This window comes from Capricornis sumatraensis, chromosome 22 (assembly GCF_032405125.1).
Source record: "Capricornis sumatraensis isolate serow.1 chromosome 22, serow.2, whole genome shotgun sequence".
Classification (NCBI taxonomy): Eukaryota; Metazoa; Chordata; class Mammalia; order Artiodactyla; family Bovidae; genus Capricornis; species Capricornis sumatraensis.
The window spans coordinates 29535707-29606133 of NC_091090.1; the positions used below are offsets into that span (position 1 = coordinate 29535707).

General features: G+C 45.0%; 3 protein-coding genes and 1 long non-coding RNA gene across 11 annotated transcripts in view; 1 reads left to right on the forward strand and 3 right to left on the reverse strand.

The window, feature by feature from the left end:
- Nucleotides 1–17801: 17801 nt before the first annotated feature.
- TMEM14A (transmembrane protein 14A) lies at nt 17802–34700 on the forward strand. Of its 5 annotated transcripts, XM_068994328.1 has the most exons (7): nt 17818–17846; nt 23278–23407; nt 27366–27450; nt 28781–28865; nt 31095–31196; nt 32468–32555; nt 34040–34700. In XM_068994328.1, exons 4-7 carry the CDS (start codon nt 28796–28798, stop codon nt 34077–34079), a joined length of 300 nt encoding a protein of 99 aa, XP_068850429.1. In that variant the 5' UTR covers nt 17818–17846; nt 23278–23407; nt 27366–27450; nt 28781–28795; the 3' UTR covers nt 34080–34700. The 5 variants fall into 5 exon arrangements, with proteins under 5 accessions (XP_068850427.1, XP_068850430.1, XP_068850429.1 ...); XM_068994326.1 differs by lacking the exon at nt 23278–23407 and having other exon boundaries at nt 17802–17846; XM_068994329.1 differs by lacking the exon at nt 23278–23407 and having other exon boundaries at nt 17807–17915.
- On the reverse strand, nt 18366–24674 carry LOC138098085 (uncharacterized). The gene is made up of 3 exons (XR_011146542.1): nt 24454–24674; nt 22242–22332; nt 18366–18881 (listed from the first exon to the last, which is right to left on the reverse strand). It is a non-coding gene; the product is annotated as an uncharacterized lncRNA (long non-coding RNA).
- An 8477-nt stretch (nt 34701–43177) lies between the features above and the next one.
- LOC138097873 (glutathione S-transferase A2) lies at nt 43178–56644 on the reverse strand. Of its 2 annotated transcripts, none has more exons than XM_068994088.1 (7): nt 56512–56644; nt 50855–50962; nt 48778–48829; nt 47665–47797; nt 45181–45322; nt 44087–44218; nt 43178–43531 (listed from the first exon to the last, which is right to left on the reverse strand). In XM_068994088.1, the coding sequence occupies exons 2-7, from the start codon at nt 50939–50941 to the stop codon at nt 43406–43408; spliced, it is 672 nt and encodes a 223-aa protein (XP_068850189.1). In that variant the 5' UTR covers nt 50942–50962; nt 56512–56644; the 3' UTR covers nt 43178–43405. The 2 variants fall into 2 exon arrangements, with proteins under 2 accessions (XP_068850189.1, XP_068850188.1); XM_068994087.1 differs by lacking the exon at nt 56512–56644 and adding an exon at nt 55680–55714.
- Nucleotides 56645–68387: 11743 nt separating this feature from the next.
- Nucleotides 68388–70427, reverse strand: part of LOC138098065 (glutathione S-transferase A1-like) — a 10361-nt gene continuing 8321 nt past the window's right edge. For all 3 annotated transcript variants that reach the window (XM_068994301.1, XM_068994298.1, XM_068994299.1), the window contains exons 6-7: nt 69581–69712; nt 68388–68510 (exon numbers count right to left, since the gene is read on the reverse strand). In XM_068994301.1, coding sequence (XP_068850402.1) covers nt 68388–68510; nt 69581–69712 — 255 coding nt within the window. The remainder of the gene's footprint in view (nt 68511–69580; nt 69713–70427) is intronic.

Sequence of the window (70427 nt, forward strand, 5' to 3'; positions counted from 1 at the left end):
TGTTGGTCGCTAGGGGCACTGTCCCCATGAAGGGCAAGATCAATATTTGATGAAGTGAGCAGGAGCTGAGTTAGAAAGACTGGAAGGAGGAAAGTGACCTCAGCCTGATATTTTTACTGAAAAATCGTTTTAAGATGTTTTTCTTTTTACCTACTTTTTCTGTAACAAGCATGCTTTCCTTGTGCATTTTTACAAGAGGGGGAAAACCTCTGAAAACAAGAGGAAACTGGAAGGATGCACAATACCTGTGGTGAAGGCTAATTTATGATTAGCCTTTCTCTGCCTTTTGGAGGAGAGGAGGAATAAAGGAAGAAAAATCCCCGACATAGACTACCTGTCACATTCTGTTTTTATTAGCTGGATCCAGATGTAACTGAAAGAACAAAAATCCCCAGGGAGCAACCAGAAAGATGTGGCAGCAGGGTGGTCCCCCACGGGGCCTGAGTCTTCAAAGGTAGAAAGTCCACCTGCAGGAGCCCTTCTCAAGTTGTCAACTTGGATTAGATGGCAGCTGACCCAGAGGATGCACCCCAGCAGGTTGCTGGGCTCTTGAGATTGCAGGGTGGGGGCAGGGAGTGGATTCTGTGGCCAGACTAGACCCAAGTCTGTAAAACTTCTTACATAATCAAGTATGTTCCAGGTTGCAGCAAATGAGACAAAACTCAGATAAAACCAAAACCACTGCACCCAAAGTGCACGGATGGTTCCCTGGGGTTCCCTGGAACTGAATCTGACTTAGGGAGGGTTTCAACTTCTCCATTTGGTGCCAAATCTACCATAAGAGAGAACTCCCGATAGGGATGCAACTCAAACCTGTGATAAACTAGGACAGAAAAAGCCATTCAAAAAGCTGAAGCAGCTACACAGAACAAAAAGGGAGCAGAGACAAGCAGACTCAGAGAGAAATGGCATTTGATCTCTCAGAGCAGATTACTGACTTGTTCTTATGGAATCAGAGTGGAAAAAGGTTCTTCAGAAGGGGGTCAAGGTCCCCGTCCCATTTGAAAGAACATGCACCCTACTTGGCTAGGTGCCCTTCTTCACCAGTGTGGCCTCTATGTAAAGAGAATTGGACCCTGGTTCTCAGAAGCTTGTGTTTCCTCTCTGTCAGGGAGCCTGTTTAGCTCATGATGGGAATTTTGTCTTCAGCAGCATCGGTTTTCAAAATTCCTCACATGGACACAAAATTTAAAGGGAAGTGGAGTCCCTTTGGGATGTTTTATCTCAAGAATCATCCATCCCTTCCTGACTCTCCTGGGAATCCCATCCACACACAGAGGTCCCATTGACTCCTGTGGTCCCTGTCAAAGCCAACTTCAAGAATGGAAAAGATGAGCCCGAGTTGATTTCATGTTGGACTCACCAGCTAAATTCTATTGCTGGCAATGGTCAGATCAGCCTAGGATTAAAGAGACAGAAATACAAGAGCCTGCTATTCAAGTACTTGGGGGTTTCTAGCATTTGGACTGTAAATAGATCCAATAATTTATATGCAGACAGATGAATGGGCAACAGAGCTCTGTAGAGCTCTTTAGCTTGTTTGGGTAGTAACTAGGCTGTAAACACATGCAACTAAAGAAAGTCCTTTGTCAATTTTTATTTTTCTTTTAATATTAGAACAAGTAACAGAGTTTAAGAAAGTTCATCGAAATCTGTTTCTAGGGACACAGCAACTTCAGTTTTTGAAATACTTATCTGATTTAAATAGTCAACAAGAAAAATTATTTTTCATAAACAGGCTAGAACTGTTCTGTATACCTCACACTCCCAGGAAGAGAAGAGAGAGAACTGACTGATGGTCATCAGAAATTTGTTCTTTGGAAACATGAGTATTTCTGTGTTATTTATAAATAAATAACTGATTTGTACACTCGTTCATTCATCCATTCACTTTGTTCATTCACTGGACATCTGGTAAGTCCCTTCTTGTGTTAGGCCTAGGTGAGTAAAATGAAATTAGATAGATTCCAGTTCTATGTAAGATGGGGTAGGTAGCCTTGTGTCTCCCACTGAATACAGCTGTAAAACCTGGACAGAATACATGGAGCAAGTATTCACCATGAAAAGTAAACAGTATTAGGTTGACTAGAGAAAAGACCCAATTTTGAACTACCACTGAATGGGTGGTGAACCTGACACTTTTTTCCCACTGATATGCCCTGGCCTGGTCTCAAGGCAGCCTCAGACCTGGAGGGGAGCCTTGGCAAGGATGCGAAAGGAAGGCTCCAGAAGACGCCATATAAATTCTGACGTGAGGAATGGCAAAGGGTTTCCTGACATTCAGAGAGAACAGAGAAAATTCCCCACTTTTCTTTTTCCTTCCTTTGCTTTTCCTTAATCTCTCACATGATCCAGCCTGCAACAGCCCACAGGCACCTAAAAACTCTGAGGGAGAGGAATCCTCCTCTCTGATTGGAAGAAGTGGCCCTAGCGAATAGCATAAATCCTATTACTTTTTTTTTCTATCTTCTGGTCCTTACAATGATGGATCTGATTCTGTTTTTGAAGTTCGAATGCTCATAGCTCTCACGCCTCACCATACCCTCTTCCCTTTCTGCCCTACATCTAGGCAAAACTGCTAGAAAGCTCAGATACTCCTTTGTAACTAGCAGGCAATTCACACTATGGAGCTCCAGCTCCCAAGAACTCACCCCAGCATCAGACCCCAGCATCACAAACACCAAGCCAGTCTCCTCACCCGGTTCTTAAGCCATTTTCAGGCCAGACTGAGAGCTCTCTCTGCTCTCACCAGAATGTATTAACCCTTTTCATGCCTCCTAGTTGCATCTAGCTGTATGTGTGGTATCATTTATCTTAATATCCAAAACAAAAAAATTGGCGGTGGGGTTCTATCTCACTTGCCCTGAGTGACCCTAACAGCTCCAGACATGGGTGCATTTATGGGAAACACACAGCAGACGAGGGTCAAAAAGGGACGCTCCAGGGAATCAGAGAGCGCCGGGGAGATCTCAGAAGATCTCAGAGGGGAGGCAGGTGAAGCGCGGCTCAAGTTGTTTAAGACGGGGCTTATTCTCTAGCTGTGTATGTGTGAATCTGACCCTGAAGAGTCCGTGAGGGACTGAGAAACCTACCATGGGTGAGATCACCGCCCATGGTCAGATTGGCCACTAGGTGGCGTACACAGTGAATCAGAAGAGCGCCGCAAAGGCTTTGAAAACAGAACCAATACTGAAAACATCATCCACAGCAAGTTGGTCAGACCTTGCAGACTGGAATCAGCTAAGTTGATTGCCTGCTAAAACAGAAATGGCAACATTTTACAGGATTCAAACAAGGCTCATAGTCTTATAATATCATTTCCAAATGTCCATTATTATAATGGTATCCATTATTCAAATTATTCAGCATATCAAGAACCAGGAAAATCTTAACTCAAAAAATATACACAATTGTCAAACTTCATAAACTGTATACAAAAAGTCAGATTTGCTGTATGTCAAAAAATTTTAATTATTACAATGTAAAAAATTTTAATAATGTCATTTGTCTACAAGAAGCTAACAATCTAGGGTTGGAAATAGAATAAAAATGGATAACAACATAACCTTTACCACCTATGATTTTTTTTGTTTCTGTTCAGTCACTAAGTCGTGTCTGACTCTTTGCAACCCCGTGAACTGCAGCACGCTGGGCTTCCCTGTTCTTCACTATTTTGCTCAAATTCATGTCCATTGAGTTGGTGCTGCCATCCAACCATCTCATCCTCTGTCGCCCCCTTCCTCTCCTGCCCTCAATCTTTCCCAACATCAGGGTCTTTTCCAATGAGTCGGCTCTTCACATCAGGTGGCCACAGTATTGGTGCTTCAGCTTCAGCACCAGTCCTTCCAGTGAATATTCAGGGTTGATGTCAGGACAGATAATGTGGATGCACAGGACACCTAACTCAATCTGGAGAGGAGGGCATTCGGAGATTAGGATCACCTTCCTAGAAGCACAGATGCTTAAGTCTTAAAGAATAAGTAGGCGAAAAAAAATAAAAAAGAATAAGTAGGCAAAGAGAAGGTAGGTAAAGAAGCAGAAGGTATTCACACCTAAGCAGGGGGCTTCAGGAGCAAAGATATAAGGTCTAGTGGGATGAGGCACTATAAAAGTTTTGTTTTGTTGAGGTTCTAGCTGCCAAGTGGGATGCCCAGAATCCAGCCATGGAAGTCTTTACCATATACTACACTTAACCTGATAAATCCTCATATCTAGAATCTGATCTTAATTCTGTCAATGTTAACACAATGATCATAATGAAATCATGGCATCCCTCTGCATCTTAGCTTTTTGTGGGAAAAAACTATAGGTGTGTGACCGATATCGGTGTGGTCCTCTGTTTCCCAGCCTCTTTTGCAATTGGGTTGGCTGCAGGATCCATTCTGCTTGAAGGATCTGAGCGGAAGTGATTCATGAAATACTCAGGCCTTGGATGTCTAAAGTAGCCAGGTGCCTTTCCTGAATTCTCTTCCCCCTTCCCATGGACTTTTCAGGCCATGTGTTGAGGGGACATGAAACAAGATAGAAGGAACCTGTATCACTCAATCATCACTTGGAGGAGAATGCCTGATCAGAAACATCCATAAAGGAGTTTGCACAAGGGACCAATCAACTTTTCTTCTGTTAAGCCACTGAGATTTCATAGTTTATTAATGCATTATAGTCTAGCCTAACTGACTGGTACAGTTTCTCCATTTCTTTATCAAGAGCAAGACAGCCACCCCCTAAAGTCTTTTCCAGTTCCATAAATCCAACTTAATCTAGAGAAGACTCTCTTCCAGTTATCTGGCTTCTTCCTGGTGCTTTGCCTAAATTTCTTGGGATCAGTCCTGCCTATACTCTTGCTTTCCAGGATAATTCTGCATCTTCCCTTGGAGAAAGGAGATGTTGCCAGAAACACCAGGACTGCATAGGCTCTCAGAGTTCACCTCGTTTACCTTTCTACTGCCTGACTCATCTCTTCAACACCCCTGCTAATGTGGTGGTCCAGGGCCTGCTTGAAAATCTCTAGTAACTGGAAACTCATGACCCTGACTATACAAAAGCTCTTCCTCCCTAAACATTCTAAATAAGAAACACATTGCCTATAATTTATAATCCCCATGGACTGTGCTTAAACCCCCCTATTTTGTTTTTCAAATATTCCATTCAAATGAATGAGTTATAATTCTGTTTGGGACATCTGAGCCTTTTCCTGTCCTCTTCTCATCATGACAACACTTCTTTTTTTCTTTATACAAAGAACTATTTATTTGGTGAGGTTGTATGGGCTGTGTGTGACAGTCCAGAAATGATTCCTATATCCATCAACTCCCTTATCCCCATGGGTAAAGAGCTTTCTTTGAAAGAAGCTTGTCCATAATGTCAAGGACAAGATCTGATAAGCAATAGTTGTCTTGCAGTTCACATCCTTGGAAATTTCAAGTTTCTCTGTATGTCCTGGGGTTTCTCTGAAACCACAAACATCCTTTAAAAGTCAACACACCTAAAACGAGAAAGAGAAGGGAAATATCTTCATCTAGATGGAAAGTTTTTAACATGAAAGCTTTTTGCAGTGAGGGACTCAGCATTCTTTGATGCAATGTGTTTCATGGATAATGCTAAACAGTCCTTGAGTAATGTCAAGCTTAATCCATGAAAAAATATTTAACTGGACTGCATCAAAATTAAACTTTTGCTCTGTATGGAAAAACTCTATCAGAAGTATGAAAAGACAAATTCCACATGGGAGAAAACATTTGCAAACCACAAATGTGACAAAGGACTAGTATCTAGAATATATAGAGAACTCTCAAACTCAAAAGTAAAAAAATGTCATTCAACTAGAAAATGGGCAAAGACATGAATAGACATTTCACCAAATGGTGGCAAATAAGCACATGAAGTTCAGTTCAGTCACTCAGTTGTGTCTGACTCTTTGCGACCCCATGGACTGCAACACACCAGGCCTCCTTGTCCATCACCAACTCCTGGAGTTTACTCAAACTTATGTCCATCGAGTCAGTGATGGCATCCAACCATCTCATCCTCTGTCGTCCCCTTCTCCTCCTGCCTTCAGTTTTTCCCAGCATCAGGGTCTTTTCCAGTGAGTCAGCTCTGCACGTCAGGTGGCCAAAGTATTGGAGTTTTAGCTTCAGCATCAGTCCTTTCAATGAATATTCAGGACTGATTTCCTTTAGGATGGACTAGTTGGATCTCCTGGCAGTCCAAGGGACTCTCAAGAGTCTTCTCCAACACTACAGTTCAAAAGCATCAATTCTTTGACACTCAGCTTTCTTTATAGTCTAACTCTCACATCCGTTCATGACTACTGGAAAAACCATAGCCTTGATAGATGGACCTTTGTTGGCAAAGTAATGTCTCTGCTTTTTAATATGCTGTCTAGGTTGGTCATAACTTTTCTTTCAAGGAGAAAGCATCTTTTAATTTCATGGCTGCAGTCACCATCTGCAGTGATTTCGGAGCTCCAAAAAATAAAGTCTGCCACTGTTTCCACTGTTTCTCTATTTATTTGGAAACACCTGGAGTAACAGGCAAATTTGGCCTTGGAGTACAGAATGAAGCAGGGCAAAGGCTAATAGAATTTTGCCAAGAGAATGCACTGGTCATAACAAACACCCTCTTCCAAACACACAAGAGAAGACTCTACACATGGACATCACCAGATGGTCAACACCAAAATCAGATTGATTATATTCTTTGCAGCCAAAGATGGAGAAGCTGTATACAGTCAGCAAAAACAAGACCAGGAGCTGACTGTGGCTCAGATCATGAACTCTTTATTGCCAAATTCAGACTTAAATCAAAGAAAGTAGGGAAAACCACTAGACCATTCAGGTATGAGCTAAATCAAATCCCTAATGATTATACAGTGGAAGTGAGAAATAGATTTATGGGACTAGATCTGATAGATAGAGTGCCTGATGTACTATGGATGGAGGTTCATGACATTTGTACAGGAGACAGGGAGCAAGACCATCCCCAAGAAAAAGAAATGCAAAAAAGCAGAATGGCTGAGAAGGCCTTACAAATAGCTGTGAAAAGAAGAGAAACAAAAAAGAGAAAAGGGAAGCACATGAAAGGCAAAATAAAAGGTGTTTACTTAGCCATTAGGAAAATGCAAGTTAAAACCACAACGTGCTATCAATCCACTAAAACAGAAGAGACTGACACCACCAAATGCTGGTGAGGATGCAGAGAAACTGAATCACTCACACGTTGCTGTGTGTGATTTTTTGCATTTTTAAGAATGCAAAAACGGTACAGCCCCTCTGGAAAACAGTTCAGCATTTTCTTTAAAAACTAAACATGCACTAACCATACAACTCAACAATTCTACGGCTGGACATTTATCCCAGAGAAATGACAATGTATGTTTACACAAAAATACGTACATCAATGTTTATAGGAGTTTATTCCTAATAGTCAAAATCTGGTAACACTCCAGATGGTAAAACAAATTGTGGTACAAGCTAAATATTGACACCTGCAACAGCCTGGATGAATCTCCAGAGAATTATGCTGCATGAAGAAAGCTAGTTCCCAAAGATTACACATTGCATGATTACACTTACATTGTTAAGATGACCAGTTATTGAAATGGAGAATAGATTAGCGGTTGCCAAGAGGTTAAGGATGGGGTTGGACGTCAGGCATGAGTGAAACTGCAGCTTGCCCTCCGTCTCCTATTGCTGATGACCCTTCAGCTCTACCATCTTCCACCTCCCCTTCTTCCTCCAGTCAGTAACTCTTCTTGCCTGTTCACTTGATGCCAGTCCCTGTGTGCCTCCTGTACTTTTCAAGGTGCTGTACTGTGAGATTAAAATTCTTTTACTTTAAAAAGCCAAAAAAAAAAAAAGGATGGGGCTGGAGTGGGCAGGGAGGCAGGTGTGGTTATAAAAGCCCAACAAGAGGGAAGGATCTTGGTGATGATGGAAATGTTCCAGATCTTGCATATATCAATGTCAATAATGTGGCTGTGATATTGCATTACCATTTTTGAAGGTGTTACCATGCAGGGGTAAACAGTATACAGAATCTCTCTGTATTAGTTCTTACAATCATCTGTAAACCTATATATAAAAAGATTAACAAAACCACTCCCCATGCCTGGGTTGCAGTCCATACCTGGTAAATTACAATACTGAGAGATGGGAGCCAGGCATCAGTAGTTTTTAAAGATGGCCAGGTGATTCCAGTGGGCAGCAAATTTGGGGACCACTGAATTGAGCAATTCAGAAGCCTCTAAGGAGATAATCTAAGAAGAATGAGAAAAAACAAACAGTTTTCTTAAAGTTCTGTTAGAGGCATCTTTGCAAAAGGGAATGGTGGAAGCATCCTATTACATTTTGGGCACAGCCCCAGACAATTTGAGGGAGAAGCCCTGACTGTTTCTTATTCATCTCGTAGGCTCCTAGCACTGAGTTTTCCCTAACTGAAAACTCCAGCCTCCACATCAGCATTATTAACCACTTTACTATTTGTATTAACTGACAAAGAAAATTTCATAAATAGTTCAGTTTCTTCCTATCCATCTTTATCCCAGTGATCTTTATTAAATCCAGCCTGAGAAGTGAGTTATATAAACGCTCATAGAAGTTCCAGGGCCTCCCCAGGTGTGTGGTTGTTTTAAAATTAACTATCCATCCACACCTGGTTGGAATTTCAGAAACTAATACTCACTTCCCTTTTTTCCATGACATTTATTAGAGATGCTGCTTAAACTTGCTCTAATAATTGGTATGAAGTATAAGATGAAAGGAGAGAAAGAGGCTGAAACTTTCCTTTCTTTAAGTTTGGACCCAATTTCACCTTTACAGTGAGTCCTACTACACTGATGAGTGGATTTTCAGAATGTTTCTCCATTGCATGCTTCCAAATGTCATCATGCCTTCTTTTTTGACTGAAGTCTTCTCTTGGGACTTTTTCTTTTAAATTAAAAACACTGTTTAAAATGCATGATCAGAGCAACATTAAAGTAATGAGAAAAGGCAGCCTTATCGGATAAGATAATCTGCTTTTCCTCAAAGATGCCATTTTTATTGCATTAAGGGTTGCTTGCTCAGAGATCTGAAGAAGAAACACAAATTAACTCTGTACATCAAGTCCTCTTTCTCACATCTGTTTGATTTTTACACTACTAGTACAGAATTGGCTCCATGGAGACCCACAGAATAGGAAAAATGAGCTATCTTTAATATTTTTTTTTATTCCAAGAAATCTTTAGGGAAAGATGAAGTTAGACAGAGATGCTAGTGAATGAATGTAAATCCATTTTACCATTCTTTTACTGCTAAGCAGGACAGGTCAGGAGTCATCTCCTCTGAAACAGAGGTACTTGTGGATTTAAGCATACACAGATGCAAAGCATTCAACTCAGTTAAGAACAACCAATGGAAACAAAGCAATGCACAAGGTTACCTCTCACCCCATAATGGAAATTTCCCTTCAGCAACACCTGGAGGCTGCAGTCAAGATGATTTAAATAAAAGACTCAGAGGCAGGAAACCCATACTCAGCCCAGCTCTTTATGAACACTGCTTGTTGCTGCACCAATTTACTCAGCCTCTAATTCACTATTCTCTACTCTCACCCTCCTTTGGGTCTCACCAGGCATGGAGCCCTTCCCATCCAGCCCCCCTGCAAGGGCCTTTGCTCAGGCCATTCCTGCTGCCTGCAATGAGGACCCCCCTGACTCCTTGCTGCTGGCTCCCTCTCAGACTTCAGGTTTCAATTATAATATCCCTTCCCAGTCCCCTCACTCCAGAGTCAGTCTCTAACTCTGAATCCTATTCTCAGACTCCTATTCCACGGCTTGACATCTGTTGCGGGGCATCCCACAGGTCTGCAAGCCTTGTAGTTGTCCAGCCTCAAGACCAAAGAAACTGCCTGGAGACAGCGACAGAGACAGGGGTGGATTATTGGACAAGGGAATCCTACAAAGGGTCCTGGAGCGACAACTCAACACAACCAGTGGACAGGACACGGCAACAGCCTTTGCTACTCAGGGGAGGAGGAGGCTACCATTTACAGGGAGAATTGATGTCTGTTGCCAGGGACAAATTAAGCCCTATAATTAAGAGGACTGAGTATTTATGTGAGTGAAGTAGGGGCTGGTGGAGCAGGGGATGTACAAAGAGCAAGAGAACAGCCATCCGAAATGGCCTGACCATATAACATCTAACAGATAATTATTTGTGAAATTAATAAATGTTTTCTCTGAAAACTTAATAAATGCTTCCTCCAGCTAGAAGAGTAGATACTCTAACATTCCTTAGGACAATTTCAGTGACTAATAAAAACTGACTACATTTTTCTTTTGGCCTCACCGTGTGGCTTGCGGGATCTTAGTTCGCCGACCAGAGATAGAACCCCTGCCCCTTGCTTTGGGAGCACAGAGTCTTAACCACTGAACCTCCAGGAAAGTCCTGACTACAGTTTTGATTAAACATGCACACGCATATGGTATCTAAATACAGAGACTACAGTGATCAGCTCAAGCCATTCGGGATCTGAGACTACTTTCTGATGATGATATGTAGGCTACTCATTTAAGCATTCAGTGATCTGCGAGCCAGACCAGACCACTCTTGTTTCACAGCTGTTTTCCTCCTCCATTCACTTCCATGCATCTATTCTCTGTCTCAGTCACCCATCAGAGACATCTCTACTGCCATAGGTGTCATAAGGACCACTGAAAGTAGATTTTAAAGTCTTGGAGAGCAAGGACCACTCTTTTAATAGTAATAGCAAACACTATTGAGTATTTCCTCTGTACCAGTCAAAATGTTATGTTTTTTCCTGTATTAATAAAATATGCAGTGGAGCCATGATTGGAGCCCACGCACGACGACTGCAGAGACGGTATACACACTCTTCTTTAACCTGGATCGACACTTCTCAGCTGTCAGCATGAGCTCTGGCAAGCTGCCTCAGTTTCCTCTTCTGTAGAATGGGGGTGACTCAGTATCTATCTTAGACGGTTACTGAGAGGATTAAATGCTTAGAAGGTGGCCGGCCCACTAGACTCATTAAATGTTAGTTGTTATCATTATTGTTTACAATTATTCCAGGAAACCTCTCAGTCCTGGTCTTAGCACGGAAAGTCCCCTGTTCTAGGCAAAAGTTCAAAATGAGTCTAGAAGGCAGGCGTAGGTAAATGAGTCAGAGGTACCTTGCTCATTCTCCACCGCCTGCCTCTTTCAGAGCCCACCTTAAAATTTCCCCTTATATCCTGGAACTGACCCTTCCCCTCGCCACAATATTTCAAGAACCTGTACTCCTTAGTCTACAGGTCGTAGTGCAGAAAGCATTACTTTTTTTGTACATTCTTTTACGCAGACCACCGATCTGTTTCTGAGCAAATTATTTGGTGTCAGACCGTTCGTCAGTCTATCAAGGTTTAAAAAGTCCCGGCTACGTGAGCGAAACGAGAGCATCTAGTGCCCCCTGCCGCCTTTCGTAGGTAAGGCACCCAAACAAGAAACAACTCATTGACCGTGAACTTACTCTTCAGTTCAGTTCAGTCGCTCAGTCGTGTTCGACTCTTTGCGACCCCATGAATCGCAGCACGCCAGGCCTCCCTGTCCATCACCAATTCCCGGAGTTCACTCAAACTCATATCCATTGAGTCAGTGATGGCATCCAGCCATCTCATCCTCTGTCGTCCCCTTCTCCTCCTGCCCCCAATCCCTCCCAGCATCAGAGTCTTTTCCAATGAGTCAACTTTTCGCATGAGGTGGCCAAAGTACTGGATCTTCAGCTTTAGCATCATTCCTTCCAAAGAAATCCCAGGGCTGATCTCCTTCAGAATGGACTGGTTGGATCTCCTTGCAGTCCAAGGGATTCTCAAGAGTCTTCTCCAACACCACAGTTCAAAAGCATCAATTCTTTGGCGCTCAGCCTTCTTCACAGTCCAACTCTCACATCCATACATGACCACAGGAAAAACCATAGCCTTGACTAGATGGACCTTAGTCGGCAAAGTAATGTCTCTGCTTTTGAATATGCTATCTAGGTTGGTCATCAAGTTCTAAATAGAAATCGGTAAAAAATATAAATCCTAAAACTTCTATAATAAATATATAAATAAATAGAAATAAAATAGAAATAAATAGAAATCCTAAATAAATAGAAATCCTAAATAAATAGAAATCCTAAATAAATAAAATAGAAATCCTAAAATTGAAGTTAAGATTCCCGTTTTATCTTTTCTAGAATTCAATGCCCTGAAATTCATCTGTTTACTTTGTCTATGCAAAAAAAAAAAAAAAAGAGTCTGGCTTAATTGTACTTTTCTCTTTTACCTTTGCTTTCCTTGAATTCGACTGTAGCTGTTTTGACTTGGGGATTTATTTGTACTGGTTTTTGTCTTACTCTTGGCTCGCTTTCACTTCCGTGAAGCCTGAGGCTAACGCCCGGTTGAGGCGTCGGCTGGCAGAGGCGACCCCCGCCGGCTTCACCGGCCTCGGGAACCCTCCGACGCGCTCTGAGAACCTTCTGACCCGCCCCGAGAACTCTCTGAGGCGTGTTGACCACTCAGATTTCTCAGATACAGAACTTCCCCGAATTTATAGAGGCGCCGTTGGAGCCAATGGGACGCCAGCGCACGACTGAGTGTCGGATGAGCTCGACCAATGAGCATGCGAGTTAGGCGATATGGGCCCGCCCACCTCGGCCGTATAAGTGGTCTGCTGGTTGCTCACGACCAAAGGAGATGGTTCTGACTATGGTCTGGCCTGTGACCAGGTGCCGTCGAGCGGGCTCCGCGGCGTCCTCGCCGGGGAGGGTACAGCTGGATCTGCCATGGGGGTCAGAAACAGGTCAGGGCGAGCAGCCTGTGGAGACGACGCGCCCAGCCGAGAACAGGCACGGGGCCTCCAGAGAACTTTCCAAGAGCGAGCAGGTCGCGGGTAGGGGCTGGGAAACTCGAGAGTCCCTGGGTGGCCTTGGGCATCGTCCCCATGCCGCCTGGCCTAGAGGGTAGGAGGCCGGGAGTGAAGTGTGCACTCGGACTGGGGCTGAGCCAAGTCCTGCCGTGCCCCAGCCAAGACCTCCATCCCCCCCGCACGTTCTCCTCTCCAGCTGGGAACGGACTCACCTTGTGACCGCAGTCTCTGCCCCAGGAAGCCCACGTTTCCTGATAGCGACATCTGAGCACAGAGGAAGACAGGGATAGACGGTAGCACTTTGATAAGAGGGTGTCTTCCGGTTGTGACCGCCGGCCCGGCCAGGTTGCCCTTTCTTTCCCCTCCCAGCCTGGAGGGGCTGCGGTCTTGAGTTTTGTTAGGGCCTCGGTGGAGTTGAGATCTCAGTAAGGAGGTGGTGTAGCTGTCTTTCCAGAATGAAATCTTTCATCCTCAGGGTGAGTGAGAATGGGCTTTTGCTGCGGATTGTGGCTTTATTTGTAATCCTTCCAGTGAAAACTTTGGGAGATCCAGCCCTTCCTTAGCTCGTGGATTTCTAGTAAGACATTCAAAGCTCATGACTTCCTTGTAAGACTTCTTGTGGCCATGTGTCTCACCCGACATTTTCAGAAAATTGTTCATTGGTGACATAAACTTGGACACCCAGCCTGTGTATTAACTGTCATGTTTTGTATCAGGAGAGTGCTAGTTTTAATTTTTTTTTTTTTTATAATAACACTGAGTATTGTGACCATGTTTTCTAAGAGGTCAGATAACGACAATGAGAACGATTATACTACCAACGCAAAAAAGGCTAAACAACTGTGTTACGTTAACTTCCCTGGTGGCTCAGACGGTAAAGCACCTGCCTATAAGGCAGGAGCTGCTGCTGCTAAGTCGCTTCAGTCGTGTCCGACTCTATGCGACCCCATAGACGGCAGCCCACCAGGCTCCCCCGTCCCTGGAATTCTCCAGGCAAGAACACTGGAGTGGGTTGCCATTTCCTTCTCCAAGGCATGAAAGTGAAAGTGAAGTTGCTCAGTCGTGTGGGACTCTTAGCAATCGCATGGACTGTAGCCCACCAGCGTCCTCCATCCATGGGATTTTCTGGACAAGAGTACTGGAGTGGGGTATCAGTTGAGAAGATCTCCTGGAGAAGGAATTGGCAACCCACTCCAGTATTCTTGCCTGGAAAATCCCATGGATAGAGAAGCCTGGTAGGCTACAGTCCATGGGGTCGCTAAGAATCAGACACAACTGAGCAACTTGACTTTCACTCTTACGTTAACAACAAATGGAAGGACACATACAGTTGGATCGAAAGGGGTGGATGGTGGTAAATAATCCACACTGAGCATCCTGTACAGTGTGTGGGAAAGACTTTGGGATTGGGCATAGTGGAGAAGGGGATGTGAAAGCACATTTGGAGATTGAACCTGGCAAGTTCAGAATGAGAGAGGTGAGTGCTTCCAAACAAACCAAAAAGTGTTGTCTTTTGGGAAAATGAAATCAGCCTTCAGTTAAAAGTATCAACAGCAGCTGCTGAATTAGGGTGGGTGTCCTACCTGAACAGACATGCCTTGTCCTTTGGGTGTGCTTTGATTATTTTATGAAACTGAGTACAGTCACTTTTCCTGATTCAGAGGCAGTGACCAAAATATCCTGTGGTTATATGATGAATTTACAGATCTCAGCAGCTGGGCTGTCACAACAAGCCTGTGGAAACAGTGGGTGGACGTTTTTGAAGAAATGAATTCCTACAAATCTAAAAACTTGTCGTTGCTAATAAGTAAAATTCCAAGTATTCCATGTTCAAACATTTGTGTTGAGTGGATATTTAGCTTAATGTCATCACATTGGACTGAGCCTCAGTGTCACATGAGTGTGAGAACAGAGCTGCAGGTCAGAGAGAATTTGACTCTTGATCGTGTTTACCCAGTTTTACCACTGCATCAAAGAGAAGGATATCCTGAAGACTGCAAGCAACTCAGAAAACTATTATTGGAAAAGATGACAGAAAGAATGAAAGTATTCTACCGTATCTTGGGACAGAAAGAAATATGTCATCTTTTAAATATGGGAAATACCTGTTTAATCTTATTCATATTTTCCTTTTAAAGTTTTACTTTATGTCTCTTATTTATATACTTGTATTTAAAATATCCACAGTGTGTCTACTTTAGAGATAAATGATACACATGTATTGAGATGCTTGTTCAAAATTTGTTTTACTGATGAGCAGAGAGAGACCTAAATGATAAGGCCTAAATGATCTGGAAGAAGAAAAGAATCAAGGACCTGACACAGGCTTTGTCATTTTTAAAAAAATCAACAAGTCCCTTATGATGTTGGTTTCTATGAATCAGTCTCCCAAAGCCAGGACGCCCCTGGAAGAAAGGATACAAACTGAGTTTCTGCACATTTGAAAATGAGGACCAGGCTCAGGATCACAGGGCACTGACTGATGTGCAGAGGTCCTGCCTGAGCAGCCCATCTGCAAGTCAGTCGGGCTCTCAGCTCTTGCCCTTCTTTCTTTCACATCCACCAAATACAACTTAGGAAACCCTGCATTACTGGGGACTGGGAGTTCTGCAAATCCAAAGGGGCCTGAGGATAGAAATCAGGAATTGGAGAATCTGGATAGGAAAAAGAAGTTTCTGTGTCCACCAACCTCTAACTGAAACTTAACATTTGTTTCCATTAGGAAAATAGGCAGCAAACCAAGAAGTACTGGTACCTGCGACTGTGTTATCCCCAGGAATCACAGATATTCACGTTACAGATACCTCAAAGTATTGTTATATGCACCCCTACTTGGAAGTTATGGTAATTATTATACCCACTCCTAGATCCCATGATTTAATAATGAAGCACATCTTTAGCACAGATTTAAATGTTTCCTACTTTAATAACTTTCCTTCTTTGGATAACTTTATTTCAATAAAACTGGCTTCCCTGGCAATTCTGTGTATTTTATCTTGTACGTTTCTCCAGGAGTAGTGGCGCATTGGAAGTTAAGACTCTGCTGTGGATAATGAGCAGACAGCTTTACAAAAAAGGTAGAGATGAATAGATTTTGCGGCACCCTCACCTTGGGCTCTAACTTTCCCATTAGATGGATTAGGTGGCAGTTGGTGGCATGTAAGCTAAGAGGACAGTGGCCCCTTTGCCTAAGAACCTTCCTGTTCCTACATGTTGTTCATGTTGGTCTTTTTTTAGATGAAAATACTTTGAGTAGGAATATCCTGCTTTCAGCCTCTTAAGAGCACAGTGACAGGGCTGGAAGGGATCTCAGCATCATAAATCCAGGCTCTGGGGTTCAGGGGTAATTTATTTACTTGAGGAGGGGGATCATATTAGTGAAAGATATTGAGGCATCCCAAGATAGTTTTTGGTTTTATTCTTGATAGAGAAAGTGTCCTGGGAGTCTTGGGAGAGAGAAAAAGGGAAGGAGGGAGGAAGGAAAAGAGACACACACATGTGGGCATGCACAAGCAAGGGAGAACACACGTACATGGGCTAAGGATGGCCTAGAAGGGGATGAGGAGAGCTGGAAGGACTCAGCACCAAACTCCAGGATACCACTTTCTCCATCCACCTTCCAGCACCTGCCATCAACACTCCTATGAATCTCCCAGAATCCTGTTAACTCCCCCGGCCCACCTTAGACTTCTCAGAAGTTAGATACAGTCACACTGCTTCCTTGAAGCACTTTTAAACACAAGGAGTAGATTCAGCAAACAAATTTCACAAGGTTTAATTTTTATTCTTAGTTTCTTTTTTTTAATTAAAAAAATTCTATTATTCCCAACCCCACGGCACCCCTAGAGCTGCTTGATGAACCCTAGATGACGCTTTCCTGGTGGCTTAGATGGTAAAGAATCTGCCTGCAATGCAGGTGACCTGGGTTCGATCCCTGGGTTGGGAAGATTCCCTGGAGACGGGAATGGCGACCCACTCCAGTATTCTAGCCTGGAGAATTCCATGGACAGAGGCGCCTGGCGGGCTACAGTCCATGGGGACATGCCAGAGTGATAGCCTAGATGACAGCCGTCTTCAAATCTGAAAAGCTATTATATAAGGAAGAGGGTTGGAGTTACTGGCAGTGGCCTGGAAGGCAAAACTGGAGTGAGATGAGAAGTTGTAGCCTGGAGGCAGGATTCACAGGTTTATCCCTGGGATTAGACATGGTTTAGTGCCTTTCAGTTCTGGCAGTCTGTACCTGGTCCCTTCAGGTACTTAAGCCGGGCAAATCCTGGGTTTTACCAGGATGCTGGTCTCCGCACCACATCTAGATAACGTCGTAGATGGTACGATGTAATGAAGGGTGCTCGGGCTTTGAAACCAGACAAACTCGCGCTCTAACCTTTGCATCCCACTTAGGAGTTGAGTGTGTGGAAAACTCCTTCGCCTCTCCGAACCTTAGCTCCCTCTGCTGAAAATAGGGTCAATCTGCTGGAGAGTACGTAAAAGGCCTGCTGGAGAGGCCCACAAACGCTCCTTAAGTGAAGGAACCTCTACACTGGTTAAAAATCTGCCATCTGGAATCCCCGTTACACCCAGATTCACGCCCAGTCTCGCTCAGTCCGGCAGGGGGCAGCAGACTCCAGTCCCAGGATCAGGGCCAGGCCCGAAAGCCGTGCCGCCGGAGCGAGTGGCCGGGTCCCGAGCGAGTCACCGCATCCCGAGCGAGTGACCAGGTGTGGCCGCCGCCTGAGATGCTACAGCGCCGGCACTGCAGGTGGTACAGCCAAGTAACAACTTCCGCTGCACCAGGAGGGCACCGGCCGGGTAGGACCCAGCTGCGGAAGAAGGGATGCTGCGCATGCGCATGAGGGGGCGGGGCCGGTGCTTCCCGGAACCAGCAGCCCCGCCCACTGCTGGGAGGTGAGCTCTCGGAGTGGGAAGGCGCTGGTGGCAAGGTTAGCTTCTCGGTTCCAGGTACGAAGTTTTCCCGTAGATGGCTCCCACCTTTTTTTTTTCAGCCGCGGGGAGAGCTTGGGGCTGCAGGTGAGCTGTACATCTGGCTGTACCTCGAGATCTTTCTGCCCGTAATGTTCATGCAAAGATGCAGAAATTGGCAGATAACGATGCCGAGAAACGGGAAGATTTTGCAGGGGATGGAGTCTCTTATTCCGGGGATCGCTTCTCTCCTTTTTCTGGGAAGTCCCCGAATTTCTTCCTTCCGAGGTCCTGAATCTCCTACCTGTCCTCCCTCCTTTCTCGGAGCTAGGGAGAGATGGAGAAAGGGGTGGGCCCTTGGATCATCGCAGAAATGCTTGGTAAGGTTTCAAACCTTCCCAGCAATACCCAGACTTCACTCGAAAATGTCTTTCAAGCCCCGAAGAGTTCAATCGTGTTAGGTAAAAGACGACCAGGACACCAAAAGAGTGTAACAGGCTTTAATGGCGAAGCGCTCCCGGGCGGGGTTCCCGGACCGAACGGGGCAGGTCGAGGAAGTCCGCGTGCCCGGACCGTGTTAGATGTTTGTTTATATATGCACGTTGCGATGGCCGGTGGGGCGGCTTTAGCCGGCGAAGTGTGCTTTTATTGGTCCCCGGGATCCTTTAGGGCGTAGGGACTTCTCCCCGCCGGCGGGGGAGAGGAGGGGCGGCTCATCTTGGCAACCGGCGAAGTGTGCTGTCATTGGTCCCCGGGATCTGGGAGGATCCTTCCGTTAGGGACCTTCTCGCCGGCGGGAGGGAGAGGAGGGGCGGCCCATCATGGACCCCAGGGTCGACCTTACATTCTGACCCTTTTGATAGGATAAGGGGCGCCGTTACCGGTTCTGGCTACTTCCTGCTGAACTGGGGCGTCGTTGGCGCTGAGGGTCGTGGCCGGATCCCGGTGACCTTTAGGGGGCCTCAGGGTCTCTGGACGGGAGTTAGGAGTATGCGGCCACCATCAACATCTGTCCAGTAGCCATCTGGGTCAGGTCCCTGACCCTCTGGAGGATGATCTGAGAAACACAAGGTCCTATCAACAGGATGAGGAGCAAGGCTGTGAGGGGTCTGAGAAGTGGGAGAAGCCATTTTGCCCAAGATGACTTCCACCATCCGGAAAAGTCGGAACCGCCCAACTCGGCCTGTCTAAGTATGATGCTTTCTCTCAGCTCTCGGACCTTGTTCTGAACTATCCCCGAGGCATTAATGAAAAGAAAACAACAGTCTTCCCCTAGGAACTGGCAGGTCCCCCTTTTTCAGCCCTTAGCAGGTCTAGGGCCCTTCGATTTTGGAGAGCCACTGCTGCCAGAGAGGTTATCTGGGTCTGTAATGCCATCAGGGAGTCTGGCACCTTGTCCAGGTCTCGATTGAGGTCTGTGGACTGCTTATAGCAAAAGTGCGTGGCTGATCCCAATCCTCCTGCCCCCAGTCCTAAGGCTGCGAATAAACCTCCTCCGAGGAGCAGGGGAGCTGCAGCTAATGCCCTCCATCAGCAGTGGGTTGGTCGGATCTGGTCTTCCACCACCTGTGGTGTCAGAATGATCACATAGGGCGTAAGGAAGACTGGGGTGCAAGGCTGAGTCCAATTGGGCAGGTTTGGGGATAGGGGACCTCGTCTTGAGCCATCACAGGCCACTGTGGTTAATGAGGTGTCGTTGGCCAGAATGCAAGAGGCATTGGCTGGTAGATACAGTACCTCGGTGGTCAAGGGCCCCATTGGCCAGGTTACTTTTGTGGCATTTGGAGTGAGATTTTGGGGCTCTACCCATTTGCTGGGAATCGGTTGGGCAAGGAACGGTCGGGGTCTCAAGGGAGGACAGGGCCAACATGAGGGGTTTGGTGAGGTTTCAGTCAGGGTCTGATAGGTGTCATTGATGCTGGTGAAAATTTGGGATGAAAAATCCAGGGGTTTGAGCGGCTGATGAACCTGGTCTAGGAGTTGTTGGGCTCGTGGTGTGGATCAGAGGCTTCAGTTGCTAACTTTATGAGGTCCTGTTGGACCTTATGTTGGGTTTGTTTTCGCCTCTGATCTTGGGCCCCCTTCCCGTCTGTCATTCCATAGTGAGTTAGCATGGTAAAACAGAGATCTTTGCCTCCAGCTTTATGGCAGTTAGAGGCTGAACTTGATTTGGCTGCCCCAAGGCTCTTGGCCATCCAATACCATTTACCTCTATGAGAGCATGGCTGGGCAGGTGGAGCATAACAGTCTCGGTGGACATAAGTGTAGGCTGTGAACCCAGTTTTTTGTGGTCTCGTTTGGTGTAGCCCCGGGGGCAGGGCGTAGGTTGTCCCATCGGTGTTATCATGGCCAGGAGGAATAGGGACAAGAGCATGTTTAGCTATGATATTAGGAGGAGAGTGATAAAGGAGAAAAAATCAATTTGAGCTTTTGTGAAAAGGAGGAAGGTCTCCGGTAAGTGCAGATCAGAAATTGCTTGGGTGAAAGAGTCATGGTCAATAATCAGGGTAGCCAGCCAGAGGTCTTGTAGTAGGGTCAAGATAAAATCCTCAAGGCAGGCTAGAGACATATGGCCAGGTCAGGCCGTTCTAAAGGAATAGCACCCCAGGAGTAGTGAACAGATGATAAGGTAAGTAAGGACCAGTGAAAGTCGGAGGGTGGGCGGCCAGTCCTGGGGGGAGCCGTGACAGCCAGTCCAATGGCGAAGAGTATAGCCGAAGTTGTGATTGGCAACAGCCACAGCGGATGAGGCCAGTCAAGCATTGGACAGGGCGTGTCACTCACTGGCAGGAGGCAGGGGTGTCTTAGTTAAGGTGAATTGCTGGAGCCGAGAGTCGCTAAGGTCTGACAAGAATTTGGAAGCCAGGAGGTTGGCCAGATGGTGTGGTGAGAATATAGTTAGGGGTTGATCTAGAATTAGTTTTCTTTTTTTTGCATTTGCGTATAGAGAAGCTGCTGCTGCCAGGGCTCGTAGGCAGGGGAACCATCCCCGGGCAGTGGGGTCTAACTGTTTGGAGATAAATGCCACTGGCAGCATTTCAGGGCCTGCAGGCTGTATGAAGGCTCCAAAGGCTATGCCGCCTTTTTCATCAGTGTACAGGTGATAGGGGAGATTGGGATTGGGCAGGAAGAGCGGGGAAGAGGACAGCAAAGCTGAGTGGAGGTTGTAGAAAGCTTTTTTGACCTCTGTTTCTGAAGAGAGCGGTCCAGTGGGGGTGTCTTTTGAGGCTGTGTAGAGGGGTTTAGCCAGTGAAGCATAGTTGGGGACCCAGTGCTGGAAGAATCCTGTTAACCCCAAAAAGGACAAAATTTGTTCTCCAGTGGAAGGGGGCAGAGGTCTCGGAGAAGGCTGAGTCTGTCAGTAGTTAGAGCCTTGGTTGTTTGGGTAATCTTTAGACCTAGGTAAGTCACAGAGGTCTGGGTGAGTTGGGCCTTTTGTTGAGATATTTGGTATCCTTTAGAGCTAAGGAAGTTAAGAAGAATAGTGGTATGTGTCTGAGAGAGAGTTTGTGAGGGGCTGCAGAGCAGGTCATCCACATACTATAAGAGGACACTAGGGGCCAGAGGGCATGTGGCCACATGCCGGGCCAGAGCCTGGCCAAAAAAATGGGGGCTGTCTCTAAACCCTTGGGGAAGGACTGTCCATGTTAGCTGGGAGGATTGTCGGGTTTCTGGGTCGGTCCATGTGAAAGCAAAGAGGAACTGGCAGTCTGGGTGTAAGGGAATAGTGAAAAAAGGCATCTTTGAGGTCTATGACAGTAAAGTGAGTCGTACTGCTAGGGATGTCAGGAAGTAAGGTATAGGGATTGGGGACAATCGGATGGGCAGGGATCATGGCCTCATTTATCAGTCGAAGGTCCTGGACCAGTCAGTAGCCACCAGCAGCAGGTTTCTGTATTGGGAGAATGGGGGTATTGCAGGGCGAGGCCGTGGGGACCAGGAGGCCGTGGCCTAAGAGACGGTCTATGATTGGCTTAAGACCGCGTAGGTGAGTCTGAGAGATGGGGAATTGAGGGCGGCTTGGGAAGTGGGAAGGATCACGTAGTTTGATCAGGATGGGGGTGTGATGGGTTGCTACCAGAGGGATTTCAGTGTCCCAGATGGTAGGGTCGACAATTGGGGCCTCAGGGGAGCAGAGGAGAAGTAGGGGCAAGGTGAGAGATTGGGAAAGTGGAAGAGGTAAGTGAATGGTGGCCCTAAGTTTAGCTAAAATGTCCTGCCCCAGCAGGGGAGGGGGGCATGAAGGGATTATCAGAAAAGAGTGTGTGAACAGGAAGTGGTCAAGCTGACAGGGCTGTGGCCCAGTCTGCAAGGGTTGTGAAGATGTGCCATCTATACCCACCACCGAGACCTGGGAAGGATGCAAGGTGTCCCCAAAGGAGGGAAGGACCGAGTAAGCAGCCCCCGTATCCATCGAGAAATTGATAGACTTACCCGCCACTTGAAGCATTACCCTGGGCTCGGCTTGGGTCATGCGGGTCCCCGAGTCTGGGTGCCATCAATCTTCACCAAAGAAGAGAAGTTCCTAGGTGGGGTGCGGGGAGGAAATGTCCTTTTGGGGGCCCAGACCTTGGCCCGGTAAGGCCGGGGCCTGAGTCGCCCGGGGACAATCACTCGCCCAATGTCCCGGCTATTTGTAACGAGGGCAGGGCTTTGTCGGGAGCCAGGGGTTTGGGCATTGGCGGGCCCAGTGGCCCTCATGACTGCATTTGAAGCAGGCTCCCGGCGGTGGCTTCTGGGGACCCACCCTCTGTCCCGTGGCCGGCCGCAGGGCTGCTACCAGTGCCTGGGTGTGTCTCTCAAGGAGGTTAGCCTGGAGTTTGGCTTTTTGTTTAAGCCTTGCCTTGCGGCTGGCTTCGGTAGCTTCTTCCCGGCCATTGTAAACCTTAAAGGCCATTTTTACCAGGTCTCGGAGGGGGGTCTGAGGCCCATCCTCAACCTTGGAGAGGTTTTTTTCTGATGTCTGAAGCTGATTGGGATATAAAATGGTTGGCTAGGGTAGTAACCCCTCCCGGAGAATCTGGGGCAATCCGGGTACAGGTGGTGAGAGCCTCTGTCAGCCTGTTAAGAAAGGCTGCTGGGTTTTCATCGGGGCCCTGGGTCACTTCATCTAGTTTAAGTAGGTTTACTACCTTAAGGGAGGTGGTCTCCGTTCCCTCTAATAGGCGTTCTATCAGGTATTGAATGTTGGCCTTCCCTCTTTGTCCCTCTTGATAGTCCCAGTCTGGGTCTGGGAATAGCAACTGCTCCGGGTGGCCGAGCAGGGTCTGCTGGGTTGGCTACATGTCTCCGGTCTGCTACCACTCTTGCTGCGGCCCAAATGGCCTTTCTTTTCTCTGGGGTAGTAGTGGACCCCAGGATGACAAACATGTCTTGCCACGTGAGGGCGTAAGACCAAGACAGCTGGGTGAAGTTTTTGATGTAGTTAGAGGGGTTGGCCGAGTAGGAGCCTAGCCGCTGTTGAATATAGGCAAGATGTTGGAGTAAAAAGGGCACGTGGACATGGGTGAGACTCTCTGGGCCGGCCACCTGGTGGAGAGGAAGCAGGGGAGCTGGCGGCAGATTGGCAGCGGTCTGCGACCTCGTGTGTGAGCTGACTGGTGAGTCAAAAAAGGGGGGGCATGGAGGAAGGGGCGGATATTGAGGTGGAGCCATGGGAGCGGCGAGAGGCGTAGTCACAGGAGAGCTGGGCTGTGAGGACAGTCGGGGGGAGGCGATAAGGGGGGAAGGGGTGGATGGAGAGACGGAGTCAGGGGGCGGCGGGAGGCATAGTCACAGGAGAGCTGGGCTGTGAGGACAGTGGTGGGGGAGACGATAATGGGGGGAAGGGGTGGATGGAGAGAGCCAAGGACGGAGCCAAGGGAGCGGCGGGAGGCACAGTCACAGGAGAGCTGGATATGGAGGGAGTGGGTGAGGGCGACAGAGGGGTGGTTGGTGTGGGGGAGGTCGGTGAAGCCGGGCATGAAGGGAGGGGTGGATATAGAGGCGGCTTTGTCACAGGAGGGCTGGGCTGTGAGGGGGGTGGAGGAGGGGAAGACATGGGAGAAGTTGGCAAGGGCGATAGTTAGGAGAGTTTCAGAAGGGGAACAGTGGGTATATAGGGTGGGACGGGAGCGCAACAGCCAGAAAGCCCCTACGTAGCGTACCTCAGACCATTTTCCCGTCTTCTGGCAGTTCTAAGTCACGGAGGATGTTTAAATCGAAAGTTCTGGTTGGCGGCCATTGTGAGCCGTTATCTAAAGAATATTGGGGCCATGCCTCAGAACAAGGAAGGTTAAGCGTTTGGAACGAATTTCTCCGGAGATATGCAGAGTTCTGAGGTTGGCAAGTAAACATTCTAGTGGTGTAGACCAGGGCCGGTCGGGCTTGGAGGGAGCTGCCCCCATGGCGACTATGAAACGAAGGTCCTGGACCAGTCATTAACGGGGCTGGGAGTGGTCCGGTCAGGTGTCCCCGAACAGGCCGTCAACCCAGTGAGAAGGCCACTCAGCCAAGATGGACGTCTCCAAATTGACAGGCGGAGAGGAAGCAAGCCTGGCTTGCGGAGGAGGGGTCCAGACGCGGCCGCGATTTACCAGAACCGGGACACCCTAGGCATAATTGCCATGGAAGCAAAAACCCACAGAGCCCGACCGATGGAACTTACCCTGTATCCTGCCAGACGGTTGAATGGTCCCGGAGGGGTGACGGGGTGACCTGGTCCGGTGCGGGCCAGACCTGAGGGGGCCGTAAATCCCACTCGTCGAGGGATGGGCCCTCACCTCGGGCCCCACGTTGGGCACCAAATGTTAGGTAAAAGACGACCAGGACACCAAAAGAGTGTCTAACAGGCTTTAATGGGGAAGCGCTCCCGGGTGGGGTTCCCGGACCCGAACGGGGCAGGTCGAGGAAGTCCGTGCGCCCAACCGTGTTAGAAGTTTGTTTATATATGCACGCTGCAAGAGATGGCCAGTGGGGCGGCTTTAGCCGGTGAAGTGTGCTGTTATTGGTCCCCGGGATCCGGGAGGCTCCCTCCATTAGGGGGTAGGGACTTCCCCCCACCAGCGGGGGAGAGGAGGGGCGGCTCATCATGGCAACCGGCGAAGTGTGCTGTCATTGATCCCCAGGATCTGGGAGGATCCTTCCGTTAGGGACCTTCTCGCCGGTGGGAGGGAGAGGAGGGGTGGCCCATCATGGCCCCTGGGGTCCGACCTTACAAAAGGTAGGTAATTATTGATACTCAGCATATGGAAATGCTTTTTATATAATAGCTTGGGGAGATCTCTTAGTGGGTTCTCCAAATTTCGGAGGGCTAGGGACAAGGCAGGGCCCTGTCACCTAGTTTTGTGTGCTGTGCAGTAAGTCGTTTTGGTGCATTGCACCCAAGATGCTTTCTGGCCTTTCCAAGGGCTGGGCATTGCATTTGCGATGGGAGCACGTGATGCAACGCGCACACCATCTTCATTCCCGTCCCCGCCTTGTTAACGCAGCCTCTGGCTTTCCTGTGTGATTCTGAGCAAATCAAACAGTCCTGCAACGGAAAAGGAGCGACAAGGAGAATTGCCTTTGGTTGGGATTTTTGCTGTAAACCCTTACAACAGTTGAGAATAGATTTCTTTTGCCTGCTTAGAACGACACTCGGCTCCCTAAGGATATGAAGGGCTTTTTCCTGGCAATAGAGCTATACCGAGGGTAGGTCGGTTTCAGAGTATCTTAAGGCAGAAGTTATTCCTGAGTTTAGTCCTCAAGGACCTTGACTGGTGCAGAGAAGAGAGCTCAAGGGAAGTGACTCTACATTAGGGCCCCAAGAGAGGATCAGAGGAAAAACTGGGAGGCTCAGAGGAGGGAAGGGAACCAGCCTTCCACAGCAGGTGATTGACTTAAGGAAAAAATTAGGGTCCTAAGTTACCACCTGATGATGAGTGATCTCTCTCATAACTTCACCTCCATATGTAAGGATGTTTCCTGACTGTGTGTTGGTCATCTTAGACTGAATATGTTGTTTCCCTGTCTCAGGAAACAGCATCAAGGCTCTCCTCCCCACTAGTGGTCCAAGCCAGAGACTCATCCCATCCCTGTTCCCCCCACCCCAACTCGCCCAACTCCGGGCTTGTTGACTCAACCCCCTGACCTGTCCACTTCACTCCACTCTAATTTCTCCAGGCCAGACCACCATCATCTCTTGCTTGGCTTACTGCATCAGCCTCCCAGCCCATCTTTACCAGACTCCCTTTACAGGGCTTCCAGGAGTAGTCTGGCCCTTACACAGCAGCGCCCGCTCTTTTCACACCCCTTGCACTTCTCTCCATTTTAAAACCATGCCATGCTGTCTCACGCCACTAGGGTTTGGTAGGTGTCTCCCTTCTGCCTAGCACACACCCTTCCTTGCCAGACTCCTCCCTTGCTTTACTGCTGCCCGCCTCAAGGCCCCAGCTGGGTCCCTGCTTCCTCACAGAATGAAGCTTAGGCTGCCAGCCTGGGAGGGTGGAGCTCCTGGTTATAGGGCCTGTGCCTCTCCTCTGAGGGCTCCCTCAGGCAGCTGCGGCCTTCCCGGTGCTGCGCTGGAAGTCCTGGAAGACCAGGGCCGAGTCCATCAGTGGGGCTTTCCATCTCTTCCTGCTTCCTGCACATAGAAGACACCCAAGAGACAGTCGTTGATGTAATTGAGTATACATGCAAGTTATATCGGTAATATTATGGTTTGAGTCTATGAATGCCTGCATCATAAATCACCCTGCCTCAGTTGATTTCTCATTGTGCTGATGTAGTATTGCCCTTGTTCACATCAAGCTTAAAAATGGGTGTAAGAGTGAAAGGGAGGAATCATCATTTGAGCAGCTGATATTTGTTGGGTGCTCAGTGTGTGCCAGGCATGGGTTCTGAGTGCCTTACAGCGTTAACTCATTTCATCACCACAGCAACTCTGTGAGGTAGGCATTTTTATTATCCCTGCTTTACAGATGGAGAAACTGAGATACAAAGAGATTAAGGAAGGTGCCTAACATTACACACTGGTGAAGCCAAGCATACACTGTGGAATGTGATGGGCTCCTTGAGAAAGACAGGAAGTAGGACTGGATGTGAGGTGCTCACAGGGCTGAGGGTGATAGGTCTCCAGGTGGAAGCCAGTGCAGGGTGGGCTAAGCTGCGAGGCCAAGAAGTGCTTAATCCAGAATTCAGAACTTTCAGGAACTTCAGTCTCACTTGCACGTTCACTCTTTTGGCACCTAACTTAGTTTTTGGAAGTACTGCTGATTAGGAATGAAACTTCTCTGAGTCTGCTATCTTGGTTCTGCTGTGTGACCTCGGGGCTGCTGCTTGCCTTTTCTGTTCTTTAGTCGCCTCATCTGCAAAGTGGGTAATGATAGTACTTACCTCCTAGGGTCGTGGTGATAATTAAATGAGCTGGTACATATAAGGCCTTGCAGTGGTGCCTGGCACATGGTAACTGCTCAGGAATGACATCCTCATTATGATTTAACCATGGTTTTGGAACACAGGTCCTTCTTCTATATTCAGCCCCACTGGACCACTTCTTGGGCATCAACAACCATCCTGTTTTAATTCTTCATCCCACAGACATTGAGAATTTTCCATCGTTGCCTCCTTTTCAGCGCCATCCCCTCCTGTGCCTTGGGCTCCCAACCCCAGACCCTTCCTCACAGTAAGTGCTAGCTTACTCTACTTTTCATTCTTCTGGGCGAGTTTGTTACCAGTTGCTACAGAGAATTAAAGACCAGGTTAACCTAAATGGCAAACAGTGAGAAAATTGTGAAAATACAAAAAATTCTCATATACCATTCCTCATGTATACAAAGATAATTAATTTTCCCAGGGAGAAAATAGAGATGTAAAATGTGTGCAGTCACCGCCAGGAATCTTAGAATTAAAAAAAAAAAAAACCAACAAACTGGAGCTTATCTCATCTGTTCTCCTCACTTTGGGGGAGTTGGCCTTTTAGCGATGGGGCATGGTCCAGGGTCCACCAGCCACTAGTGGCCAGAGGCCATGTGTCCAGCCTGTAGCCAGCACTCTCCTATGTCCTGGAGAATTCCAGGCAGGATTTCCGCGGAGTTTCTTCGAACTTTTCACCCGTGGGTGTTTCAGCTGCTTCTGTGAGGCCTGCAGGATCTCGCGGTCACTCAGTTAACTTCCTGCCAGGGCTGCATTGCATTGCATCCTTCAGTGGTTTCCCGTGGACCAAGCGTGGGTGTCTCTGCTGCTTCTGTGAGGCCTGCAGGATCTCGCGGTCACTCAGTTAACTTCCTGCCAGGGCTGCATTGCATTGCATCCTTCAGTGGTTTCCCGTGGACCAAGCGTGGGTGTCTCTGCCACCACAGGGGAGCTGTCTCACAACAAAGCAAAGAGCACGTTGAAAGGGAATCAGTCAACAAGCACACATCCTTGTTACCCCTTTCCTGTTCTTAGGTGTGAAGAGGAGCGGGTACAAAAAGGAAAGAATTACAAGATAGGGTTAAGGTCAAGGAAGTTAGAAGAGCAGACGCTCCAGACCAGGTGGACGGCGCAGGTGGGAGTGGTTAAGGAGCTTAGGGGTGTGGCTGAGAAAGAAGGTAGGTTCAGAGGGAGATGGTTCCTAGAGAATGTAGGTCCGGGAGAAGAGGGCAAGTTCCAGGCACGGGAATGCAAAGTGAACATGGTAGGGTCACTGCCCCCCTAGGAGACCAGGCTAACCAGAGCAGAAGTCTTGCTGGGGAGGTGGAAAGGCGTCCCCAACTGAGAGGACAGCAAGTCTTGGCAGACGGGAAAGGAAAATCAGCCTCAGGTGTCTCCCTGAGTGATCTTGAGAGTGATGAGGGTTGGGGGGGACGGCGGCTGAGTGCCCTTGGGAGAGGGGGAGGATCTAGCTGCGCTTTTCTTAGTGAACTAGAGAAATTAATTTATATAATTCTGTGGAATGCACATCATTTTTGTATACATTTTCTCCCCCAGACTCTTTTTATCTTGTAAAATATGTCCCTTCCCCCTTGCTTTAGACTTGAACCTTGCCAATGGACCTGATTGGTTTTGGTTATGCAGCCCTGGTGACATTCGGAAGCATTTTGGGATATAAGCGGAGAGGTGAGGCCAAACCAGATTTTTCATCAAAAGGACCTGGTGGGAGGTTGTGCTGGGATCATCTGAGGAGTCTGTAAATAGGCATGAAGTCCTCAGGTGGCTGAGACCAGCATGTGGTGGGAGGATTCGGGGAAGTAGGGGGTTTCCCTGCAGCTGGGTGAACAGAGCCTGGGTGTCTGGGTCTCCCTTCATCTGTTAATATCAGTTGCATAATTAATTGACTTAACCTCCTCAGGGCTACTCACTTATTATCAGATGAGTTTGTTTTTTTGTTACATACTCATAGTGTCAAAAGGGCTTCCCTTGTGGCTCAGGCTGGTAAAGAATCCGCCTGTAATGTGGGAGACCTGGGTTTGATCCCTGGGTTGAGAAGATATCCTGGAGAAGGGAACAGCTACCCACTCCACTTTTGTGGCCTGGAGAATTCTGTGGACTATATAGTCCATGGGGTCGCAAAAGTGTCAAAATGAATTATGTTGATGTTGTGTGTTGCAACAGAAAATTTGTTTAATACTTAGATATAATATCTGAAGTGGTCTCTTCATCTCTGTCCCAAGATGGAGAAAACACACAGTTGATAAAAGACTTTCATGGAGAAAAAATGAAAGGCCAAGTTTTCTATTTTAGTTTGTTTTAAGATAAATGCATTTATATAGTCACAGTGCCCCACAATTCTCTTTCTTATTTTTTTAGAAATTCATAAAATGAAGTTATATTTTGAAGGCTGTTTTATTAGTGACGTTGGAGGACTTGAATTTCAGGTCTATATGGTTTTGAAAGTTACTTCTTTTAGTGATTTTTTGCTGCTGCTGCTGCTGCTAGGTCACTTCAGTCATGTCTGACTCTGTGCGACCCCATAGATGGCAGCCCACCAGGCTCCCCCGTCCCTGGGATTCTCCAGGCAAGAATACTAGAGTGGGATGCCATTTCCTTCTCCAGTGCATGAAAGTGAAAGTGAAGTTGCTCAGTCGTGTCCTACTCCTAGCGACCCCATGGACTGCAGCCACCAGGCCCCTCCGTCCATGGGATTTTCCAGACAAGAGTACTGCAGTGGGGTGCTAGTGACGTGATTTTTTCTCTGAGGTGTAGGAAAAAGAGAGAGAGAGCGCGCGCGCGCGTGTGTGTGTGTGTGTGTGTGTGTGTGTGTGTGTGTGTGTGTGTGTTGGTGTTGCTGGAGGGTGTGGCAGGAGAGGGTTACTTTAGTTATAAGACAGCTGCTTCCACTTCTTGCCTGAAGAATTAAGCTGGAACCTAGTGCACGTGGCTTCGGTTTCTGGATGGGTGTGTGTGTGTGTGTGCATTGCTGTAATGGTTCTTAACCCTGCTGCAATCTGAATTTTCTGTCGATGTTTTAAAAAACAGAGATGCCTTGTAACTGAATCACTTTGCTATACATCAGTAACTAACACAACACTGTAAATCAATTATACTTCAATAAAAATAAATGATACATTTAAATCCCTCTCCTCAAAAAAAAAACCCCAGAGGTGCCTTGACCCTAGAGATTCCAATCTGATAGATTCTAAATAGAGTGAGTGCCTTGAAGTGGGGACTCTGTGTGTTGGTCACAGTATTACTGGTGTGTACCCTCTTGCTCCCTACCCGGGGCAGAGGAAGTCCTCTCTGTCTGTCCGGGTGCCCAGGGCAACGCTGGGTGGGTACTGGCTGGGGAAGGGGATGGGTTGGCAGCTGGTTAGCTGAATCAGTGACCAAGTTTTTCCTGTTACTCATTGTGGTCCTGATCCACCCCTGAATCCTGTTGTATTGAGGCTGGAAGCTTTGTTAATTACTCAGGACAGAACCACTGCTTGGTTTGCATAGGACCCCCTCTACCTCCATGAGTTGAAAACATCATTTATCTAATTTTTATCGTCACAACCTGAGAGTGAAATAATAGAGGCAGAGAGAATAGGGGGAATAAAAGAGGGGCATAAAGAAGTTAGATAATTGTCTAAGATCATGCAGTTGCCATTGGAAGCACTCCTCCAAGGCAGGCTTTAACTCCACGCCCATCCCTCCCATTGTTGTGTACTTGGGGTTCTGCATGAAACAGTCATTTCTTAGAAACTGTCCATGGATAGCTGATACATGATTTGGCCTTGTCCAGTTACAGTGCCCAAGAAGAAACACATTTTTTCCCACTTGTTGCATATATCACACATTAAGTGATAAAGGCATGTCTTCATTTGTGGATTTTCTATCTGAACCCTTATTTTTTTTTTCCCCCTCCAGGTGGTGTTCTGTCTCTGATTGCTGGTCTTTTCATTGGATTTTTGGCTGGCTATGGAGCTTACCGTGTCTCCAATGACAAGCGAGATGTAAAGCTGTCACTGTGTAAGGCGTTTTTTCCCTGGTTATGCAGAATCAAAGCTTGGGGGTAGCTTTTTAATACCCAGCCCAGGTGTCCTAGAAAATACTGGTGAGTTGGCAGGTGGCAAAATGCTTGTATGGAGATGGAACACTGTTCTTGTTCCTTTCTACACATACCTGATCAAAAGTAATGATGTTGCTCCCAGGCCTCAGAAAAGTATTTCTGTAAAGTTTGTTACTAGGAAGAGAAAATAAAATTAGAAAAGAGGAATTATGTCTGAATTTTTGCTAACCCTTCTAAATGCATGTTAGCATAGTTTTTTATTACTGTGAAAATATATAAAAAGAGACCGTCTTGGATTGTTTTATTGAATTTACAAACTGCTTTTAGATCCCACTTTGCCTTAAGATTGAACCTAGGAAAGCAAGGCTGGGGCTTCCCTGACTGTCCAACGATTAAGACTTTGCCTTCTAATGCAGGGAGTATAGGTCTGAACTTCTGGTCAGGGCACTAGATCCCACATGCTGCAACTAAGACCTGGCACAGCCAAATAAATAAATATTTTAAAAAATGATACACATATATTGGGCATTTTATTCATATGCACTTAAACAGTTAATATATCTCATTGCCAGTCATGTTGATTTGTGTATCAGCAAGTGATTTTGCCTTTAAAGTTGTTCTTAAATTGTGATATCAATGGCCTGGTCTCTTACATAATCTCTTATCATAGTGGTTCAGCTCCTAAAAAGCTGGTATGGTGCTTCTGAATTTGTATTATTATTAGACTGTTGTTATATATTTTGTCTCCAAGCCTTCATTTTTTTGAAAATGGAATGCTACGAAATAAAGCCAGCCTTTTCCTGCTATTATTTTATTAATCAGTCTTACTTTAAAGATTCACTTTAGAAACTGATTCTTTTCCTTCCATTTATTGGATGTCTCCTGTGAGTCTAGGCATACTGCCTAGTATTCCTGAGGAAACTTGGAAAAGATACAGTCCTGGCCTTCCCAGGAGTGTTCTATAAATAGAAATTTAACTTAGAAAAACACTTTTTCTTTTCAAGATATTTCAGTAATGGATTTTAACATGCTTGTTTACTCAGAAACCTTTTTGATTAGCTAATTTATAAAGTATTTTGACAGAACACTTTATCTTTTCAAGAACATAGCAACTCAGTACCAACACATAATCATTGTTATATTAAAAAGCTGAAATCAAATCCATCTGTTTCACAAGCAAGCACTGATAACATGTTTGAGGCCCTGGTTCATGCACTGGTCTGTTTTTTAGTTACAGCTTTCTTCCTGACCACCATGATGGGGGTGAGATTTAAGAGGTCCAAGAAAATCATGCCAGCTGGACTGGTTGCAGGTTTAAGGTAAGAAAAATCTATTTTGATCTATTCTTTCCTCTGCTGTCATTTTGAAGTGCTGAATTTTGGGCAAAAGTCAGTTTTAACTTGAAAGGTCAAAGTAATTTTTATTACAGTTAGCATGACTATAAAACCTTAAAACATCATCCAATCAATCAGTTGCTGACATTTATGTGCCTGGGAATGTTTTTTATCAAATATACTTAGTGTTGCTATAGTATCTGATCACATGTACACAATTATGCCTTTTTCAGAATAAAGAATTAAAATCAGCCTCATTTTTTCTCATGATTTACCTGTCTGAGGCAGTCAGTGTATTCATTTAAATCTGATATCTCTCTTAGAGGGTTTGACAGTAACAGTCTCTCACAGTTATTTTGAGTTTTTAAGGGAGAAAACTTAATATTTTTAAAAAAGATAAATAGGGAGCTTCACATTTCTCTTAATCTCAGTAATTCTTTCCATGAGATTAAGCACATTCCCAAGTAAAAATTTGTGCATAACATTTTAAATTCTTCTTGGAAGCTGCCTTTATATATTGAAAGCTGTCAATGTGTTCATTTTCTTTGATGTAGGTTTTCACTTTTGGCAATTTATGCTAAAAAAATAATGAGATATATACAAAGACTGATGTCTATTACAACTCTGTGTCTAGTTGAAGATATGATGAGCTGAAAAATTAGAAGCAGCTTGAAAATTCACCAGTAAAGAAATGGTTCAATAATTGTTTTTCCACTTAGTGGATTATTGAGCAAGCATTGCATCTCATGTTTTCAAAAACCATTTAGTGATTGTTTGAAAATATTAATGATGAAATAGGAGATGAAAACAGAATAAACAACCAAATATAGTGTGATCTCAATTTTTTGAAAGTCTGTGTATAGAAAAACAAGATAGGAAGGAAATACTTCAAATACTTCATGTTAGTAACGGAATGAGAAATTTTCTGCTTTCTACTTTTCAACAGAATTTTCTAGCGTGACTGGATATAATGTTTATGATTTGGGAACAAAAGTGTGATTATACAGGCCTGATTTCTAATGAGAGTCCTGTTCCAATGATGATACTTGATAGTGGAAAGTCAAAGTAGGGTTTATAGGTTAAAAAGACACGACTTCAAGCTTGGAAAGTAGCTGAGATTGTAATAATAACACAAAATTGCCCCTTGATGAGTTTTTCAAGTTCCTTGCCTTGACTATCTATTGAAAATTTTGTTTCCTAACCTTTCTCTTATGAAAGTTCAGCCCAGATTTTCGGAACATTAAATTCTGATTTTTCTCCTTCACTTAGTGAACATTTTTTAAGTGGCCAGTTCAGTCACATCTGGGAAGTTCAAGTACAGGGATCCTGAGAGCGTCTCTGGCCCAGGGAGTAGCAGCAGAGCCGCACCCTGGAAGCCAGGGTCCAGTACCACACAGGTTAGGTGGGCACGTGAGCCTTCTCTCACCTCCTGAGTCACCTCCCCTTGCCTGTCTTTTGTTTTAATCCAGCCTCTTGATGATCCTGAGACTTCAGTTACTGCTGCTTTGAGAATCCAGAGAAAGTGAAAACTAAATCTGAGTCTTTCTGCTCTAATGGCCAGAAGCCTACTGTTTGTACCGAAAAGATAAATTCCAGTATGGAATGTTCAGTGTGGTCTTATTTTATGTTGGAAACTACCCAAGAAACACTGTCGCCTCTAATATGGACACTAGTTTGAAGGATTTTTGTTTTTTTTTTTTAAATAAATAGTTTAACTGTTTTCTAATTGTTAGATTCTGATTTCATTAAAGATATTTTAATGAAATTGTGATGTACATCATAAATTGTGATGTACTCTTTGATTTTCTATGTCATGTTTTATAGATGGTGGTTCCAAATACTCATGTCTGGAGTAAGTTTAAACTATAAACTATAACTTATCAGATGATGGAATGCCCTAAGTGGGCTTCATAGAATGCTCTTGTATCTATTTGTCATTTGTGTTGTATTCGATTTTTTTTCCCATTTTAATTGTATTTCTGCCAGTGGTTTTTTTTCCTTTAATAAACTTCATCTCTAGCACACTCTGTACAAATAGAATGTATTCAGTATTCAAATAAAAGACCTGTTTTAAGCCTGTTTCTCTCATTTTAAAGTCTTTTCTATATCCTCATCATCTTTAATAGTATTTTTTAAGGATTCTATTCTACTCCCTTTATAATAACAGAAAATAAATAAAAGTTTAAATGTTTACAATTTGGAATAATAAAAAATATTAAGAAAATATACTGATACATGGCTCCCTGATTGTCATTCCTTAATATTTTATGTTAAATAGTGTTAAACCACTGAGGGCATCAGATCACCCTCATTCTATACCGTGAAGATCAACTACAATTAATTAACTACCATTCTCAAAACCAACAGCAAGAAACATCTCTATTTCCAGGGAATCCTGCCATTTTCAGAAGACAAGACAGATGCAAAGATGAAAAAAAAAATCTGTCTTCCCGTTATTCACTTACAAAATATTTTCAATATTATTGCATGTTATAGAAACTCATTGTAGACAAATCAGAAAATATGGATAAGCTAAAAACATTTGTCCTCCTTACCAGCCTTTTTTCTCAGATTGAGCAGGTGTTTAATAGATGTGCATTTTTCCTGTGGCTATCTGTGTCTTAATGAGTAGAAACACGGCATTCGCAAGGTAGAAATTGGGCGCTTAATTACGTTTAAAAAGAATCCTGTGTGAGAGTGGAGTGTGTGTAAGGGCGTCTCTTCTTTTCTCCCCTCTCCTCTTTGTTTTCACAAAATAAGTTCTCTTTCACACTACTATATATAAAATAGGTAACCAACAAATACCTACTGTATAGCACAGGGGACTATATTCAGTATTATGTAATAACCTGTGATGGAAAATAATCTAAAAAAAGATGATAACTGAATAACTTTGCTCTATACTTGAAACTAACACAACATTGTAAATTAACTGTATTTCAGTAAGTTTTCTAAGAAAACCCCAAATAAGTTATCTCTGGGTCTGCTCATGATGCCCAGTATTCAGGCTTTCTCTCCACCTCCTCTTCTTCTGTGCCCCCAAACTTTCTCATTTCAGACAGTTGGTGGTGGGGATCCCCCTCTTTCTCACATATTTTCACCAGCAAAAGAAAAAAAAGGGCGGGGGGAGGAGCTGACATAATCACCTTGGTGCTCTTCTACAAGCCTTTGTTTGATTTTTGGGAAGCCCAGAGACATTAAGTGATTTTCCTAAAGTCCCTAAGCTAAAGGGTGGGAAGGACCAGGGCTGGGATCTCTTCTCTCCAAGCCCACCACTTTCTGGATACTCACGTCTTAGCAAATGTTCAATTTGTATTTAACTACTTTTGATAGGAAGAAGCCATGTTCCAAAATTAATAACAAATACAAGAATACAGATAGGGGTAACCAAAATAAACCAAAGCTTCCCCCAAAGCATTTTCCCCTAAATTTAAAGATTACTTGTGACTTTTATGAAGTGTGACTTGAAAAAAAAAAAAAAGCATATCTTCCTGATTTCAATTTCTCCTAAAATTTCTCATGTCAGGAAGGTTTGGCAAGCCTCCAGAAGCTCCCAGAGTGGAGCCCAGTCTAAAATTCCAGTCATTCTTGTTACCTTGTTAGGCCTTGCGGGCAGCTGGGGAAGAGGGGAGAGGGCAGCTGGGGAAGAGGGGAGAGGACAGCTGTGAACCCTGCAACCCAGGGGTGCAGTCTGGGTGGGGCCATAAAACATCCTGGGATGCATCAGAAGTCCAAATAGATACCGTCAAAAGAGTTTTCTGGTATATTAAGATTGACTTTCTCCAGATTACACAGAAAAGTTTTCCCAGCAGAACTTTGTTTTAAAAAAATGATGTGTTTTTCTCAATTTTTCAATGTGCTTACAGGCTTACTATGTGAGGGCTTACTATCTGCAGGGGCTCCAAAGATAAAGTGCAGCTGTTTTGGCAAAGTTGTATATGCTAGAGCATGATGATTCAACTTCTGGAAATTTGCTATGACTCACATCGTAAGGGAAATTTGGGCACAGAAGGTGAATATTGACTAGGAACTTTCTTCTAATCCTGGCTGGCTCAGTTGGTGCCAACACTGAAAATAAAAACCATGAGGAAATCAGAAGACCCAGGAAGAGCATCACATAGCTCAGATTTGGCCCTTCCCCGATTTGAAAAAATTAGATCATCAGAAGAAGAAATGACAAGTTAAATGCTATTTTTTATATTAAGCAGTATTTTTTTTACTGTTCCTTAACATTAGGAAACAGTTGCCTGTTTCTTAACATTCTTGAGACACAGTTAAACACAGTACTTGGCTGATAAGAATGAGAAAAGCATTGTGTCCTTTTTTTCCTTCCCTCCCTCCCTTCCTTCCTTTGTTAAAATCACTGTTTGCACCACCTTGGATAAGCTCAGTATCAACAACCAGTTACCACAGACTTGGACACTTATTTAAAAACACTGAGTCATTCATTCACAGCTCAACATTTAAAGAATCAGTGATAAAAAAGTGCTTTTTGTTTGGGTATCATATAAAGAGTTTGGTACAACTGCTCCCTAAGTAAGTTCTTAATGACCCCCTGAGATCAAAGTCATTTTCTTATGCTGTTATTTATTTATTTCTTTTTGTCGCATTGCAGCATGTGGGATCTTAGTTCCCAACAGAGATTGAACCCATGTCCTCTGCATTGGAAGCACAAAAGCGTGGAATCTCAACCACTGGATTGCCAGGGAATTCTCAGCCCCCATCCTTTGAATACATTTACAATTCATTTATTTTACAAGTTTTACAAATTATGCCAGCATACTTATCCATGAAACTCCAGAAAGCTAACGAGTCTAGTTGAGTTGGCAAATCCACACTCTGACCGGTTTTCAGTTTTCTCTTCATCCTTTCTTTTGGTGCAGAAGCAGATGAGTTTTTTCTTCTTCAGTTCAAGCTATGCTTTCAAATAGCTACAGTGTGAAATTATACCTCCCAAAATACTGTATCATCTGGCAAAAGCTTATGGAAGAAAGCCAGACATTGGATTCTCACTTCATTTAGAATAAGATCCAAATTCCTTGACAGGACTGAAGGAGCGTGTCATCTGCCATCTGTCGTCCCTTCTCATTCTACCAGTGGCTCAGATGGTAAAGAATCTGCCTGCAATGCAGGATACCCGGGTTCAGTCCCTGGGTCGGGAAGACCCTCTAGAGAAGGATATGGCTAAACCCACTCCAGTATTCTTGCCTGGGGAATTCAATGGATAAAGGAGTCTGGCGGGCTACAGCCCACGGGGTCGCAAAGAGTTGGACATGACTGAGCTACTAACTCTTTCTTTCTCATGCCGGAAGCCACCCACTACCCTCCAGGCATGCCTCCTTTGGCTTGGGGTGCCGGACACTGCTTTCCACTCCAGGGCTTTGAAAATTCTGGTGTGTCCATCTGCAACTATCTTGCCCAACTCCTTGCGTATCTGCTTCTTTCTTACACTGTGTCTCAGTTTAAATGTCACTTCCCCAGAGTGGCCTTCCCTCATCACCCACCTAAAGTAGAGCTCTCCGGCCTTCCCTGGTGGTCCAGTGGCTGAGATGCCACGTTCCCAGTGTAGGGGGTCTGGGCTCGATTCCTGGCCAGGGAACTAGATCCCACACGCCACAACTAAGACCCAGCACAGCCAAATAAATAAATACATAGTAACAAGAAAAAAATAAAAGTAGAGCTCTCATTGGGCAAAGGGTACAAACTTTCAGTTATAGGATAAATAAGTTCTGAGGATCTGATGTATAATGGTGACCCTAGTTGGTAACATGTGTGTAAGTTGCTCAGTTGTGTCTGACTCTCTGCAGCCCCATGGACTGTAGCCCGCCAGGTTCCTCTGTCCATGAAATTCTCCAGGCAAGAATACTGAAGTGGGTTGCCATTTCCTTCTCCGTGGTAACATTATATTGCATTTTTTAAAAGTAAATATGTAAGGTGATGATGGATGTGTTAATTTGGTGGGGGCAACCATTTCATGATGTATATCAAACATTTTTAAAATATTGTACAATTTTATTTGTCAATTATACTTTGTTAGAGCAGGAAAAGATAAAGCAGAACTCTGCCCTCTCCTCCCCCTGCAATTCGTCTCTGGGACAGACCCTGTTTGATTTGCTTCACATCCCTATCATGCCGCTCCTGGGTCTCATCCAGGTTGCCCTGCCACACACTGCATTTCTGCCCAACGTCAGACACTGGAGCCTTTTCAGAGCCTTCTCTGGAGCCTTCACAAGCCTGAGCTCCAGATGGGGGAGGGCTGTCACTGATAACGTGTTATTTATTTTGTGAAAATTCTGACCTTTTGAAATGAAGCAGGATTGGGTGGGATGAGTGTGACAGCATGTTGGCAAGGAAGGCGTGTGAATCACAAAACTAAGATGAGCAGTATGGACAACATGAACGCTAGAGTGATGGAGGGCGGGGGTCTGGCAGAAGGTTGCTGATAGAAGAGGAGACGGGGCTTGGATTTGCAGTAAAGAAATCAGAGGATAGATATTGGGCAAGACTTTTGAACTATTAGAACTAATATGGTGATTAGTTCATTCAGTAAGAAACCTAAGACTCTCTCAAGACTTTGGAGAGACGTCAAGTCAATGCAAAGACTACTTGAGTTTTGGAAGTGACAGCAGAGAGGGAAGGAAATACCAAAGGGAAAACCAGCCAGGGATGAAAGGGGACCTTTTGGATTTGTTTTGGAGTGCTTGTTGTTGTTGTTGTTGGTTTTGAGGGGCCGAGATATAGGTGGCTAAAGGGAGCAGGACAGGAGACCAAAGCCTGACTGTAATTAGACGACAACTTCCCAGAAGAGAGAGGCAGCCTGGGTAGGGAAGAGAGGAATTGTCCAGAATGACCATCACAGGATAGGTTTGTGGGGTTTTGCTTGCCTCCTTTAGTCTTAGCATTATATTTGGGGGTTTAATTGCTTTATAATAAATGGCACATAATTTAAGTGTACAGTTGGATATGTGTGTGTGTTAGTCAACTCAGTCGAATCCGACTCTTTGTGACTCATGGACTGTAGCCTGCCAGGCTGCTCTGTCTATGAAATACTCCAGGCAAAAATACTGCAGTGGGTTGCCATTCCCTTCTCCCGGGGGTCTTCCTGACCCAGGGATCCAACCCTGGTCTCCTGCCTTGCAGGCAGATTCTTTACCATCTGAGCTACCAGGGAAGTCCAAGTGTTGGCAGGTATACGCCCATGAAAGAATCATAGTCAATATGGTGAACACTGTATGTCCTATGCCCTTGGACTCGCTTCCCCCTGCTCCTCCCCTGCTATGTGTTACTTTCTTGTCAAGATAGACTAGTTTGCATTTTCCAGAATTGTATATAAATAGAACCATACAAGTGTGTTTTTTTGTTTGTTTGTTTTTTGTTTTTTTGGTGTAGTTTCTTCCACTCAGTGTATCGTTTTGAAATACGACCATGTTGTTGTGTATTCATTCTTGTTCATTGCAAAGTAGTTGCGTTAGCTTTCTGTGGCCATTGTAACAGATGACCACACACTGGGTGGCTTTAAACAACAGAAATTCATTCCCTCTGGAGGCCTGAAATCAAGGTGTGGACAAGGTTGGTTCCTTTTGAAAGCTCTGAGGAAGAATCCGTTCCATGACGCTCTTCTAGCTCCTGTCGCTGCCAGTAGTTCTTGGGGTTCTCGGCTTGTGGAAGGATCACTCTGATCTGTATCATAGAAATGGAGGATGAAAAAGGACATGGAAAGGATCACTCTGATCTGTGTCACAGAAACGGAGGATGGAAAAGGACATGGAATAGACGGACTGATGGAAGAAGGTGAAGAGATGAGGGCATAAGAAAAGTGCCAAGGGGAAAAGAGGAGAACGCTCCAACTTAGCCTTCCATCAGCAGTTTTAGTTTCTCTTGGGAGCAGTTTATGTGGATTTACGATTGTTCAAAATTTTTATTTATTTATTTTAATTGGAGGATAATTACAATATTGTGATGGTTTTTGCTGTACATCAACATGAATTGGCCACAGGTATACATGTGTTCCCCCGCCCCCCCCATCCGGAACCCCCCTCCCACCTCCCTCCCCACCCTACCCTTCTGGGTTGTCCCAGAGCACAGGCTTCAGAAAGAGCAATTTTTCTGTTCCAGCAAGCAGATTGCTCTCACCTGAAGAGGCCCCACCTACTCTGAGCAGTGAGTTCGGCGGATGCCATGGCTGAACACTAGGTGGCGCACTTGCACTCCCTGGGGTCTGGCATCCTAGGGCTTTAGGAAGCTCTGTGGCTGTGACACCCGCTTCTGCTGTTCTTGGGTGACTTTCCACAATTAGAAATAAAACTGAGCCTAACCCTCCCTTTCTGTCCTAGATCTCAGACAGAGATCTTTCCTAGATCTCTATGATTCCACTCATCTGCCTTTTGCGGTGCAAACCTTCTCAAAAGGGCTGTCAGTGGCTGCCATCTCTATATCAAACTTCCAATGAGAACCTGCCCCCACACCCCACACCCCACCGTCAGACGTCTGTCTCAGCACCCCGCTGCCGTCTTCAGTTTCCTACTGTGTGATGCCACACTTCCCTGCCTCACAGATGCCTCCTCCTCAGACTCCTTGGCTGGCCCCGTCCCATTTCGAGGCCGTCTCCTCAATCTATCACTGTCCTTGGAACCATGACTTGTGATGCCAGGTCATAGGTATTGCTGTTTCTGTCTTGGTCTCTGGACTGCTTACTCTGGGCGAAGTTAGTGGCTCCATCATGAAGACACTCAAGCAGCCCCATGAAGAGGTGGACAAGGAGGTCTTTTCCAGCAGCTGTGAGAGTGAACCATGTTGGCAGTGGAGCCCCCATCCCCAGTCAAGCTTTCAGATGAGTGCAGACCCTGCTGAGGGCTTGACTACAGCCTCCTGGGAGATCCCAATCCAGAACAACCCAACTAAGTTGCTCCCAGATCCCTGACCTTCATAAATTGTCTCGGGTAATAACTGGTCAGCTTGACTTCACTAAACTTTGGGGTGATTTGTTATGTAGCAGGAGATAACAGATACACTCATGCCTACCTCTCTGACTTCATCTTTCATAGTTTCTCCCCATGCCTCCCACCATGCTTGCCTGCCTGCTGTGCCTGAAGTCCACCAAAGTTGTTCCTTACCAAGGCCCTGGTCCCTCTTGTTCAGATCCTGTTACCCTGGGTCTTCTCATACTGGCTTTTTCCGGTCAGTAAGGTCTTAGTCTGCTCTGACCACTCCTTTAGAGTTAACCATTGTCCCATCACCATCCACATTGCTCTTTTATTTTCCTTATATAATAGCATTCATCGTTAAGCATAATTAACTTTTAAATTTGATTTATTTATTCATTATCTGAGCAGGAAAATGCTCTTATGTATCATCACATCTTCTGTGCCTTGAAAAATGAGAAACAAAATAGGTGCTCAGTAAACATTCACTAAATAAAACAATGAATAAAAGCTTTTAAATATGGTTTATTGGAACCATAATCCTTAAGAAGATTTTATCAATTTCTGAGTCAAAGTCTAAATTTTTTTAAATGAGGTATGTTTGTCTGGCCTGTTGCCTTAGAATGTTGCAACTATGTTGAAAGCTTCAAAGGACAACATATTCAAACATAGCTGTAGAGTGCAGAGGGGAGGTGAACAAAGATTGTGGGGATCACAGTCAACACGGACTAAACTTGTGCTGACACATGGCTGCCGTGTCCAAGCAGCTCTGGTTGGAAGAATGTTTCTGATACGGATTTGTTCTTCCAGAAGATTTTGGAAAATTGACAAGTTGCTATATACAATGGGCTTCCCTGATGGCTCAGATGGTAAAGAACCTCCTGCAATGCAGAAGACCAGGGTTTGATCACCTAGTCGGTAAGATCCCCTGGGGAAGGAAATGGCAACTCACTCCAGTATTCTTGCCTGGAGAATCCCATGGACAGAGGAGCCTGGTGGGCTACAGTCCATGTGGTTGCAAAGAGTTGGACACGACTGAGCTATGAACACAACACTATATATAATAGCTCAAATCTTGATCCAATCCCCCCAGGACATTCAGAGTAATATCTACTTACATTTATATAAATATAAATATGTATTAAAATATATATTTAAAATGTTTGTAAATACACACATATGTAGTGTATCTCCATGAAAATGCTGGATGATGTAGGGATCAAAGACCAAATTCAAATAACTTTGTAACAGATCTCTGTGTGTTTATGTCACAAATTACCCAGGAATGATACTCAACAGGCATGATTTTGGATTAGAATTGCCCATTTTGTTGTTTCTCTTACTAATGTAACCTCCTTGGTGACAGGGACTATATCTGGTTTGCTTATCCTTAGTTATCATGCTCCTGAAATACTGAATGTTCCCTATTAGATATAAAATAAAGATTCCATAACTGAATAGGAAAAGGGGTTGAAAACGTGAAGGAAAGAGGTTGTCTGAAAAAAAGAGAAAAGTTTTAGGTTATGGGTCAGAAGAGCAGCAAAGTGCAAAAAGAAAAGACTATTTTTGTGACACCAAGCACATCAGATGAAAATTTCTACTTAACTTGCTTTGACAGTGATAGCTGGTATTTGCATAACTTTTTTGAACAGATCAAACAGTCCATGATACTTTTTCTCCCTTTATTTATGTTTAGGTCTGAAACACATTCTAGGAGGAGATCATGATTTTATACGTGATCAAAACAAAATAGATTGTTTTGCAACTAAATCTGCATTCTAATGAAATCATCAACTATACTTTGAAAAAGTTTATTAGTTCCACAATAGCCAAGATCTACATTTAGGTAAAGCACTTCATTGTTGGAGAACTTCAGAAGAGTGATCCTGCATGTCATGGGCAGCCCTGCCTGCTTTATTTAAACCTGAAAATCCTCTTTGCTTCTTCCAAATCTTTCTCACCCATGGGAGGCTTCCTCTGGCTGCCAGGCTGCAGAAACTTCTTCACGGCCGGGAGATTGCTGACTCTGGCTTTCAGGCCCTGCAATGCACAAGAGCACACCTCAGAGTGCTGCTAAAGACCACCCCGTCACGGACACAAGCCTGGGACCCCAAGACCCTCCTAGACAAGGGCCAGCCAAGGCTCCTCCATCAGCACCAGGAGGAGGCTGGACACAGACACCCACTAAGACAGGAAGATGACAGCCCAATAGCATTTTCCCCAGAGATGTCTTAGTGTAAGACTCCGTTCAACTTCCTGAACTTCCTGATTATCAGTCCTGTGGGTTCACCCTCGAGTGCAGTATGAGGAAAAGAAATGTGTCAGATAGCAAGACAGGAAAATGAAAATATAGGGAAATTGGGCTGGAAGTGAAGACAGAAAATATGAAATGTAATCCGTGAGGCAAGTCAGAACCAATCTGCTCTCGGAGAGGGAGAGAGACAGGCAGAGAGAGACCAGCATGTGAGAGAAGGAACAGGAGCTGAGGGGAGGAAATGACTCAGCGCGGACCCTAGCATCCCAGTCCCAGGGTCCAGAGAGCAGAAGCCGAGGTGGGGGGTGTGGCTGGCCCCCCAGGGCCGTGGGAGAGCTCACCTTCAGCAGAGGGAAATTGGCCAAAAGGCTGGGGTCTAGCTCTTCCACATAGTAGAGAAGTTCAACCAGGTGGATGTCAGCCCTGCTCAGCTTGTTGCCCACCAGGTAGTCTTGTCCGTGGCTCTTCAGCACCTGGGAAATGGAGGGGTCAGATCAGGGACACAGGTCCTGGCAGGCTGGACCCCTGCCCCTCCCCTGCCCCTCACCCAGCCCCACTTCCATCTCTGTCCCTCACTAGGCGGGTGGGAACCTCAGACCTTCTGCTCCCCCTGACACATAAGCAACAAATTAATACTTGTGAAGTTAGTGAAAGAATGATTTAAATTATATAAAGATGACAGTGTTGGTTTAAGCTTTTCTTTTACATATAAGCCTCCTGTATCTTACAATCATTTTTTTTGCAGTTTGTGACTTCTGTTTAGCATGATTTAAGGGAGTCTAATCATGAAATGTTCTCTTATATTTAAAGAGAAACATTACTACTAAGATGTATACTAGGTGTAATGATGGAACATTAATTTCTTGGTTTTGTATGACTTTCTTTAAGAGTCTGAGAGCCATGTCCCCCACATTTGTAGATTATTTTCTCCTGAATAACTTTTACTCTATCTTTTCGTCTCTACCCCACCACCCCCATATCTCATCCACCCCCAAAAGACTATCGCATTCTGCTGACAAGCAGCTGGTCTCATGTCTCCCTACACATGGTATCAGAATACTTTCTGATGTATTGCTGACATCATGCTTCTCTTGGACCAAGGCCCCTGCACCGTGTTCTGAGGATCCATCTACTCCAGGCTCCGGTGTGGCTCTCAGAGCTTCTGAAGCCCAAGTTCTAAGTATGTGAAATTCCATTGAATAGAGAATTCCAGATTGGCTCTGAGTAAACAGAAATTTGGCTGAAATATTATAATTTGGGTAAAACTGGCGCAATCTCCCTCATAGTTGACTTCTGTAAAGTGCCCTGAGAATCAGACCACTACATTAGTATTCAGACAGGCTCACAGAGGTGAAGGTCAATACCCTATCAATGCCAAGCACTTTTTCCTTTGTCCTTTGATCTCAGTGCCAAAAATACTGAACAGTCCACTCACTTTTTCAAATGCAGGGAGATAACGGTTTGTTGTACTCTGTTTGATCTGAGCTATTTTGGCATCTTTTTGATCAGGTGGGCACAGTGGCAAAAGCAAGATCATATCACCCAAATCTGCCACACCCTCTGAGTACATATCAATCCTGAAAAGACAAAATGACCAAATTGTCAGATATCTCCTGCCTTAGGTTTTGCAGTTTAGAAAGGCTAAGAGTGGGACATCAAGAAATGGCAAAGTAATTCATCTCCATTGCGTGCATTTTTCTATGCCAGTCATACCGTTATGATTTTTAAAATTAATTTTAACGTTTCATTCCAGAACAAATCATCTAGATAGATATAGATGTTTAATATTTTTGTTATACACATGGCCAAATATAAGAAGAGCATATCAGTGACCCATCCAGAGTCACAAGAATGAGAGAAAAGGGTGGAAGCAGGGCAGGTAACCACGAGACCACACCTGGGTTTGCCATCTCTGCTGTGGTGTGGCCTGCCCACTGTTAGTGTGACGCATTAGTACCACCTCAGTCGTATCGAGAGAGAATCCTGGCACCGCCACCCCTGTCGCATCCTTTTCCCTCTCTTGTCCTGTTATAACACGAGGCTCATCTGACTGCCCAATACCAGCACTTCTTCCAGCTACACTGCCCAATACCAGCGCTTCTTCCGGTTACTTCCCGTAGAATATGGTTCCACAGTGCTCTCCATACGCTGTCGCTGGACTCTGGCTTGTTTGCGTTTCTCAAGACTCTACCCAGAATATCCCCTGCAATACTGCATTTCTTCTTTCTGTTCCCACAGTGCATAGTCCAGGTAATTTTGTTGTTTTTCTGCCAAAGATGACTTCCTACAAGAGTGTTCTTAAGTAAAAAGCTTTGTTGAAATATAATTCGCATACCAGAATGTCACCCTTTTCAAGTGTAAAACTGTGCAAGTGGTACAGTCTCAGGATTCTGTACCATCATCATTCTCTAATTCTAAAATATTAATGTTTTCATCACTCCCAAAAGAGATGCTGAGTTGGTTTTTTTTTTTTTTTTCAGGCATTCAACATTCCTTCCTCTCTCCAGCTTTGGCAGTCACTAAACTCCTTTTGGTTTTATGACCAGGAATGTCCTGAATGTGCCAGACAAACGGAATCCTACAATATGCCTTGTTCGGGTCTGGTTTCTTTCTGTAAGAGAATGTTTTCAAGTTCCATCCATGTTGTAGCATGGATCAGGACTTCATTTCATTTTGTGGTCACATATGTTCCATTGTACGGATGTGCCTGCCTGTGTTCATCCATTCACCAGTTAACAGACATTTGTGCTTTTTCGCTTTTGAACGTTATGAACAACAGCACTATGAGCTTTTGTGTACAAGTTTTAGTGTGGTTGTATCTTTAGTTCTTGAGTATTTTCCTAGTAGAGGATTGCTGATTTGTATGGTAACTCTATGTATAATTTTTTTAGTAACTGCCACATTTCATGATTCAATCATATAGTCCCATCACAACACAGAGGAGCCCCCCCCCCCCCAATATGGCTGCAATGAATAAGTCAGGCTGCTACATGTGAAGAGTTAGTTGCTCAGTTGTGCCCGACTTTGCAACCCCATGGACTGCAGCCCACCAGGCTTCTCTGTCCACGGGATTTTCCAGGCAAGGATACTGGAGTGGGCTGCCATTTCCTTCTCCAGGGGATCTTCCTGACCCAGGGACAGAACCCAGGTCTCCTGCACTGCAGGCATTCTTTACTGACAGAACTATGAGGGAAGCCCCTGGCTGCTATTGACACATTCAAATGTTCCAGACAACATTTGGGCTCAATATCTGCTAACCTTTGTCAAGCGACCAGTTCATATAAAAGACTGATAAATCAGGTTCCTGGTCATCATTCTCATAATTTCTGGAACTTAAAAATCAGCTCCTCTAGAGCCTTCCCTTCTAAGGCTTTATCCTCTAGACACTCAGATGCTTTGTCCCTTGTCCCTAACTGCTGGTGGGTGTTAAGCTCAAAAGGGCCTGAGTTTCTGGTGCCATGGTTCCACCATCCTCCCAGCTTCATAGTCCATCTGTGTTTGGAGACCTCTGTCACCGTTCTGTATCCATGGTCCATATCCTCTTACATAAATATATTAAAATGAATTTATTTATATGACTGTGCTGGGTCAGTTGTGGCATGCGGAAACTTTAAGTTGCAGCCTGTGGAATCCAGCTCCCTGACCAGGGATCGAACCTGAGTCCCCAGCATTGGGAATGCAGAGTCTTAGCCACTGGACCACCAGGGAAGTCCTACCTAAATTCCTGGCTCCACTCCAAGTTTACTCTTCCCTCACCCTCACAGGTCTCTAGTACTGGACCTCAGTTACACCATGAAAGTCTATACTGCTGTTGGTCATGATCTCTGGGAGCACATCCTGCTCACTCAGGGAAGCCCCTAAATTGTTCCTATTAATCACAGATGAAAGAACATAAAAAAAAAAAAAAAAAAAACCGTACAGAGCTCTCTCCTTCATGTCTTTCCCGTAGAGGTTGTATTTGGTGGCAACGTAGTTGAGAATGGCTCTGGTCTGCACCAGCTTTATCCCATCAATTTCAACCAAAGGCACTTGCTGGAACATCAAACTCCCATCTTTGAAAAGAAGAAAAGAAGTAGAGTGAGATGTTGGAGTTTAATTAAACTGAAATTTTTTATGAATCAAACTTTTTGTTGAAATGGCTGAAGACATAAAAGGAAACAAAATTTTTACTTGGTAGAATATCAGTAGGAATAGCATTTTGCTTTTAGCTTCCTGTAGTCCTTCTTTTCAATTTGTCTCTTACTTTTCAATCTGTCATTTCACTTTTAATTTCCCATCCAGATCATGGTATGTGTCTTTATTTTATGTATTTGACTTGCCTTCATGGATTTTTTAGGAACAATATAGGAGAGGTTCTTCTAGCCAGTTGCCAAGTCAAATGAGATATTTCTAAAGTAAGCCTCCTGCGGTTGATGGCATTAAGGACAGTTCTAAGAGAAACTCCTACATACGGTGTTTTGTATGCTCACCAAATCCCACCCCCAGACAGTGCCCAGGGCAGCTCTCTTTTTCCAGCTCCATTGCTGCTGGCCCTTGTGCTTTATCTCCCTCCTCACATGCTCACCTGGACTTCGAACTATTTCAACACCAGTTGGTTATTTGAGTCTGCAATATTGCTACGATATGACCTTTTCAAACCCATTAATGAAAAGGACTCATGGCAATGGCTGGGCCTCTTTCTCTTCCCTTCTCTCAGATGCATGTGTGTTTCCTGACTTTGGGTGGCAGGGCTGTGTGGCATTCTGAACTGGTGTGGTCACTCACGGTGCAGAAAGGCAGAGAGAGCACAGAGAGGGCATTCATGGGGCACGGGGGCTGGCTCCTATAGCAAATACTCGCGTTCCAGCCCTTCTAAGTCCTGGGTGAGCTGCAAGACCTCCTCGAGGAGCCCCAACCCTTACCTCTAACCATGTTTCTCCCACTCCCCTGATGCACACCCACCATGCACACACACGGCATTGCTAGTGTTCTAACCTCAACCGAAGACTTCCACTAGATACTCCTATCAGAGGAATTTAGTTCTTGGTCTTACCATTTTTTAACTTATCCAGGTCTTCTGGTTGTTCTATAAATTTCTCTTCAAACTGAAAAACAGAAACAGTCAATGAGTCTTTGTTATTTCATTCCATAGCGTTCATTGCTGAACTTGAATGTCCCCTGTCTGGTGCTATGTAGAAGATAAGATTTCCAAATTTGACAGCGGACAATGATTATGGCTTCTTGGAAATTCAGATTAGAGCCACCAAGATAAAAGTGTGGCTTGTAGCACATAACTGCTTATTCAGCAGGTTCGGGTCCCCTCCACACTGTCTCCATCTCTGTCAGTCGTTAGACATGATTTGGGAGGAGGATGTCACTGGAGAGAATGGATAGCAAGTTCTAGTTATGGAGTTTTAATATCTCTGGAAAGCCTTTCTCTTCCTATAAGGTCAGGACAGGGTATTGCGTGTCCCCCAGCATGGAGTATCCATGGGGTCAGTGACCCCCAAGATGTCACCAGGGGCCTCTGCTGTATATTACCTCCTTCCATTCAAGTTTATATTTTAAAAGGGGTCTTGATGGTGAGAAGGGAATGGCAACCCACCCCAGTATTCTTGCCTGGAGAATTCCATGGACAGAGGAGCCTGGCGGGCTACAGTCCATGCGATTGCAAAGAGTCGGATATGACTGAGTGACTTGCATGTGTAGATTCGTGATGGTGAAGAGTTTGGGAACTGGGAGTTTCTAACTTGCTAAACAGTTTACTGTGGATCTGCATGAACTCACAGGGTCAGTCTGTGCAGTCTGCATCTCCCCCCGTCAGGCTGGGCTGGACAAGAGGAGGCCTGGCTGCTCTCAGCATCTCAGCACCTCCTGTGCTGAACTCATCCCACCCAGGAACTCTGAACACATCCTTGAACCCCAGGGCTGGACCGCAGGGAAAACTGTTGGTTGTTGATTATTAGAAATTAAACAACCTGGAATGGCACTGTTTGAACTTTTTGTGTGTACTTATTTCTTCACACACTTGAGAATGGATCAAGCATGAAGCAATCAAAGTGTTATCTGAGGCTTAGGTAAACATGTTGTTAGGAAGCTAAGGGAGCACACTAGAGCTTCCCTTTGCAGAACTCCACCTCACCTGCAGCCCTCCTTTACTGCTCTCCCCTAAGGGACCAAATCTCCAGAGTGTGTCCCCGACTCCCTCCCCGGGGAACCCTCACAGAGTTGTGGGGTCCCTCTGACCTGGGCTGAGAAGTGCTTTTCTCAGTGACACCTCTAGAGGGCAGCATTCAACAGAGTCCCACAGAAACCTACGAATTTGCCGCTGGGAATATGGCATTGTAACTCTAAAATGTTTGGGTGTCCTTCTAGGTGCTCCCACCCCCTTTTAATCACCCACACACTGTCTGCATCCTCACTAGAGTGTAAGCTGCCCAGGGGCAGGGACTGTTTCTCTTTCATTTGTTCCTGTATCCATTCAGTTCAGTTCAGTTGCTCAGTCGTGTCCGACTCTGCGACCCCATTGACTGCAGCACACTAGGCCTCCCTGCATCGCCAGGTCCCTGAGTTTACTCAAACTCATGTCCATTGAGTCGGTATCCATTAACCAGCTTCAATAATTATCAGTTCTATTACCCAACTGTAAGTCATTTATATGCTTATCTCCCACCCCCTTGTAAGAATTTGAAACAAATTCCAGATATCACATATTTTTATTTAAATACTTCCGTGTGTATTTCCAAAATATAAAAACTATTAAGAGTAACACGGTACATTACAATACCTAACACATTAACAAAAGTTACTGAATATATCTATTGATATTTAATGTTCACATTTCTAATTGTTGTTTAACTGTCATATATAATATTTTACAATTTTAAAAATCAAATTCCAACTTAGGACCACACGATGTGATTAGTTTCTTAAATTTATTCTAATTGTTTATTCTGTTTGATAGGAAGAAAATTTAATAATCCATAAGGACAAATCTGTTTATCTCTTAATAGCTGACAAATTTTCTTTAATGAAAAACAACAGGTCATTTAGAAAGAAAAGTCTCCTAGCTTACGTGAGAAAAATAGTTTGATACTGTCAATTTATGTCTGACTGGAGATGAAACCTACCTCCACTCCGGCTGCAGCCAGGAGCCACCGAATGCACTCCATTCTGCCACGTCCATTGAAGTAGTGTAACTTGGGCTTCCCCGCCATGATAGCAGTCCCCTGCTTTCTCTAAACATTGATGAATGAATGAATGAATAAGTGAATGAATGAACAAAGATAAAACCACAGAAGCCAAATGCACTTTATGATATATGGCTGAACAGCACCAACAGTGCTGAGGAAGTGTCGACCTCCTTCATGGCAGAGTTGGAAGAGTCCCTGGAATGTCTTCCTTGGTCCATATTCTCACTCCTTTAAACCAATCATGGAAAATTGTACCAAGCCATTCTCCAGTCTCCACGGGGTAAAATCTGATTGTCCTGGCAGGCTAAGAAGTAAGTCTGTGGTAAGGGTGATGGGTGGGTATTAGAGAGGGGAAGGACTAGAGAACTAGTATATATGTATTTTTAATTAATGCATTTATTTGACTGTAGCAAGTCTTCTCTGTGCCAGGCAGGCTCTTCTTTTCAGTTGCACCATGTGGGATCTTTAGCTGTGGCAAGCAAACTGCTTAGCTGTGGCATATGGAATCTAGTTCTGTGACCGGGCTTGAACCTAGTCATTGGAGAGCATGAAGTCTTAGCCGCTGGATCACTAGGGAAGTCCTGAGCACTAGTATTTACTGAAGACCTCCTAATGGTCCTGCTCCAATGTTAACCCCTTTGGATGTTTAATCCTCACAACAATCCCGTGAAATAGTGTTTGTGGTTTTTTTAGTTAACAAAATCAAAGCTCAGAGGTTAAGTGACATGTTCACAATCATAATCCAGTTAGTGATGGGTGTGGATATCCACATCCAGGATTAAAATGAGGACAAGGCTGGAACCTACACAGATGCAGGCCCTGGGACCCTGGGAGGGAGGGGCCTTGGAGCCAGAGGGCTTCAAAGAGAGTGAGGAGGAGGAGGTGGAGACAGAGGCCACGTTCAGCTCCTTGGCTGTTACACTGCATTAGTTCAAAAGCTGAAATTAGGACTCAGATTTGCTTAACTGTTGCTCAACAGTCTTAATTCTTTCTACAGGCTTGGGATGCTAAGTCCGTCCTTTTTCTTGCAATTCTAGATTCTACCTCTCTGCGTACATCTTCTATCTAGAACAAGGGGTGTTGCTGCATGAACTTTACAGTCTGGGATGGATCCGACATTTGTTCAGTGTTTGTCACGCAGTGGGCATTGTCACAAATTTATCTTCATTTAACCCTCCCCAAATCACCTGCTGTGAAGTTTGTCATTGCTCTCACTTTGCAGTTGAGAATATTGAACTTTCTAGGGTAACTTGCCCAAAGTAGGTGGCAGACTTGGGATTCAAAGCTACTTCTATATGAACCCAAAGCTTGGTTTCATTTTTCCATATTAGTGTTTTTCCAAATGTGCATGACAATCCTTCAGTGGACTATGAAATCCACCAATTTTTAAAGTAGAAGAAAATAGGAAATATCAAAGTCCCTTCTGTGTTCAAGAGGTAACCATCATTCCATGAAATTTTAGTTTTGCTGTGTGTATGGGTAAAGGAAAGCACATGGGCACAGTTATCTGGTCATTGCAATGGTAAGAGATACTTTGGTTGGGTCCACTCAATGAAGTTTAAAAGCCCTTAGTCTACAGTAGCCTGCCTGAAGGGTGGACACAGCAGGGGACCAGAGAATCAAACTCAAAGGCTCTGGACAGAACTGGTTCTATTATGACTGTGAATGGAAACATACAGGACTCATTAAAAGCAGGAGTCCCAAAGCCAGGATGTATGGACAAACAGCGGCATTTTCTATGCAAATTCCAATGCTTAGAAAGCACTAAGATTCTCTTGCAAAATTTTGTTGTTATGGAGCTTGGGACAAAAATATACTTCTCTTTGCCCAATAATCATCTCCTGAAAAGTATACACGACTTGACTTTTAGATACCAAATGTTTTCAGTATCCACATTTTTGATGTGAGATGAACGGTCTAACCTTTGGAAAATCAAGGCTCTCTTGGAAACCTATTTATCTCATCTGTCTGGAAGTTGAGATTGTGTATAATGTACTTTTCTTATCATGGGGAACGGAGGAGCTGTGATTCAGCAGAATTCGGAGAAGGTGTTACAGTGAGGTGGAAGTCGCAGATCCCCCTCACACTAAGCTCCTTCTCACACTAAGCTCCCTTATCCAATGACCAAGGATCACGTTACAAAGGGAAATGAATTTTAAAATTACATAATATTTATCATATCTTTCTTATTATATCTTTCTTCATCTTTTGACGGCTGGGGCAAATGTGATATAAACCTCCTGGTCCCCAGAAAATGAGAACTAGAGAGATTCAGTGACTTGCCATCCGTCTACACGTGTGTTCCCAATTCACATTCAATATCTAGCAAGTGTGTCCACCTCTAGGACAACTCCGGGAAATAGCTTCTAGCAGCCTATTATCAGGAGGAGGAAACTTGAATTCAAAGAGCTGAAGCTACTTTCCTAGCTCACTCATTTTGTGAGCACTGGGGTCCTTTGAAGGCATCTTCTGACTTCTGATCTGGGCTCCCACCCTAACCAGGTAACACTTATGCCCTCTCTCTGTTGATCTCTGAGACCCTCAATATTAGTTTGTTACTCATTCAGAATCCGTTAGTCAATTAACAATTAAATGGGAGAGAAGGAAACATTAAATTCATGAGTTCCTTTTTTGTTAGCTAATTCCTAGGGGCTTGATATGAGGAAGCACAAGCTGGAATCAAGATTGCCAGGAGAAATATCAATAACCTCAGATATGCAGATGACACCACCCTTATGGCAGAAAGTGAAAAACTAAAGAGCCTCGATGAAAGTGAAAGAGGAGAGTGAAAAAGTTGGCTTAAAATTCAACATTCAGAAAAATAAGATCATGGCATCTGGCCCCATCACTTCATGGCAAACAGATGGAAAAACTGTGGAAACAGTGAGAGACCTTTTGGGGGGGGCTCCAAAATCACTGCAGATGGTGACTGAAGCCATGAAATTAAAAGATGATTGCTCCTTGGAAGAAAAGCTATGACCAACCTAGACAGCGTATTAAAAAGCAGAGACATTACTTTGCCAACAAAGGTCCATCAAAGCTATGGTTTTTCCAGTAATCATGTATGGATGTGAGAGTTGGATCATATTTAAAGTTGAGTGCCGAAGAATTGATGCTTTTGAACTGTGGTGTTGGAGAAGACTCTTGATATTCATTTGGACAAATAGAAGGTCAAACCAGTCAATCCTAAAGGAAATCAGTCCTGAATATTCACTGGAAGGACTGATGTTGAAGCTGAAACTCCAATATTTTGGCCACCAGATATGAAGAACTGACTCATTGGAAAAGACCCTGATGCTGGGAAAGATTGAAGGCAGGAGAAGGGGACGACAGAGAATGAGATGGTTGGATGGCATCACTGACTGGATGGAAATGAATTCGAGCAAACTCCAGGAGTTGGTGACGGACAAGGAAGTCTGGCGTGCTGCAGTCCATGGGGTCACAAAGAGTTGGACATGACTGAGCGACTGAACTGAACTGAACTGATATGAGGAAAAATGCATAAAAACATACCTTACTTTACCTGAAACCCTAAAAACTTACTATGAGTAAATTGAGCACTAGTATAACTATATTTGACCTTCACAAGGAGGTAGGCTTATATTCCCTGAAAGGAATGTGTGTGTGTGTGTATGTGTGTGTGTGTGTGTGTGTGTGTGTGTATGCTTAGCTGCTCAGTCGTGTCCGACTCTTTGTGACCCCATGGACTGCAGCCTACCAGGCCCCTCTGAGCATGCAATTCTCCAGGTAAGAAAACTAGAGTGGGTTGCCATTCCCTTCTCCAGGGGATCTTCCCAATCCAGGGATCAAATCCATGTATCTTGCATTTCCTGCATTGGCAGATGGATTCTTTACCACTGCGCCACCTGTGAAACCCAAAAGGAGTGTATCCTGGGATAATCCAGTGTGAACTAAAGGAGTTGTATCTGGGAGCTGGTGGGGAGCAGGGCCCTGATGACAGCATTTCTTAGCAGAAAGAAGGAAGGCTTAGAGGCAAAGCCTAACTGCTTTCCTTATGAGGTACATATACTCAGGGGGGTTGTTTAATCTCTTTACCTCAGCATTCTCTTTTAAAATATAGTTATATCTACTAGTGGAGGCTGATGAGAAAATTTAAGTATGAAAAATTCATAATAGGGACTAGGAAATTTCCCTCCTGCTCCCAGTTCCTGGGAGATGGGCGAGTCTCCAAGCACACTGGGCAACGTGTGTCTATTTACCTCTTGACTCAAAGGTCTTGTAGGCATAAGAATTTATACATATTTAGATTTTTTTTTAACTAAGTCATGCTGGTTCTCTTTTTATTTGGTTTGTGTGAAATATTAGTGATGATCACTGATTAGTTAACCTGGATTGAATGAAGTTTTTGGCAAAGATTCAGGGAGATACATCTCAGCATATTTCCCTCTGGCAGCCCCAAGATTGTAGCTGGCCCCTGGTTGAAGCATGCACCCTCCACCTTGCCTTGCCCCTCAGGCCTGGCCCTGCCCCACTCACTCCCTGTTCTGGACTCCCTGGAATTTTTCCTGCCCCATCCCTTACCCTCTTTGCCACAGCAGGAGCTCAGGGTCTCACTCTCAACACCTGACAGAAAAAGATCCCTTCTCTCCAACCTCTGGTTCCTTACCTGAATATGCAGACCCTTCACTGATCTTTCTTCAACACCTTATTTCTGGTTGATGTGTACGCCTATTTCCTCCTCTTAACAAGTTTCCTTCAAACCTTCTAAGGCCTTTGTTTTCCCCCCAATATTATTACTTACAATAGCGCATGAACTCCTGCATTCCAATTCGAACGACTGGTGCCTTCTGAAAGTGAAAGTGTTAGTCGCTCAGTTGTGTCTGACTTTTTGCGACCCCATGGACAGAGGAGCCTGGCAGGCTACAGTCTACAGGATTCTCCAGGCAAGAATACTGGAGTGGGTTGCCATTTCCTTCTCCAGGGTAACTTCCCAACCCAGGGATTGAACCCAGGTCTCCTGTATTGCAAGCAGATTCTTTACCATCTGAACCACTGGAGAAGCTCTGTACCTTCTAGCCACGTGAATGCCTGTGCTTTCTAAAAGCTAGTTTCTGCTCCCATATTATTTAGTTTTCCATCCAGACCGCTTTTGGAGTTTTGCCAAGAGTTGTTGAAACCCAGAGAGAGAAGGGAACTTGCCAGCTGGCTAATCACAGCACAGAGCTTCTGTTGACATTCAGACTTATTCCTGTAATAATAATATGTCTTAATTTTTAGTCTTCACAGCCCACATAGTTGTACAACGTCACAGTTGGCACCTGTTGTGTGTTGACTCTGTCTATGGAGAAACTTGCTTCAGCAAAAACATCTACTCTCTCGTTCGCACTAGTCATATTCTCCGACTGTCTAAAATACTATCATTCTTTTTTCTCTTCACATCATGAATTTTTCTCAGATCTAAGTTCTCACACTTAATGTTATACGTTCTTTATTTTTACACTTCTGTAAAGCTATTTTCAACAAAAGTAGACTAACAACTTAAAATATCCCTTAAGAAACCACGATGTGAGCACAAAACAGAGTTTTTCTTGTGCCACGGGCACATTATACTGACATATAAAATCAGTACTTACCTTAGGACTGTCTGTCTCCCACTTGGGTCAGCCCCTTAATGCCAGGTCCACACGTGTTTATAAGCTGCTGTTACAGTCGACTAACTCCGCCTCTTTCAAGAGGGCAAGAGCTCAGTTAGGGAAAAGGCTCTCCTACCGTGTTCAGAGCTGCAGATTCCATGCTATATTAAAAAAAAAAAAAATGATGAGTCATTCCCTTATCATGATGCAACTAGTTAATATGTTCCTTTCAGGGTTGGCAATTAAAGATTAAACACAAAATTTCAAGTTGTTGGACCCACTCTGCCAGAGGGTGAAGTTTTGAAGGATGACTTTTTCTTTCCTTCAGCTTTTTTAACCATGAGAAACAAATTGAAATGTAGTTAATTACAATGTTGTACTGGTTTCAGGTGTACAGCAAAGTGATTTAATTTTATGTGTATATATGGTCTTTTCCAGATTCTTTCTGCTTATCAGTTATTGCAAAATACTGAGTATAGTTCCCTGTACCAATGCACCCTTGTTGCTTTCTCTTTTACATACAGTAGTGTGTATACGTTACTCCCTAATTCCTGGTTTATCTCTCCCCCACCTTTCCCCTTTGGTAACCATAAGTTTGTTTTTTAGGTCTGTGGATCTATTTCTGTTTTGTAAATAAGTTCATTTTTTTTTTTTTTTTTGCATTTCACATGTAAGAGATATCATATGATATGGTATTTGTCTGACTTACTTCACTTAATATGATAATATCTAGGGACATCCATGTTGCTGCAAATGACATCATTTCATTCTTTTTTTATGGCTGAATATTATTCCATTATATATCTACCACGTCTTCTTTATCCATTCATCTGAAGATGGATATTTAGGTTTCTTCCTTGTCTTGGCTACTGTAAATAGTGCTGACATGAACATGGCACATACCTTTTTGAATTCGAGTTTTCTCTGGCTATATGCCCAGAGGTGGGATTGCAAGATCATATGGTAAGTCTATTTTTAGTTTTCTTAAGGAACCTCCCTACTGTTCTCTATAATGGTTGCACCAATTGACATTCCCACCAACAGTGTAAAAGACTTACTTATTTTCCACATCCTCTCCAGTCTTTATTTTTTACAGACTTTTTAATGATGGCCATTCTGACTAGAGTGAGGTGATGCCTCACTGGAGTTTTGATTTGAATTTCTCTAACAGCTAGTGATATTGAGCATCTTTTTGTGTACCTTTCGGCCATCCGTTTGTTGAATTATGCTTTTTTGAAAAAACAATGTGAGGTTTTTGTGAATCGAATGCAAGGACTAGGGCAGAAGATAAACCTCTACTGTGGGGACACCAGGGAGCTGGTGTCATTAAAGGGCATGTGCGCCTCTGAAATATTTTTTTACATTAGGTTGTGGATAAACTACAGGACACTCAAATTTAGGCACACAATAAATAATTTTTCAGAAAAGTATGCTCTAAACACTGTATGAAATATATGAAAAAGTTACTTACTGTGTATCAGAAATTCACATTTAACAGGTATCCTGTATTTTATTTTAGCTACTAAATCTGAGGGAGGAAACAGACTTAACAGGCTCCATCTTTCAAGCAGGACTCCATCTTGGGCCGGACTGTGGACTTTGAGCTATATGCCCAGTATTTATGGAAACGACATACCAACTGGAAAACCAGATGCCAGGATGGAAGAGCCCCAGGGCTCATACCTAGACTCTCCATCACCTAAAAAAATACCCTAATTAGCTGTGTAACTGAGTAGAATCATAAATTCTTTTATGCTTATTGGGGTATGACCACTGGCCTATTGATAATTGTCCACTGTTAACTACCTAGGCTTAAGGCATATGAATCCCAGGTTAACTTTGATTGTATCTTTCATTTCCTTTGTTCAGACTAGTTTCAGGGAATTTGCGGGGTGGGGGGGGTGGGTTTGGGCACGTACACTTAGGGAACAAAATGTTTTCACAAAAACTGGTCGGGGTCCTTGGCTAAGAGGAGACTCTGCCTTGGGCCCACTGATGTAAAAAAACTGCACTCCACTATCTGCATTGTCCTGAGTGAGTTGGTTTCCCGGAACGCATGGCTACAACAAATCTGGCAAAGCAAATTTTATACCTTTTCCTCCCTCAGATCAGCCTCACTCAGATCAGCTTCCCTTCTCTGTGGACCTTTGTTCACGCTATTTGCTCTGTTCAGAAAAATATTTTAGAGCTATCTTGAGCTCCTACTCTACGTCCCCTATAATGTCTTTTCTTACATTACCTTGACACTATATGTTTTAATATTAAATTAAATTAGGACTCCCCCTAGAGCCTCCAGAGAAAATGCGGCCCAGTCTGTGCCTTGACTTTGGACTTCTGGCCTCCAGATGTGTGAGAGAATTCATCCTGTTGTTTAAAGCCCCCAGTTGTAGTGAGCTGACACAGCAACCACAAGGAACCAACGTGGTCCTGCTTACTCACCTATAGCATTCAGTTCAGTTCAGTTCAGTTCAGTCGCTCAGTCGTGTCCGACTCTTTGCGACCCCATGAATCGCTGCACACCAGGCCTCCCTGTCCATTACCAACTCCCGGAGTTCACTCAGACTCACGTCCATCGAGTCAGTGATGCCATCCAGCCATCTCATCCTCTGTCGTCCCCTTCTCCTCCTGCCCGCAATCCCTCCCAGCATCAGAGTCTTTTCCAATGAGTCAACTCTCCGCATGAAGTGGCCAAAGTACTGGAGTTTCAGCTTTAGCATCATTCCCTCCAAAGAAATCCCAGAGCTGATCTCCTTCAGAATGGACTGGTTGGATTTCCTTGCAGTCCAAGGGACTCTCAAGAGTCTTCTCCAACACCACAGTTCAAAAGCATCAGTTCTTCAGCGCTCAGCTTTCTTCACAGTCCAACTCTCACATCCATACATGACTACTGGAAAAACCATAGCCTTGACTAGATGGACCTTAGTTGGCAAAGTAATGTCTCTGCTTTTGCATATACTGTCTAGTTTGGTCATAACTTTTCTTCCAAGGAGTAAGCGTCTTTTAATTTCATGGCTGCAGTCACCATCTGCAGTGATTTTGGAGCCCCCAAAATAAAGTCTGACACTGTTTCCACTGTTTCCCCATCTATTTGCCATGAAGTGATGGGACCAGATGCCATGATCTTCATTTTCTGAATGTTGAGCTTTAAGCCAACTTTTCCACTCTCCTCTTTCACTTTCATCAAGAGGCTTTTTAGTTCCTCTTCACTTTCTGCCATAAGCGTAGTGTCATCAGCATATCTGAGGTTATTGATTTTTCTCCCAGCAATCTTGACTCCAGATTGTGTTTCTTCCAGTCCAGCATTTCTCATGATGTACTCTGCATATAAGTTAAATAAGCAGGGTAAAAATATACAGCCTTGACGTCCTGCTTTTCCTATTTGGAACCAGTCTGGTGTTCCATGTCCAGTTCTAACTGCTGCTTCCTGACCTGCATACAGATTTCTCAAGAGGCAGGTCAGGTGGTCTGGTATTCCCATCTCTTTCAGAAGTTTCCACAGTTTATTGTGATCCACACAGTCAAAGGCTTTGGCATAGTCAATAAAGCAGAAATAGATGTTTTTCTGGAACTCTCTTGCTTTTTCGATGATCCAGCGGATGTTGGCAATTTGATCTCCGGTTCCTCTGCCTTTTCTAAAACCAGCTTGAACATCAGGAAGTTCACGGTTTATGTATTGCTGTGCAGCAAATCCTACACAGCTCATGACTGCATCCATCCCACAATTACTAAATTGCTCTTTAAAAGGAAGAATTCTTTTTCTCAATATAATTACACTGTTCTATCACACTAAAATTGTATAATTTATATAATTTACAATTATAGCTCCTTAATTTCATTGAATGTTCAATGTTCTAATTTTCCCCATGTCTCATAAAGATTTTTTGGTACTTGGTTTCTTTGTAATAGGGCCCAAGCAACGCTGTCATTAGAGTGATATGAATACATATGTCTTGAAGACTTGGATGAATGAATAGAGCTGTCAGGCAGATGAGAGTGGATGGGGAATTCCCACAGCCCATGAAAGAGGAAACATAACAGGCTCTATCTTGAAAGCAGGATTCCATCTTGGGCCGGACTGTGGACATTGAGCTTTATGCTGGTTTCAGTATCTATGGAAATGACATACCAACTAGAAAACCAGGCCCCTGAAAGGAAGAGCCCCAGGGCTCTCCATGGCCTAAAAGAATACCCTAATTATCTGTGTAACCAAATAGAATCATACATTCTATTATGGTTACTGGGGTATGACCACAGGCCTATTGATAATTGTCTACTGTTAACTACCTAGGCTTAAGGCATATGATCACGGGTTAACTTTGATTGTATCTTTCTTTTTTCTTCATTCAGACTAGTTTCAGGGAACCTTATAAGCATAATAGAATGTATGATTCTATTCGGTTACACAGATAACTAGTGTATTCTTTTAGGCCACCGAGAGTCTAGATACGAACCCTGGGGCTCTTCCATGGTGGGGGTGGGGTCCTGGTTTTCCAGTTGATATGTCGTTTCCATAGATACTGGGCATATAGCTCGAAGTTCTACAGTCTGGCCCAAGATGGAGTCCTGTTTTCAAAATAGAGCCTGTCCTGTCTGTTTCCTCCTTCAACGTCATATATATTCATTCATATCAAATTCACACATGTCATCTGTGTCATAGAGATCAGCTCTGGGGGACCCCATCAAATGGGAGTGAGGCCCTTATGCAGGGCCCCACAGAGCCTCGTGCAGCAGAGCTGTGATGACCAGACAGCCACAGCAGGGTCCCCTGAGCACAGAGCTGGGGTCCCTTGGGTTCTTATTATTACCCCACCTCCCAGAAAACTGGAGAGCCCACAGTAGACAAGATAATTATTCAAAAATGGGTAAGAAAAGACATTTTTATTATTAGATGAAAAATGCCTCCCAAAGAAATACAGGAAATGTCTTTCTGCCATGATCCCAGAAAAGTAGCTCTTTCCTATGAAAACCTAAGACTGTCAGATATAAACTGTTTCACTTTTCTCTTTGTTGGGCTATGTGACAGATGTTATAGGATGATCCTTGGAAAATATGAAGGGAATATATAATGTTTCCTGTTCTTATTTATCTTGTAATTCCAAACTGCTGTAGCCACGTGTTCTGGGAAACAAACTCACTCAGAAGGACGATGAAGGTAGTGAAGTGCAGTTTATTACACCGGCAGGCCCAAGGCAGAGTCTGCTCTTAGCCAAGGATCCCGACCAGTTTTTGTGAAAACCTTATATACCCTGAGTGTACACGTTCAAACCACCTCCCCAAATTCTCTGAAACTAGTCTGAACAGAGGAAAAGAAAGATACAATCAAAGTTAACCCGGGATTCATATGCCTTAAGCCTAGGTAGTTAACTGTGGACAATTATCAACAGGCCAGTGGTCATACCCCAATAAGGATAATAGAATTTATGATTCTATTTGGTTACACAGATAATTAGTGTATTCTTTTAGGTGATGGAGAGTCTAGATACGAGCCCTAGGGCTCTTCCATTGGGGGTGGGGTTGAGGGGCGGGTCTGGTTTTCCAGTTGATATGTCGTTTCCATAAATACTGGGCATATAGCTCAAAGTCCATAGTCTGGCCCAAGATGGAGTCCTGCTTGAAAGATGGAGCCTGTTCTGTCTGTTTCCTCCTTCATTCTCCCCTCCTGATGCTCTTAACTCATAGTATGAGCATCACTCATAGGGATATATTGCTCCCTGGCTCTCCAACCGCCAGTCTGGGAGAATGACACCAACCTTTGGGTTACAAAGGTCATAATACATTGTAAAATGCAAGGTCCACAGAACAGAACTATCAAGGCAACTATAACAATGGTAAATTAATTTTCCACCAATCACCCTTCACCCAAGATAGTACCGAAGTCCAGAAAGGAGTGTTTTCATTTGAGATTGTTTTTATCTGTTTTTTTCATGACATCTAAAGCAGCTGATACATTGTCAGATAAATCAGGAATATATACATAACATTCAACCTTGAGCCGTGAGCATGTCCAAAACCATTTTAATTTGAATTACCACTTCTGTTACTTTTATGAAACTGGTTTTTACATAATATGTAATCCCATGACCCAAGTCTATTGAGTGTAGGTCTGGCTTACATCAAGAGAGCAGAGAAAGATTTTCTGTGTCCCAGAAAAGAGCAGAGTGGTTTAAAGTCTCCTTGGCAGAGCCACCAGGGAAGTCTATCCATCACAGACAGAGGCATAGCCCCACATACACAACAGCTGGAGATGTTGTGGAAGTTGGCATATGGATGAGGTCAAGCAGCAGGAGTTGATCATGTGGCTTCATCCTGAAGGGGCTCGTCCGGGATCTTCCTTTCCTTCTTCTTAAGGATGGTCTTAGTCTCTCTCGGGTCTGTGGGGTCCCTCTGTGCAGTCCACTCAGCATTTTCTGGGTCTGCGCGGTATGCTGTCTTCACCCTGGTATGATGGATCCAAGGGGCAATACCTGCAAATTTAACTGCAGTAGGGGTAGTTAGAATAATATAAGGGCCCTTTCACCGAGGGGCTAGCAAATCATGTGTCCAATCTTTCACCCATACTTAGTCACCAAGCATAAACTCATGAATCTGTTCCCCAAGGGGGAGCGGCATCCTTTCTTGTACAAACTTAGTTACCCAATTTATTACCTTACCCAGTTCCATCTGCTGTGAAATCCCATCCCCCCTTACCTGAGGCAAATTTGTTGACACCTGTTTTATTATGGGAGGGGGCCTCCCATATACAATTTGATATGGAGAATAGCCTTGGGACTGTGGGGTCATCCTGAGTCTGAGCAGAGCTGTTGGAAGCAAGTCCACCCAGGAGCAGTCAGTCTGTACAATCCACTTGGAAAGTCTCTTTAAGTGTCCGGTTGGTTCATTCCACCATCCCAGAACTCTGGGCCTATATGCAGTGTGCAGTTTCCATTTGATGCTTAAAGTTTTGCGTACTTGTACTAAATCAGCTACGAAAATCAGGCCATTGTCTGATCGAATGCTGGTAGGAAATCCAAATCTGGGAACTATTTTTCTAAGCAGGCACTAGGCTACTTCTGATGCTTTTTCAGTCCAGGTAGGAAAAGCTTCTACCCATCCCGAGAACATACATACCATGACCAGCAGGTAACGGTAGGGTCGGTGAGGTTTCATTTCAGTGAAGTTCACTTCCAGGTGTTCAAAGGGCAGTGTGCCTTTTAGTTGAATTCCCAGAGATTTCTGTTTCAGAACCTGTGAGCAGGCAGTGCAGTTCTGAGATTCTGTCCTGCATAGGGAGGAGAGGCGGGGAACCAGGAAATATTTTCGAATTAGTTTTTCCAGTTTATCATGGCCTATGTGGGTTGCTTGGTGTGTTTGGCTTATCAGAATGGGTGTCAGCACCTCCAGTACCAATGATTTGCCACTTGGCAATTCCCACCATCCTTTTTCAGTTATGATGGCCCCTTCTGCTTTGACTAGTTGGTTTCGGGCTTCAGTGTATTTTGGAGAGTCTAGCATTAGCTCAGGCAGCTCCACCAATACGAGAGCTTTAATAGGGGCTTCACTTGTCACCCCTAAGCCCCCAGCCGCTTGTTTAGCGGTCTTATCTGCCAGTCTGTTTCCCCGAGCCCAAGGGATATCCTCTTTTTGATGTCCTCAGCAACCCTTTCTGGTTCCCAGGCAGCATCTAATAGGGTCTTAATTTCTTCCTTATTTAGTATTTTTTTTCACTAGCTATCAAAAGGCCTCTCTCCTTATACAGAGCCCTGTGTACATGTATTGTGGCAAAAGCATACCCGAGTCTGTGTAAATATTTTTCTTCTTACCTTTGGACAGCTGGAGGGCCTGCATGGATTAGAGCAGATAGTTCGGCCCATTGAGCGGACCAGTGTGATGGCAGAGAGCTAGCCTCAATGACGGTTTCTTCCGTGACTACCGCATATCCTGACAGTCATTGTCCTTGTTTCACCAGGCTGGTGCCATCGGTGTACAGGACCAAATCTGGGTCTGGGATTGGCTGGTCTCTCAAGTCAGGTCTGCTGGCATATTTCCTTGCAATCATGTGAGGGCCCACCTTCTCCCACAGGAAGGAGAGTGGCCAGATTCAGGGCCTGACAAGGCTCAATAGTAACATGGGGGTTTTCACATAACAGTCCCTGGTATTGAGTAATCCGGGATGTTGACAGCCATTTATGGGGGTCTCCTCGCAGGAGAGTGTTGACCTCATGTGGGACTTTTATGATCAAATCTTGGCCCAAAGTCAGCTTGGTTGCCTCCTGGACCAATAAGGCAACTGCAGCAACTGCCCGTAAGCATCCCAGCCACCCAGTGGCAATATTGTCCAGTCATTTCAGGAGATAAGCCACGGGTCTGTCCCATGTCCCCATAGTCTGGGACAACACTCCCATAGCCACCTTGTCCTTTTCAGTCAGGTAAAGAGTAAACAGTTTATACAGGTCTGGCAGGGCCAAGGTGGGTGCTGATGTAATTGTACTGGGTTTGAGTTCTATTACCAGTGGGACTTGTTTTGCAAGCCTGGGAACCAGGGGCGGGTTGTCTTCCTCCCAGACCTCAGGGAGGTTGAGTTAACTCTCTCTCTCGACTGTTTAACCCATCTGGTTTCCCTTCTGGGAGATCGTGCAACCTCCATTCATCTTGAAGGGTTACCGAGAGGAAGAGTAAATAGGTGGTTGATCCCACTCGAAGAGTGGGTCTTTCGTGGGTGGCGGGGGACAGTCCAGTTTAGCAAGTCTCTTCCCAACAAAGGTACTGGGCATTCAGGGATGTATAAAAACTCACGAGTCACTTGGTGTCCCCCCATCTGACATTTTCGGGATAGGCTTGAGACACAAAGGCTGCATTTATCACCATCTGAGACCCAGCAGCCTCTGGATCTATTGGCGTATAAAGTCTACAGGCCTCGCACAGTCTTTCGTAGAACACAGAGGGTGATTTGCTTTCCCTTTGAATCACTTTGGAGAGTTTTGCCATACTCATAGGTTTTCGGGGCCCCCTCTTGAGGCCTTGTAAAATAGCTGCCCAATATCTCTCCAGGTGGCCCCTCCCTTCCTCTGGGTTACAGTCCCAACTGGGCCTGTCATCGGGGGTGGCTAGTTCTGCCCACCGCTGCAGGGTGGCAGTACCCTAGGTGCCATTTCTCTTAACCATTTTCTGACCTCAGTTAGGATCCTGTCTCTCTGCCAGTTTAATATATTTGTAGAGGAAAATAATAATAGGCTACAGAGGGCTGATGGTAGTGCCCACATGCGTCCTGAACCAGAGGCTGTTGTAGCTCTCTGAGGGGCATCTGTAGTGGGGTTCTTTCCCCCCGTTCCTTGGCAGAGCGCAGCCTCTGTCTAATTTCTGTGTTTTCTTCCCCCTTCCCATCAGTACTCACTGAGAGAGGTGGATACAATCTAGGAGGTCCTGCTGAGATGGAATTCTGGGGGCGTTGACTAGAGGTCTCCATTGCTGGGATTGGAGCCTGCCAAAATGGCAGCTCTATGATCTCTGGGAGAGCTGGCGGAAGAGCAGAGGCTGCTGTAGGAACTTCACCTGGCCCTGGATTGGGCATTAAGGTGGCCTCCTGTCCCGGTGGAGCACTGGGAGGCAGGTGCGTCATTGTCAAGTATGAGGGAGGGGTCAGGTCATCCCCATCCAAATCCTGTAGAATTTCCTTTTTATCATCAGTCAATTTTTGTGCCATTAATATTTTCCCCTTTCCCTTCTGGAATACAGAACCTTGTCCAAGTAGGAGGGTCTTGAGCTAACCCTAGTCATGAGTCAATATATAGATTTTGATCTGGGTGTCTTGGCTCTCCTATGATTACTGTATAGACTGTTTCCACTATTTTTAAGTTCATGGTGTTCTCTGGTGGCCATCCTACTCCCATAGGGGGCCATTCGACCTCACAGAGTATGTGGAGGTAGTTAGGCATCATCTTCATCCCATGCTGCTGGTGCTGCTGCTAAGTCGCTTTAGTCGTGTCCAACTCTGTGTGACCCCGTAGATGGCAGCCCACCAGGCTTCCCCATCTCTGGGATTCTCCAGGCAAGAACACTGGAGTGGGTTGCCATTTCCTTCTCCAATGCATGAAAGTGAAAAGTGAAAGTGAAGTCACTCAGTCGTGTCCAACTCTAGCGACCCCATGGACTGCAGCCTACCAGGCTCCTCCGTCCATGGGATTTTCTAGGCAAAAGTACGGGAGTGGGGTGCCATTGCCTTCTCTGTCTTCACCCCATAGTCTTCTGCAAATCCCTTCTTTAAATTTTTAATCATGCACTCCAATACAGTTGCCTTAGATTCACTTCCCCCCTTCTTGCTTACCTTCTCGGACCTACTTTTCCTTTTCCTTTTCGTTCTGTCTATGAAGTTCTCGGTACCCTATGTACTTCTGATATTTCCAAGCAATGAAATGCTTAAATTGCCATTCCGCCTCCTTCCTGACTGGGGTGAGAAAAGCCTTACCTGCCAGATCACAGAGGGAGAAGGAGGATTGGCGTGTCTTCATCTGCCAGTCAGCACGGCCGAACCAGAACACCACATGGTCCAAGACTGTTTCTCCCTTAACTTTTAAAGTCCGTTCTGCCTTGGTGGACTTGATCAGGTGCGGATGAAAACACAGATGGGTTAAATATCCCACGTCCTAGGCCATCTCCAAAAAAGCCAATTCGTACTCACTTATGTATTCCCCTCCTAGCATGACAATTCCGAGGGGGTCAAGAATTTCACAGCAGATGGGACACCTCCTGGGGGAGGGTAGAATACGAGCACACAGGGACCAAGTTTCTTCTCCTAAAAATCCCTTGGTGATTGCTTGGTAATAATTTTCCCCAAGATGGCATGGACACCACCCCCTAAATGATCTTCACAAATTTCCTTCCTAAACCCTAACACGTTTGTCAACCTGTGTACCAAGCAATCGCTGCTGCCTGCCTATTCCAGGCCCCCGTGGGTCCATGCCCCTTCTAGTCCCTCCCAGGGGGGTGATCAGGCTCCCTCTTCCACTCTGCCAGGTGGGTTCCTCCTCACCTGAGCGCTCAGTTCCCTTGCTGCCATTCACCACCTGCCAAAGCGAAGTAATCGGGCATTGAAAGACTGAATTCTTCCAGAGGGGTGAGGCACCTTCCCCCCTCTAGGAGATTCAAGCCACAAAGCCTCAGGATGGCCTCAAGTGAGACCTGTCTCCTCAAAGTGAGGAGTTTCCCGGCCCATGCACCAAATGTAGCCGCATGTTCCGGGAAACAAACTTACTTAGAAGGACGATGCAGATAGTGAAGTGCAGTTTATTACACCAGCGGGCCCAAGGCACAGTCTACTCTTAGCCAGGGACCCTGACCAGTTTTTGTGAAAACCTTATATACCATAAGTGTACATGTTCAAACCCACCTCCCCAAATTATCTGAAACTAGTCTGAACAAAGGAAAAGAAAGATACAATCAAAGTTAACCCGGGATTCATATGCCTTAAACCCGTGATTCGTATGCCTTAAGCCTAGGTAGTTAACTGTGGACAATTGTCTATAGGCCTGTGGTCATACCCCAATAAGCATAATAGAATTTATGATTCTATTTGGTTACACAGATAATTAGTGTATTCCTTTAGGTGATGGAAAGTCTAGATACGAGGCCTGGGGCTCTTCCACTGGGGGCGTAGGGTCTGGTTTTCCAGTTGGTATGTCATTTCCATAGATACTGGGCATATAGCTTAAAGTCCACAGTCTGGCCCAAGATGGAGTCCTGCTTTCAAGATGGAGCCTGTTCTGTCTGTTTCCTCCTTCAAAACCATAAAGGTGAGAAGGAGATCATAGTGAAAAAGAACACATTGGAAGTAAATCTGCTCATAGAAGCTTTACTGTTTCATTGTTAGAAAATTTCAGATTTGTCCCGGGCAGGCAGCTTTATTAAAACCTAAAAACCTTCCTAACTTCTATTATTTTCTCATCCGTGGGAGGCTTCCTCTGGCTGCCAGGCTGCAGAAACTTCTTCATGGCCGGGAGATTGCTGACTCTGGTTTTTAGGGCTTGCTAAAGCTGAAACAGTACTTCGGCCACCTCATGCGAAGAGTTGACTCATTGGAAAAGACTCTGATGCTGGGAGGGATTGGGGGCAGGAGGAGAAGGGGACGACCGAGAATGAGAAGGCTGGATGGCATTACCAACTCGATGGACGTGAGTTTGAGTGAACTCCGGGAGTTGGTGATGGACAGGGAGGCCTGGCATGCTGCAGTTCATGGGGTTGCAAAGAGTCGGACACAACTGAGCGAATGAACTGAACTGAATGCATGAGAACACAGCCCAAAGTGCAGCTAAAGAGCAGCCCTGTCACTGGCGCAGGCCAGAAGGGACTCTGAGACCCTCCTAGACAAGGGCCAGCTGAGGCCCATCCATCAGCACCAGGAGGAGGCCTATGAGATAGGAAGGGGACAGCCCAGAAGTGTTCTCCCCAGAGAGGTCTTAGTGTAACACTCCATTCGGCTTCCCGATCTTCCTACACATCAATCCTGAAGGGTTCACCCTCAAGTGCAGTGTAACAAAGAGGAGTGTGTCAGATATCAGCACAGATTAAGGCTCCAGATGTCAAGACAAGAAGAGCTAGGACACGGGGCTGGAACTGAAGACAGAAAACATGAAAGGTCGTGTGTGAGGTCAGTCGGAGGCAATCTGCCCTCAGAGAGAGAAACGGGGAAAGAGAAGTCAACGTGTGAGAGAAGGATCAGGAACTGAGGGGAAGAAGTGAGATGGTGGGAAACCCACTCAGACAGACTCAGGAAAAGAGGGACACACTTGGGACAGAGGGGAGTGAAGAGGAAATGAGGACAGAGGCTGAAGTGGAAGAGGGGCCAAGAGAGATCCAGCCCTGGGTCTGTCTCCTGGTAAAAGGGAGGGCGTTTTCTGTGGGGCAGAGTCCACCTCCGATGTCCTTGGCTTGACAGATTCTTTCCACACTCCAGACCAGGACCTTGGAGTGAACTGAGGAGACTGGGGGGCAGCGAGGTCTGGACAGGGATGGGGACCCTAGCACCCCAGTCCCAGGGTCCAGAGAGCAGATGCCGAGTGGGGGTGTGGCTGGCCCCCAGGGCCGTGGGAGAGCTCACCTTCAGCAGAGGGAAGTTGGCCAAAAGGCTGGGGTCCAGCTCTTCCACATAGTAGAGAAGTTCAACCAGGTGGATGTCAGCCCTGCTCAGCTTGTTGCCCACCAGGTAGTCTTGTCCGTGGCTCTTCAGCACCTGGGGAATGGAGGGGACAGATCAGGGACACAGGTCCTGGCAGGCTGGACCCCTGCCCCTCCCCTGCCCCTCACCCAGCCCCACGTCCTCCTCTGCCCCTCGATGGGCGGGTGGGAACCTCAGACTTTCTGCTCCCTCCAACTCAGAGACGGGCCAGGCAGGTTCTTGCTGTTCCCTCCTCATCCCCAGTGGAAGGCAGACCACCATTTCCTTTTCCTGTTCCCTCCTCACTGTGGCTGCCTTACTTCTTCTTCCACGGGGCCAAGGCCTTAGCACCATCTGCACCGTGTTTTTGTGGACTGCACACCCTCGAGTGTGCAGCCGTGAACTCCGCAACGTGACCCTTCATCCATCTCTCTCTGTCCTTCTCTCCCTCATCCTTGGGCAGTGTCTCCATCTTCATGACAGCCTTCTACCACCCTGAGCAAACTGATGCAGACTCTGTGTTCCTTCTCATCTCTTTTGCTCTCATTGCCTGGTCTTAGAATCTTTTTTTCTGAGGGGGTGGGTGGTTCATGCTTTAAGTTGAGCCTGATTTCAGGTAGTTTTGATCAATACGGTGCCAACAAAAGGTCTGCCTAGTCAAGGCTATGGTTTTCCCAGTGGTTATGTATGGATGTGAGAGTTGGACTATAAAGAAAGCTGAGCACCAAGGAATTGATGCTTTTCAACTGTGGTGTTGGAGAAGACTCTTGAGAGTCCTTTGGACTGCAAG

Excerpts from the sequence above, each read along its gene's own strand:
- TMEM14A (XM_068994326.1), top strand. The coding sequence starts at position 28,796 with ATGGACCTGATTGGTTTTGGTTATGCAGCCCTGGTGACATTCGGAAGC. Across the intron at positions 31,197-32,467 it reads AGATGTAAAGCTGTCACTGT|TTACAGCTTTCTTCCTGACC; the intron begins GTAAGGCGTTTT and ends TCTGTTTTTTAG. Across the intron at positions 32,556-34,039 it reads GGACTGGTTGCAGGTTTAAG|CCTCTTGATGATCCTGAGAC; the intron begins GTAAGAAAAATC and ends GTTTTAATCCAG.
- LOC138097873 (XM_068994088.1), bottom strand. The coding sequence starts at position 50,941 with ATGGCGGGGAAGCCCAAGTTACACTACTTCAATGGACGTGGCAGAATG. Across the intron at positions 45,323-47,664 it reads GACATGAAGGAGAGAGCTCT|GATTGATATGTACTCAGAGG; the intron begins GTACGGTTTTTT and ends TTGTCTTTTCAG. Across the intron at positions 44,219-45,180 it reads ATCTCCCTGCATTTGAAAAA|GTGCTGAAGAGCCACGGACA; the intron begins GTGAGTGGACTG and ends TCCATTTCCCAG.